The sequence below is a fragment of the Narcine bancroftii genome, chromosome 7 (assembly GCF_036971445.1).
Source record: "Narcine bancroftii isolate sNarBan1 chromosome 7, sNarBan1.hap1, whole genome shotgun sequence".
In the NCBI taxonomy this organism is placed as follows: Eukaryota; Metazoa; Chordata; class Chondrichthyes; order Torpediniformes; family Narcinidae; genus Narcine; species Narcine bancroftii.
In genome coordinates this window covers 11,841,849-11,913,937 of record NC_091475.1, presented here as the reverse complement: position 1 = coordinate 11,913,937, position 72,089 = coordinate 11,841,849, and the positions used below count along the sequence as shown (strand labels likewise).

General features: G+C 42.7%; 1 protein-coding gene across 1 annotated transcript; it reads left to right on the top strand.

Moving 5' to 3' along the window:
- The first annotated feature begins 13,018 nt into the window (after positions 1 to 13,018).
- Positions 13,019 to 32,877, top strand: LOC138739955 (uncharacterized). Its single transcript, XM_069892420.1, has 11 exons — positions 13,019 to 13,126; positions 14,533 to 14,725; positions 14,812 to 15,147; positions 17,556 to 17,668; positions 18,932 to 19,157; positions 22,202 to 22,482; positions 24,051 to 24,175; positions 25,474 to 25,740; positions 28,935 to 29,085; positions 30,501 to 30,612; positions 32,684 to 32,877. The coding sequence occupies exons 1-11, from the start codon at positions 13,019 to 13,021 to the stop codon at positions 32,875 to 32,877; spliced, it is 2,106 nt and encodes a 701-aa protein (XP_069748521.1).
- The last annotated feature ends 39,212 nt before the right edge of the window (positions 32,878 to 72,089 follow it).

Genomic DNA, 72,089 nt, shown 5'->3' with positions numbered 1-72,089 from the left:
TCTCCAGAATTCAAGTAACCTGCTGCCTCAAACTACTGGCAAAAAAATTGCAGAAAATAAATAGGTAAAAAATGTGAATATTTAAAATTGGAGCCCCCTCACAGTCAGTTCACCATCCACGCAATCGGAGAATTCACTTATCTGGCATTTACCAATCCTTATAGGTGCCGAATACTGGGGGGTTTACTGGATAGATATGAGACAAAACCAGTATTATAGTTAATCTAAATTGTCATTGAGAAGCTTAGTGAGTGGTGTTCTCAAACCTCCATGGACCTTTTGGTGAATATACTCTCATCATGCTCTGAGCTGAGCAATTCCAGGATTGGTGTCTGCTTGGTGTCAAACTCAAATTCACGGAGGGCCAAAATTAAAAACTTGGACTAAGTCGAGGGCCGAACTAAATATTTATTGAAAATTTTCAACAACATCTGCATGTTTTCTCTTCTTTCAACATATGTAATGTTAAACTTTTTCTTATTAAAATAAATGTTTAATAATAGTTTTGGATAAACTCTTTCCAGAAGCATTAACAAATGAGAAATAAAATATTCAATAAATAATATTTCTCTATAGAGGATTTGTCAAATGTTGCTAGTGTGCTGTCGAATAGTAAAATCTGAGGGCTATTGAGAATGTGGGAGAATAACATGATTCCTGAAACAATCAAATGGGTGACTGATTGTGGGCATGAACTCTAGCAGGGTTATTTGCCATGCCCTTTTTCCATTGGTACAGATATCCTTTGATTTACACACTTTTCAAGTTTTATGCCTAATGAGCTTGTATCCAGGTGCAGGACCATTTTTAACCAGGAATATATTTATCACTGTGACATGAAACTATTGGAAGATCGTTTTATCCTGAGATTAAAGTTGATAATCCTTACTGAGGCCTGTGTGCGGGAGGGCGGGGTTTGCGGGCGATCGGGTTGGACACCGACAGTGCGGGGGCATCGGCTCTCGCTGCAGGGCGGCATCTCGGCGGATCAGCGGCCCCGTCACCGTGAGTCACGGATCGGCCTGCGGCAGGGAGGGGGAGTGGGCAACGGTCCTGGCGAGGTCAGGCCCGAGGCCTCCAGTTCCGGGCGCTGGGAAGTGGCCTTGGCTTCCCCTGACACCGGCCAGGCCCCAAAACCAGAGTCCACGGTGAGACCCTGCAACGTAAACAGAGGAGGTGGGGCGATTAGCAGGCTGACGCCAATGCATTCTGGGATTTGTTGTATTACTGTGCATGCGCTATACTGGCACGGCAGCCAGTGGGCCACCTCTAATACATTTTGGAAATGATCTTGCGGGCCAAATATAATTATATCGCGGGCCAAATTTGGCCCGCGGGCCAGAGTTTGACATGTGTGATCTAGAGGTCTGTCAAAGCTTTAGTTTTTCAGATCACAAATGAAAATATCTGAAAATTAGTTTTTCTGCTGATGGGAACCTTAAAATGAGAAGCTAGTAAGTACTGTACTTTAACTTCACCTTTTGTACTTGGGCTGCTCATTGATAATTGTTGTTTAAATCTTCATGGAGCAGATTCAATGTGTCTAATGGTTTATTTAAGCTCCTATATTTTATGGTCTTGAGTTCATGACTGTGGCAAGATTACAGAGGTATGCCCTGATCCAATGTTCCCGGACAATATCTCCCAACCAAACATCATGGCAAAGCAGTTTATATGGATATTACACCATTAATATTTGTGACATCTTGCAATGTTTAACCTCATAACATTATAACAAGAATTTTGAGGTTTTGCTACATTTGTAAGTATCCTGTGTTAGAATGGTTATGAGACCGAAAAACAAATGATCCTTTGATTGCAAAACAGGTTGACACTATCTAAAAGCAAGTAATTTTTACTTCCCATGTAGAATTTTTGTGAGGATTTAGCTCACTGCTTCAGGATAACATTGGAATTGGGAATGCTTAATTTTGGTAGGACTTGTCAAACAGAAGAAAAGATCCAAAAGATCAAAGGAGCCCAAAGGCATGTATATCAGGGACCTAAAAGAATGTATTCTTGAATCTCGTGTCGATCGAATTAGATGAGGACTTGATAGGATCTCTGGTTAAGGTGTATGACTTGAATCCAAGCACTTGTAATATTGATGAAAAATGCATTTAAATTTCACTATGGTGACTAGGGAATGTAAGTTCAATCAATTAAAAAAAATCTCCTTAAAAACTCATCTGCTTAAGGGAATGAAGTATGCCTAAATGTCTGGCCTTGATTTATTTCCAGCCCTAGATTGTGATTGAATATGAAATGGAATGTATGAGGAGGCAAAGAACCATGGAACCACAGTCAAATTGTCTTGATGTTTCATGACTCAATTTTGGCCCTGGCTAAAGTATGAATCTTCTGCATTTGTATTCAATCTGAATATAAAATTAAGATCAAAAGAAATGGTGCACGAGTCAACTTTTATTTTTCGCATAATTAGTGTGATTATTTTTTTGTTTTATATCTGCTTTGAGGTAAATTCTGTACTTTCTTTGATTCTTCTCTTTAAATCCCATTAAAAGTTGAAAACCTCTCAATTTAAGATCTGTATATTGAATGGTGTGGTGGTACACCACCAGCCTACTGCAGGGGGCAACCTCTGTACCTGCAGGAGGGTACCACTGGCTTACTGCAGGGGGCAACCTCTGTACCTGCAGGAGGGTACCGCTCACTTACTGCAGGGGGCAACCCCTGTACCTGTAGGAGGGTACCGCTGGCTTACTGCAGGGGGCAACCCCTGTACCTGTAGGAGGGTACTGCTGGCTTACTGCAGGGGGCAACCTCTGTACCTGAAGGAGGGTACTGCCGGCTTACTGCAGGGGGCAACCTCTGTACCTGCAGGAGTGTACCGCCGGCTTACTGCAGGGGGCAACCTCTGTACCTGCAGGAGTGTACTGCTGGCTTCCTGCAGGAGTATAAGGGGACAGGACAACACCTGGCTGGCTGTCAATCATCCTCCGGGATATAAGCCAAAGCTCACTCAGAGTTACTGCAGTTACAGCCAGCCTGGCTCTGTGCAAGTTTTTGTGGATTAAAGCCTGTTGTACAGTCTTTACCTGTGTGTGTCTGATTCTGGCTAACAGCGCACCGCAATTTAATCCACTAAATTTTCCCACGGCTGCCATGGGAAAACTCCTGAGTGCAGGGAGCCTCGAAGTCGACCCACACCACCCAGAAGCCCAGACATGCTTTGAGATCTGGCAGCACGTGGTCGAAGCAATCATTGAGGCACATGAAGGTGGCATCCTGGACTCAGATCGGGTTGGTCCTACTCCGGTCAAAGCTGGATCCCCACGCCTTACAGGCAACCAAAGGCTGCTCCACGTACAAGAGCTCAATGGACACTCTCAAGAACTTGTACAAGCCCCCCATGAATGCGGTCTGTGCAAGGTACCTCCTCAACAACCAAGCCCAGCAACCCGGGGAGAAGACCTGGGACACCTGCAAGAGTTGGCCTGACTGTGTCTGGCTGAACCCGGGGTAGGTGCAGAGGAGGTCGAGAGGTTGATCTGGGATGCCTTCGTCCGAGGGCTACACTTGAGGGCCATCCGGCAGAAGCTGCTGGAAGACAATATCTACGCCCTAACCAAGACAGTGGAGGTGGTCCAAACCCTGGAAGCGGCAGCCCTGCACATCGAAGCCTTCGATTCCAGGTTCCCCAAGGCTCCCTCATGGCCCTCTCACACTGCAGCTGCAGCCCCAGACCAAGCTGGGGAGGTAATTGTCGCTGCAGCAGGCACCCGGCGCCCCAGTAAGTACTGTGGGTCCTGGTGTGGGTCAGACCGACAATTGTGCCAAAACTGCTCAGCTAGGAACCAGTATAGTTCCCTATGTGGCAAGAAAGGCCATGTCACTAAAGTGCGCCTCTGAAAACCAGTCGGCGGCTCAGCGGCTCTCTATGATGTCCCCACCACCCCCGCGGACCCCTCCATGTGCGCGTGCCGGGTTGCGCCATTGTCCCCGCTACGACTTCCGCCTTCCTTGACCTCGATGGTGCAACATCTGGCCCCGCCAGCGACTGTCGTGGCATGCACCCCGAGCACCTGGACCAGCCCCTGCCCTCGCCAGGGGCGCTTGCCGAGAACTACAGCGATGTCACTTCAGGCTCACGGTGTGACATCACTTCCGGCTGACGTAATGACGACACTGCCGCCGGCTGTGATGATGTCACTTCACCAGGCGCAACAAACACGGCTGGGGAAGGAGACCAGCCATGCAGCAGGCCCCCATGTGCCGCCGCAATCTTGCGCCAGGCAGTGGCCGACACGGAAGGCCCCTGACGATGTTGAGAATGATGTGGTCAACACGGGCGCGACCAGGCCCCCCTACCGACACGTCCCACGCCTTCGGGTGCCAACGGCTGCCGCACACTGCACTCCATGACCGACATCAATGTGGTCAACACAGGCGATGACCAGGCTTCTCTACTGACACTCCCCACACCTCTGGATGCCATAAATTGCTGCACACAACCGAAGAACGATGACTCCGCCTCTGAGACGGACCTAGCTGCCACCATGCTGACCAGGGACATCCCTCATGACTTTGGGCACTCGATGATGGACGTGCAAGTCAACGGGCAGGTAACGAAGTGCCTGTTTGACAGTGGCAGCACCGAGAGCTTCATTCACCCGAGCGTAGCCCACTCCCTGAGATTAAAAGTCCACCCCTCCACCTGCTCGATCGCACTCGCCACCAAGGATAAAACTGTTGGTAGCCTCGGGCGCTGCTCGGCCAATATAACTGTGGGAGGGGAGACTTACATAGGGTTCAGGCTCCTGGTCATGGCCAAACTCTGCACCCCAGTCCACCTGGCCCTAGATTTCCAGTGCCACCTGCAGAGTGTCACCCTTGCCTTCGGGGGGGGGGGGGGGGGGGTGGGGCCAACCTCCAATCACATTATACAGCACACCAACCTACCAGCCCCAGCCAACCTGCGGCCTCTCCACACTGCGCATCTCCCCACCGGCGCTCTTCCCACATCTTGCGCTAGGCTGCAAGCCAACCGCCACCAGAAGTAGGCACTATTGCGCCGCAGACAGAGGCGGAGGTGCGGCAACTCCTGGTGGAAGGTGTCATAGAGCCCAGTAACGGCCCTTGGAGGGCCCGTCCTGGTGGTCAAAGTGGGAAGTAAGTCGAGGATGGTTATGGATTACAGCCAGACCATTAACCGGTACACCCAGCTGGATGCTTACCCCCTGCCAAGGATCACCAACATGGTCAATGAGATACCCCGCTACCGGGTTTTCTCCACGATTGACCTGAAGTCAGCGTGTCACCAAATCCCCATCCACCTGAAGGACAAACCCTACTCCACCTTTGAGCCGGACGGGCGCCTGTACCAGTTCCGCCGAGTTCCCTTTGGGGTCATGAATGGGGTCTACGTTTTCCAGCAGGAGATGGATCGCATGTAGACCGCCACAACCTGAAGGCGATGATCCTGTATCTGGATAATGTCACTATCTGCAGCCGTGACTAGCAGGACCACGATACTAACCTAGAGAAATTCCTCCAGATGGCTGGGGAGCTGAACCTCACTTACAACAAAGAGAAGTGTGTGTTTAGCACCACCCGTCTCACCATCATGGGGTATATCGTGGCGCATGGAGTCCTCGCTTCTTGGACAAGGTCCGCCCACTGGCCCAAACTACAACTTTTCTCCTCCCACCCGAGGCGCAAGCAGCCTCCAAGGTAGCTCCCGCTGCTACCCTCAACCAAGAGGGGCGCCCTGTCCCTTTCTTCTCCAGGACCCTCCATGGATCTGAGCTGGGGCATTCTGCCATTGAAAAGGAGGCCCAGGCGATTGTGGAAGTGGTCCGCCACTGGCGCCACTTCCTGGCCAGCAGGAGATTCACCCTCCTCACGGACCAGTGGGCTGTGGCATTCATGTTTAACACTACCCACAAGAGCAAGATCAAGAATGACAAGATCCTGTGCTGGAGAGTTGAGCTGGCAACCTACAACTATGACATCCAGTACCGCCCTGGGAATTTTAACGACTCCCCCGATGCCCCTCTCTCGCACCTGTGCAACTATGCACGACGACAGGCTGCAGGCATTGCATGAGTCCTTCTGCCATCTGGGTGTAACCAGGTTGTACCACTTCATTAAGTCCTGGAACCTGCAGACACCATCAGACACCTCAGGGATATGACCGAGGCTTGTCGGGTCTGCGCGGAGTGTAAACCCCATTTCTTCCGCCCTCCCCAGGCCCATGTTGTAAAGGCTACTCAGCCTTTTGAGCGTCTCGGCATGGAATTCAAAGGGCCCATGCCTTTCACAAACCGAAACGTCTACTTCTTCACGGTAGTGGACGAGTACCCACGCTTCCCTTTCGCTATCCCTTCCTCGGACACCTCCATGGCCACTGTCATCAGGGCCCTGGGGCAGATCTTCACCATGTTTGGCTACCCCGCCTTCATCCACAGCGACCGGGGGTCTAGTTTCATGAGCGATGAGCTGCACCAGTACCTGACGGCGAGGGGAATCACGACCAGTCTCACGACGAGCTATAACCCGAGAGGCAATGGGCAAGTGGAACGCGAAAACGGGGTGGTCTGGAAGGCAGTCCTCCTGGCTCTCAGGTCAAAAGGGTGGGCCGTTGAATACTGGCAGGTCTCTCTGCCCGAGGCGCTCCATGCCATTCGGTCACTGCTGTGCACTGCTACCAACGAGATCCCTCAGGAACGTCTGTTCTCATTCCCCAGGAAGTTGGTGACTGGAATGTCCCTCCCAGCATGGCTCACATCCCCGGGACTGGAGCTCCTGCGTAAGCCCGTACAGACACACAAGGTTGAAGCCCTGGTCGAGCAGGTCTTCCACAACTATGCCTACATTAGGTTCGGCAGTGGCAGGGAGGACTCCGTCTCAACCAGGGACCTGGCACCAGCAGGAGCACCCACCACACCACACCACACCACACAATCCTCCAGCCCAGGACGATGTTGACTGGGCATACATCCCCGTCCCCAGGCAGCGATGGGGCATGCAGGACCTCCTTGACCACCAGGGGCCCATTTCAGTCCTGGGAGACGAACCTGCCCCCTCACCCATCCTATAAGACCCTCACACGTCGAACCTGGATCCCCCCGGCCACCCTTCCACGCGTCATCACACCAGTCACACAGACCCCTGCTGCCAGCCCCCCCACTTCCCCTCCGACCAGTGACCAGGAGCCAGTCCTACGATGGTCACAGAGACCCTGGTGGCCGCCGGGCCATCTCAACCTATAAATATTGTAGGTGTCTAGTGGGTACGATTCCTTGTTACTGCCCCCCGGGACAATTTAAGAGGGGATGAATGTGGTGGTACACCACTGGCCTACTGCATGGGGCAACACCTGTACCTGCAGGAGTGTACCGCCGGCCAACTGCAGGGGGCAACCTCTGTACCTGCAGGAGAGTAAGGGGACAGGACAACACCTGGCCGGATGTAAATCAGTCAGCCTGAAGGGATCAAGTCCCACCCTGTCGGATGTCAATCACCCTCCGGGATATAAGCCTGCGCCAGCCTCCCGAAGCTCACTCAGAGTTACTGCAGCCTGGCTCTGTGGAAGTCTTTGTGGATTAAAGCCTGTTGTACAAGTCTTTACCTTGTGTGTGTCTGATTCTGGCTAACAGCGCACTACAAATGGTGGTTAAAAACTTTTAATATTCATGACTTTAAGAAGTGTTTGAATTCTGCAAGCTTCTCAAGTACTTATTTATTTGCTGCCTGGATATTTCAGGGAAATAATAAGTAATTTCACACAGAAACACCAGAATTTCCCTGCTTAAATCCCACTAAGTTTTGGATTCTCATTTTGGCTCACATGAGCATGGACTTCTAACCTTGCAGAGGACTCTTAGTCGCTCATTTCCTGATTGCACGATGACACTAGATTCCTTGGTGAAGTTCAAAGTTGTGCTGTTATCCATTAGTTTCTTCTATAAAATATACCTCTACAAAATAATGAGGGGCATGGATAAAGTGAATCATCACCATTTATTTCCCAGGATAGACAATTCTAAAATTACATGGCATAGATTGAAAGGTGATCGATTTAAGAGGAACTTTATAGGGAACTTTTTTTTACTCAGATGACAGTTCATTTATCTGGAATGAACTACCAGAGGAAGCATTAGAAACAGGTACAAGTACGATGTTCAAAAAGCATTTAGATTAATATGTGGATAGGAAGGGTTTAGAAGGATATGAACCAAATGTAGACAAATGGGACAAGCTCAGAATACCAACTTGGTTGATATTGATTGAGCTAAAGGGTTCCATGATTATCAGAAAGTAGAATGAATTCATTGTGAGCAGTGGAAGTTGGTGAATATTTAAAGTCTATAGGGATTTCTCCTCCATGAATTGCAAATATATCTTTTTATTGAACATCTTCAATTTGTTTGTATCAATGGAAGCAAGTTCAATGGAATGAATACATAGACTGGATTAGAAATGTTATCAAGAGGCTCCAATTGCTCAGTGGTTAGAACACTGGTCTTGTAAACCAGGGGTTGCGAGTTGGTCCGTTGCTGGGGCCTCATTTCTGGGTAAACTTGTACCTCTCATTTTGTTCATTTTAGATTGGTCACAGTGTTTGAGCGACCGAAATAAAATAGACACATACACTGAGAGCAGTTCAGTTTATACAAATGTTTATTACAAATTCAAAAGCTGATTTCAAACTACAATATGCTAGCCCTTCCCAACTATACTTATCAACGCCTGGGCTGGTCCTAACTGCTGAGGCGAGGCAACGACTGCGCACTTGTAATAGGTTGTCGGGGCGCCGGTAGCAGCTTCTCCACCTCCCTCGACCAGGACGTTGGCTGGACTCTAGAAGTTCTTCTTTTTGCTGAGAGATGTTGCCACCTCTCGGAGAGTCTCAAACTTCAGCAGCGGGACCATGGGTTATATTACCCAAAAACTGCTTACCCAAGCACCTATTCCCAGCACAGTAAGAAAGATAAGGCTGCAATAGAAGCCTAGGCTTCTATCAAATAACATAATTTTCAGCTTATCACTTTGAATACAATGGTTTATTTTGCATCAAGGCTAGGCCAAAACAAGCAGGAAGATTAAATGTTCTTGGTACACAGATGTCCTTTCGTCAGATAACTGCATCTCTGGTCCCCGTGGTGGAATTTAGCTTATGTCTGCTGATTCTAAAACACAAGCAGGTTCTCAGCCTTGCGGAAGCAAAGGCTGCAAAAGTAAAAAAACATGGTTTAAATCTTCCATTATAGAGGGGTGCTTGAGAAAGTGGTGACTCTTCGGTAGACAAGGTTAAAGAATTTCATGTATGTTACATTCTAAATGTAGTATTACGGGACAATAATGGAATCTTGACCTTTTATCAACATGGTGTATGACTAAATTCAATTTCCCTCCTGTTAACAGTTTGTGACACTTCTCAGCTTTTTTGCTTCTACATCCCACCGTATCCACCTATGACTTCTTACCGATTAGCCTGTGCTCCTCTCCTTGTCCCTTTCTCTCTCCTCTCCGCTCCCCACCTTTACATTCATGCACCTACCTGCTTTTTCCTCATACTGTGACAAAGAGCTCAAGCCCGAAACTTTGGTTACCCCTTGCTTCCTTTTTATGCTGTGTGACTTACTGAGTTTCTCCAGCACTTGCATGTATTTTACTTGATGACAGCATCTGCAGACTTCCTTGTTTATCTGCACCAATAAAGTTTGTTGCCTTTGCTCTGTACTAACTCTCTGTGTAAACTTTGTCTTTGATTTACTTGCTGTGCCATGTATTGGATGACTAGCTAGACTGCTCACAGTACAAACTTTGTTACTGCACCTTATTACACAGAGCAATAAATGTGAACTTGATATTTGTTTTACAGACCCACTAAACATTAATGTTTTCTCATTGGACTTGGAGAACTGCCCTGACCGCACATCTATCAGACTATTCCAGTTCGACAGTGATAAGACAGAAGACCTTCCTCTATCACATGCTGAGAAATGCAAAGTTAACAGTACTTGCTGGGAATTTGAACTATCTTGCACAAATGGTTCCTTACAAAACTGTACCCAATCTCAAAATCAAGGTGGGTGTACTCAAGCATGGAAGAAAATGGAAGCATCCAGTTGACATTATTTTTTAATTGTATTTTTTTATTTAGACATACAGCACGGTAACAGGCCATTTCAGCCCATGAGTCCGTGCCACCCAATTTACACCCCATTAACCTACAACCCCAGTACATTTTGAATGGTGGGAGGAAACCCAGAGCCCTGGGGAAAACTCACACAGACACGGGGAGAATGTATAAACTCCTGACAGACAGCACGGGATTCGAACCCTGGTCCAGTCCTGATTACTGGTGCTGTAAAGATGGTGCGCTAACCGTTATGCCAACCGTGCTGCTCTATGCTGTTGCTGGGAATTTATTTCATGTTGGATGATAAGAAGCTTTGGGGTGACAATTACCCTTTCAAGCATTTTCATTGTTGAAAAATGTAATGAGACCCTCTCACTTTAGGGGCCTGGATTGAAGTCTTTTTGTTAGCTGCAATGGTGTTCAACAGGGGTAATATTGTGACCATCTCAGTATAACCTTTGGTAGCTTGTAATCACAATGCTGCCTTCAGTTTTCCACTGTTGACAGCTGACACCAAGCTCACAAGTGGTGAGTGGATAGTTTAAAGCCTTTATTTGGACTGAATAGTTTAAAGCCAGCATCTGGGGCTGTGGCACATTAATGGAGTGAAGTGGAAAGGAGGGAGTCTTATTTTGCTTTCACCTCATTATACCTACATTGTGGATGTTTAATGCTGTCTCACAATTTACAGTACATCCTCATTATGCAAATGCTGGAAATATCAGATAGAATTCAGAAAATGTTGGAAATATCAGATAAATAGTACATTTGGAGAGAGAACCAGTGTTAAAATTTTACTTCAATGGTTTTTCATTGGAACTTATATTTTTACCTTGCACAGTATAAAACAAGGATAGAATATCTGAGCTAGGAAAATAGTCTGGATAGAGCGATACAGAAATTTTAAGTGTAGAGTGGAGGGACAGGCCATGATTGAACTTCTCAGGATGTGAAGCCTCACATACACCAGCAGGTAGCACATTGATCTGGCACTGATCCACGGCTAAGGTTTCTGTCGCAGCCTTCATAATCACCTTTGTTGGATCCTTAATTATTCTCATCTGGCCATACCGATTTATTTATTTTTAAATGATAAAAATTCTAATTTGTTCTAGAATATTACTGTCTTCCTCCACTTTGGTCTTTATTGGTCCTACTTTTCCCACTTTTGGAATTTTTATTAACCTTGCCCTTCTAATTATTTTCTTAGGTACCCTTTCCCCACTGTAAATTATTTATTTTTGCAGGCCTTTTATTGTTAATCCATGGCAGAGGTGGTATACTTTGGATCTTGGGCAGTTCCTTTACGCCTCCACATTTTGCTCTTGCCATCACTCTGATACAGGTTACTCGATCTCATCTGTTCATCAAACCTTTTTCCAGAGATCTGCAGCCATTTTTAAATACTGGGCAAACTGTAATCTGGCCATCCTTTCTGTGGCCTAGTAGAGGTTTGCATCTTGCAGTGTAGCCTCTGCATTTCTTTTCATGAAGTCTTCTGCGCATAGTAGTCATTGACAAATCCACCCTTGCCTCCTGAAGAGCGTGTCTGATCTGTTGGACATACGTTTGGGGATTTTTCTTCATTATGATGAGAATTCATCACCAGTGGAGATCTTCCTTGGAATACCAGTCCCTTTGTGATTACTGAGCTCACCAGTATACTTTTTCTTCTTAATGATATTCCAAACTGTTAATGTTGGAAATCTTGAGGTTTGGGCAATGTCTCTTACTGTTTTATTCTTGTTTTTAAGCCTCTTACTGGCTTCCTTGACTTTCACTGGCACAACTCTGGTCCTCTTGTTGAAAAATGTAAACTACAGTCTCCAAAGGTGATCGAAAGCTTTGAGGCAAGCCTCGCTCTCTTATATCTGCCCCAATGAAGCAATTAAACATACCTGAGTACTCACAAACATCTGTGAATCCAATTGTCCCAAACATGATGGAGCCCTGAAATGAGGGGACTATGTATAAAAAGTTCTGTAATTAATCCATGGTCAAAGCAAAATGTATACAAGTAACCATAACCACATAACCATTTACGGAGCGGAAACAGGCCATGTTGGCCTTTCGAGTCCGCACCGGTTCATTGATTTTGTGCGCCCTCTTCAGGCATTGGTCCCGGTAGATCTTCATTCAATAACGATGGAATCTTATTGAAACTGAAAGCAAGATTGTTGTCCTGGCACCACACAACCAGATTCTTGATCTCCATCCTGCTTTCTGTCTCATGGTCATTACGTTGAATAAAATCTGGAATCTGCACTAATTACATGTGAATTGTTTGATTACAAATTTTAAAACTATGGTGCACAGGGAAAAATAGAAGGAAAAAAGTGTCTTTGTCCTAAACATTATGGATGGCACTGTATCTAAGTACTGGCTGCAACCCTGGACAGATTAGATAAATTACAACCCCTGCAGCCTTTATGTACTAAGGAGATTCCAGTTGTATGTATTTATTCTGAAGCACAATTTTTAAAGTGTAACATAAAATTTATAGGTTGCCCTGTGCCAAATCACAGGCACCCGACTTCACTCCATCGAGGACATCGACATGAGGCAGTCTCAAAAAAAACAGCTTCCATCCTCAAAGACCCCCACCGCCCAGGCCAGGCCCTCTTCACTCTGCTACCATCGGCCTAAAGACGAGCACTCAGCGGCACAAGGACAGCTTCTTCCCCGCTGCCATCAGATTCCTGAATGATCAATGAACCAAAGACTCTGCCTTACTTTTCGTGCATTATTATTTTAATTTTTTTATATTATGGTTGTAGGATGGTTCATAATGTGAATGTTTGCACTGTGATGCTGCCACAAAACACAGAATTTCGTGACTTGTTCATCATAACGAATTCTGATCCTGCTGAGCTGCGCATCAATTAAGGTTTCTCGTTTACAGCCGGGATGGACTACTATTTGGGATGGATGAAGTTGGAGGTCAATGCATCTGAAAAGGGCACTGACCACAATGACTCCGATTGTTTAGATTGGTCTTGGAAAAGGTGGAGTTGGGTAAGTAAAACCACAATGTATATTTTTGGCTGCTCAGCTGTAAAAGCTGATGATCATTGATCTTCATGAGCTCCGAAGAGATACTAATAGCAACGGTTTTCATGGAAAAAAGTCAAGAAAAGAATTACACCTCTCCGTAACTTACCCAGATGACTATTCTTCCTTTATCAACATTGAACATTACACCACAGTAGAGCCCTTCGCCCTTCAATATTTTGCCGACCTATATAAAGTTGATCAACAAACTAAACCTTCTCTATCTCACATCCATAACCCTCTATTTTTCCTACACCCATGACTCTGCCGTAGAGTCTTTTAAATATCCCTATTGTACCAGCCTCCACCACTGCATTCCAGACACTCACTACACTGTGTAAAAAAAATTACCTCTGACTTTTCCCTTAAAGATTTCTCCCTTCACCTTGTACACACGTCCTCTGGTGTTTGTACTCTCGCCCCGGGAAAAAGGCGCTGGACCACACAATCTATGTCTCTCATAATCTTGTAGACTTTGATTAAGTCTTTCTTCACTCTGAAGAGAAAAGCCCAAACTCTGTTAATCTTGCCTCATAAGACACGTTCTCCAATCTGGGCAACATCCTGGTAAATCTACTCTGCACTCTCTCCATCGATTCTACATCCTTCTTATAATGAGGCAACCAGAACTGAACACAATACTCATACGTGTGGTTTAACCAGAGTTTTACAGAATTGAAATGAGGAAGGGACTCTTATAACAAAGTGTCATGCTATCTTCCCCATGTCTTCATTTTCTATCACATATTCTGTACGGTCATGGATTCATTATTTAAACATTTATTTATAGAGTGCCTTTCACAACCACAGGTTATCCAAAAATGCTCTACAGCCATTGAAATATTTTCGAGTCATCACAAAAAAGTTTGTCTATTCATTATTTCATTGTTGCATGCAAATTGATTGACCTGTTTCTTTCATTACAGGTCCCATAATTATTATCTAGTGATAATGATGGAACAGTAGTATATTTCCAAATCATTATGCTGTGTGACTGGGAGGGGAGCCCATGGTGTACCCATCTGCAAATATTGATACATAATCAAGGACCCTAGCAAATGATATAAAGCTCCATACGACATTGGGAACTTACCAATCTCTGTGCCCCCAGGAAATAACAATGCATTCAGCTAAGGAAAGTTTTTCTTAATTTACAGAGAAGGGAGGCAGAAACCTGCCAACTGAATAGAATTGAATTGAATTTTTAATGCTCAGTCAGATGCATTGGGCCTAGTGGAGGCCTCCCATGCCACAAATTTTATGATATTTTTCACTTTTGCAATCCTACTTGGCAATCCAGAAATCTGCATTATAATGTTAAAAATAACATTTAACATTTTATCCTCATACACTATCATTTTATGTTACAGTCGACAGCTATTTTCAATGTCTCTGAAGCAAATGTTCATGCCCTCTGCCAAAATTCAACCTTTGGAATCAGCCAATACCCAATCTTTCACTTTATTTTTGGGCTGAATCGGAATTACAGCCTTGAATGGTTCTACCAGACTTTCTGGAACTTGCCCGGTACCAGTGATTTTGTGCGTGATATTGCAGTTGGAGGTAAGAAGGGTGTTTGATTTGTAATTGAGATTAGGTGCCTTGTGTTGTGCAGAGGCAAAGACTTACTGTTAACTATTCTTTTCTAGAGGAAATTCTGTACCCATGCAGTGAACAAAGTGAGAGCGCCTCCAGGCATTATGAGAGGCATAGAACTTGGAGTTCAAATGGAGACCCTGAAGTGATCCAGAGAACAGATAGCTTGAAAAATGTCATAAGTGAACTTGCATTGACACCTTCTGAGAAATCAAGAGAGAACCACTCAGCAACTTTCACCTGGGCAGATGAAAACACACTTGATCCTGCCAATGACACCCTGTCAGTGAGCCAATTGGAAGGCAGAGGAATAACCACACATCCATCTGTATCACTTGGACGGTGGGAAATGACAATAGACACAGAAGCCTCCAGTAGCATGGACGCAAGTATGCTGAATATGGTACCTTCCAGGGAATGTTGGAGGGTGAGGGTGGACCTAATAGAAGTTTATAAAATTATGGGAGCCATAGATAATGTAGACAATCAGACTCTTCCTCCCAGGCTAAAAATGTCAAAAGCCAGAGGACGTTCACTTAAAGTGAGGAGAGGAAAGTTTAAAGGAGGTGTGCGAGGCAAGTTTATTTACATGGAGTGGTGAGTACTTGGAATGGGCTCCAGCAATCGTGACGAGAGCCGACATAATAGTAGGATTTAAGAGCCCCTTATGGAGACATATAGAAGCAGGCAATAGAGGGATATGGATCATGCGTGGGCAGAAGAGATTTAGTTTAATTTGGAATCACGTTCTGTGCAGATATTATGGGCCATTGGACCTGTTCCTGTGCTGTTTTGTTCTGTGAATATTTATGTGATCTCTTCCAGCCCACTCTCAATAATTATATTTCCTTCAATTCGGGTCTCTTACTCCTAAAATGTAATACTCCGGCCTGTTGCGCCTCTTGTAACTGCGGAGGCCCTAAGTCTTACACTTCCCACCGTAAACCTCTCCAGCTCTTCTTTCTGCTTTACAACATTTCTTTCAAACTACCGTTTTAACAAAGGAATCCCACAGAATGATCGTGTATCCTAATATCATTTGATGTGGGTCTGCACCAATTCTTTCATGTTAAGCCAATCTCTGTGCCATCTTTCTTTTTGAATATTTTATTTTTGATTTTATCAACAAACACTACCAAATGATCATCACAGATAAGTAATTAAATATGAATGATTAATACATCTTCCAAATATGACCCCTATACCCCCTCCCTCAAACATAACCCCTAACAAAGAATAAAAAAGGTGAAAAAAGAGAAAGAGAAGGAAACAAAAAAAAGAAGGAAAAAAAGGAAGAGAAAAAGAGAAGGAGCGACCGAGATCTGAAATCTAATTCAACAAAGAAGAGGCCCTGCTATTTTTATCTAAATTTCAATAAAGAAGAAAAATAGATGGAAGAAAAATAAATAGAATCGGTAACTTATTCATTAAGTATTCAACCCTACATTTTGTAAGTAGGGTCCACATAACTGCAAAAACATGTTATATTTATTCCTTGTTGTAAGTAAGGGGAACACAACTATGCATTTCAGTATTCTAACGGGTTATTTCCAAGAGAGAATCAGGCTTCCAGGTAACTGTACATTTCCTAGCCACTGCCAGTACAATTTTAAGAAACTTTTAATTGATATTTGGACTGCCTCATTTTAGGTATTACGTCCATAATATTTCCTAAAAGAAACAATTCCGGACTTAGAGGTAATTGTTTCCCAATAATTTGATTTAATAAAGTTTCCCCAAAAGGGTTTCAATTTGGAATTTAAAAAATGTACCAGTTTTATCCCCGCATCTAAAACATACATCAAAAATAAGGATTTAATTTATGTTTTTTTTTGTGGGCTAAGATATAGCTAAGGCAAAAAATTATATTACATTGGGGTAAGCTTTTAACATAGAGAGTTGTGAGTGTCCGGAATGCCTTGCCAGGGATGGTGGTGGAGGCTAGATCAATAGGGGAATTTTAGAGACTGTTAGATAAGCACATGGATAAAAGAAAAAGGGAGGATATGAAGGAGAGAGGATTTAGTATTTTTTTGTTGGTATATAAGGGTTGGTACAACATCGTGAGCTGAAGGGTCTGTACTTTGCTGTAGTGTGTATGTTCTATGCTCTTCAGAACCATGCCATGAGAGCTTTTATGTTCATCTGAGAGAGTAGAGTGTTATGTGAAATGCTGAATTAAAGAAATTGCACACCTAAGGGAATAATTCTTCCGGTAAGTATTTGGAATTAATTAGCATGACTACATAGCATTTAGGTTTAAAAGTTGGGCTGAGCCAGTTTATGTGGCATTAAACCAATGTTGCACAAATTCTTAATGATACTTTAAAAAGATTGTCCACTTAATTATCTCATTTAAACAGTGCCATTTTCAGGTTCCTTTATGTGGTAACACATCTCCAAAACAACTGAAAAGCTCTTGTTGGCCTTTCAGTAGGTGGCAGCACTTAGACACTCAGCTGAGAACTCACCAGCCAGCCCTTAACCCTTAACTCTGGCCATTTTTAACCTTTCATGATATAATGTATACTCCGGACTGGGTCCATGGCTAAATTACAGTACAAGCACCAGAATGAACCAGCTGATGGTCGGGTATAAAACCAGTCCCGGAAAACAGGGACACAGAGTATATCCACTTGTTGGTAGTCTCTGAAAACATGGAGCCAAAAGGGTTAAAGGAGCAAGAGGGACACTGGCAAAGTTTCAGTTAATGGGACGTGCTGTTTACTTGCACATTTCTCCATTAACCCTTGAAAGCAAGAGAAATACTCAGTCCATTTCTCAATTTATTTTGCAGCATTTACTGCATTCAGAAGTTCTGTTTCAATCACCAACTGCTCCTTTTACAAAGATCTCAACAACAAAACCAACATCAATTACAGAAAACTGGAGAAGACCTTGACGGCCCAGGTTAGGTTTCATTCAGGTTAAAATATAATGAAATAAAGATATATCTTGCATTTATGTACTGTTTTCCTAATGTACTAATTTTTGTTCTTTGAGTTTTGGTCGCTGTTGAAGAAAATGTTACAATCAATTTTTACACAGAAAGTTCCCACAAAATAGCAATGAGATAACGTCCAGATAGTTGTGCTCCAGTAGATTTTCCTTTTATAAAAAATATTTTATTTACTATTTTAAATCATATGACATTATAGTATATCAATGCAAACTTTATATATTTGAAACCCCCCCCCCAAACCTCCCTCATCCACCCCACTAACACCCTCCCTCCTCCCCTACCTACCTACAAAGAAAGAAAGAAGGAGATCATCACTAAGAACCATCACAACCAACATTTTAGCTGCGGAAACCGAGACATCCACCGGAGCAGGTTGGGAGATTAAATTTTAATACCAAGAGTTTTTAAATATGGGCTCCATACTTTTACAAAAAATGATATTTATCCTGCAAATTATATATTATCTTTTATAAAGGAATACAAGATTTCATTTCAATATGCAATCAGATAACCAAACATTTTTTAAAAAACAGTCAAAGCCAAACATAAAAATTCGATTTGGTAAATCGACTTAATGTCCCCTAATTAAAAATAACATTGGATCAAACAGTAAACTTACTTTTAATGCTCGCTGCAAAAACAATTGAATTTGTAACCAAATATTCTTAACCTTAGAACAAGTCCAAGTCGAGTGGAAAAAAAGTACCTATTTCTTGTCCACATCTAAAACATAAATCTGAAGAATTTAATTCAAATTTCTTTAATTTCTGTGGAGTTAAATACAATTGGTGTAAAAATTATATTGTACCAGTCTATTATCTTACATTTATAAGCTTAGTCACAGTAGATCTTCCTTGTTCTTTTTTTGAATATTGCATTGAATCTTTTAAGCCAACCAGAAAAGCATTGGAGTGCTATATGATCCCGCAATCTTTTGAATCTTCAAGGCAACCAAGAAAGTCAAGCTGACACCAGTGAACCGGATTGAATTATTTATTGTTATGTGTACCCAGATTGAGTGAAAAACAATGTGCAGATCTACTATCCAACTTTACACAAACATTTCTGCTCAATATGTAGAGTAAAAGAATGAAAACTGAGAATGCTGGCAGGTGAAAAAAAATTTGGGTCAATGAGCTTTCATTCTTTTAGGACGGACAATACCTAATGTTCTCCAGAACTAAACACTGTATTTTCTTTTTACCTACCAGTTACCTCCGTTGCTGACTGAGGCTGCAGTAGTGGTGTTGAACCAGACCCTTGAATTCACTGTGGTAGTGGAAGAATTTAAAAAACATAGCTTGATTGTTGACTTGGTCTTCTTGACCCACCTGGAGAATGTGACCCTCGCCAGCATGAACTCTGTTTTCGTGTCTGCTGTTAACCAACGGCAGAGGTTCCCGAACTGTCTTTTAATGTTGTCTAAAAACATTGAAGGTAAGGGGTAAAATTGCTCTCATTTACACTGGTAAAATGGTGTGATGCAGTATTATGGTAGAAGTACTGGGAATATAAATTGAGAGCATTTCTCCCAAAATATTTATTTTTGTGTTTTCCATGCATTGTTCACTGGGATAAGAACCAATTTCTCTTGATCAATGTTTTTGAAGATCGCTGCTGCTCTCCAATGGCAATGTTCCCTGTAGATGTCACAGAATAACTCAAAGTTGGAAGATTACATTGTTCAAGAAGGTTAATTTTTTTTTTGTTTCACAGATAATAATGGATATATTTTAAAAGAATGCCAGAATAATGTGGCACAGAAACAGACTGGTCCACTGCATCCAAGTTGACCATCACGCACCATCTTGTGAATCCCATTTGTTACGGTTATGTCTGTAACTTTCACTGCTTTGTCGATTCAAATATTCGCCCAGATAACTCTGAAATATTGTGAGAGACCGTCACTGTCTCTATCACCCTCTCGGGTAGTGAAATAATTCTTTCCCCTCTTCAAAATTAATTCTAGTTACCTTCAGCTTGTGCCCCATACAGCTCAGCTTTGGGGAAAAAAAAATATGTCTACCCCTTTTTAAGCCCTACCTTTTGTATAAAAAAAGAACTTACTATAACATTTACTGGTATAGACTTCTGAGATTCTTGAAGGGAAAGGGGATAGATGGGTCATGAAATCTCATTTGCTATTTCTTATATTCTTAATGTTGCTTATTTTCAAATTGGTATCATCCTGTGGCTGGAGGGAGTGGGGAAGGCTCCTCCAGGGTTTGCAAGGAAACTGTGAGCCAAAATTTGACTACCAGATTTCAGATTTATTGTCAGAGGACATACATAATATCACATACAACCCTGATATTCCTTTTTTCTGTGGGTGTGGCAGAATTACCACTAATTGGTAGTGCAAAATATAAACTGTACACAGCATAAAACATGTAAACAAAGAACTGTAAAAAGATAGCGAATGTAAACGAACTGACTGCAATATAGAGAGAACAAAAAGAAAATCAATAAAGTGAACAAGTAAGAGTCTTTAAATAAGTCTCTAAGTTGTCATTGAGGAGTCTGATGGTGGAGGGGTAGCAGCTGTTGCTGAACCTGGTAGTGTGGCACCTTTACCTCTTTCCTGATGGCAGCAGTGAGAACAGAGCATGTGCTGGGTGGCGTGGGTATTTGATGATTGGTGCTGCTCTCCAATGGCAGCATCCCCTGTAGATGTACTCAATAGTGGGGAGGGTTTTGCCCATGATGTCTTGGGCTGTGTCCACTACCTTTTGGAGGGCTTTACACTCAAGGGTATTGGCGTTTCCATACCAGACCGTGATGCAGCCAGTCAGCACATTTTTAACCACACCTCTGTAGGAATTTGCCAGGGTTTCTGATGTCATACCAAACCTCTGCAAACTCCTGAGGAAGTAGAGGTGCTGACATGCTTTCTTCAAGATGCCATTTCCTGTGTTGGGTCCAGGAAAGATCCTCTGAAATAATGACTCCCAAGAACCTAAATATGCTCACCCTCTCTATCTCTTATCCCCCAATGGTCACTGGATTGTATACCTCTGGCTTTCCTTTTCTGAAGTCAACAATCAGCTCCTTAGATTTGGTGAAATTGAATGCAAGGTTGTTATTGGTGCACCATTCAGCCACATTTTCAATCTCCACCCTGTATGGTGACTCATCCCCTTCCTTTATGCAACCCACTACCATGGTATTGATGGCATATTTATAGCTGGTGTTATTGACGTGCCAAGCCCCACAGTGGTAGGTGTAAAGTGAGCAGAGCAGGGGGATAAGAACACAGTCCTGTGGTGCTCTGGTACTGATGGAGATTGTGGAGAAGTTCTTCCCAATCTTCACTGATTGTGGTCTGGAAGTGTGGAAATCCATGATCCAATTACATAGTGAGGTGTTAACTCCCAGGTATTGGAGTTTGCTGATCAGTTTTTAGGGGGATACCAAACTGTAGTCAATAAAGAGCATCCTGGCATATGCACCTTTGCTGTCCAGGTGTTCCAGGGCTTTGTGTAGAGCAAGTGAGATGGCATGCACTATAGACCTGCTACTACGATAGACAAACTGGACTGTATATCACCACTCAGACAGTAGGTGATATCCTTCATCACCAGCCTTTCAAAACACTTAATCACTGTTGATATAAATGCTACTGGTCGATGGTCAATAAGGCAGGTTATTACACTCTTCTTGCCAGCCAATGAGAACTTGTCATTAGCGGCAGACAGATGACTTAGTTAAAATCTCCTTGGCCTTGCACTGTGGTGGATTGATGCGTTGTCTGACCTAGTTTGCCATTTAGCAGGAGGTAAAAATCATCCCTTCATTGGAGACGGAGACAGTTTGGATAGAATGGTAAACCAAATGCTGGAGAAACTCAGCAGATCAAACAATAAAACTGTTCGACCTGCTGAGTTTCTCCAGCATTTTATTTGTATTTTAGCTACAGCGTCTGCAGACTTTTGTGTTTTACTTCTTGCATAGAGATGGAAGATCTTTATTAACACACTCAGGAAGATGTGCATATGCACAACTCCTAATTGAGCCATACTCATACCCCAACCTCTCTCTGTGTGCAGGAGGGGCATTGTTACAACAATCAACAGAGCCTCTTCCAATGTTGGAACCAAACCAAATTTTCTGTTATGGATGCATTGGCACATTTTGTAGAGCATTTACCAATAAATTATAGGGGAACTCTCTTTGAACCATACAACTAACCAGTTTTGAGTGGAAGAATATTCCTAATGTAGGTCATGGCCAACTTTATACTGACTGGGCCTTACTTTCTCCATTTTGTTTTCCAATGGAAGGTCTAATATTAAAAGTTCAAGAATCCAAACTATTCTTTGCCCTTTCAAAGTTGGCAGATGTAGAGCAACACTTGGCACATTTAACATGAGGCTTTTTATTTTGTTAACAGTAATATTAATCTTGTAATATTGGTTTTTCCCATTTTAATTGCTTACGACAACTTCCACTAAGCCTACTTTATCATTTTGTTCCTGTTACAGATTTTATACCCTGTGAAAAAAACATTTGTATCTACGATTGTCATGCCACAGACAGGATGTACAACTGTACTTGTATAAATGCGTTGAATGGTGACAGATTTACATGTATGCCCACTGATACAAGCTTGTGTGATGGAACCCAGTTTGTGATTCCAGGTCCTCTTACACTGGATCTTGAAAATATTGCACAGCTTTTAGATTTTACAAATAACACAGCGTGCACTTATAGCAGAAGCAAAGCTGACAAGGTTGGAATTCTTCATGTGAAGGATTTGTGTCTGGTAAGTGGAAAATATGAAGCAAGCTTGCACAAAAAAATCATTGATGATTGCTTTATCAAATGTGTCCAAGCTCTGATCAGTTGCCTTCCAAGTGGATGAAAAACCCAACACCCAACCCCAACCAACCAATTTTCCCCTGCAACCGCTGCAACCGTGTCTGCCTGTCCCGCATCGGACTTGTCAGCCACAAACGAGCCTGCAGCTGACGTGGACTTTTTACCCCCTCCATAAATCTTCGTCCGCGAAGCCAAGCCAAAGAAATAGTCTCTTTGCACGTATGAGAGTTAATTATTTATCTCTAATTTCCAGGAAATGGGCTTTCATATTTTTGTTAACATTGTTGATAAACTGTTCTGGAAATATGTTTTCACTCTGTACCCAGCCTCACACCTTGGATACAATAAGGGATGCTTTTAGTTTATTGTCTTTCCCTCTTCACCTTTCTTCTTGAAACTCAGGATATAACTCCTGTAAATAGCCATTCATCATCAGGGTTTTACATGACACAGATACCCAAAAGAAATCCAGTGGGATGGGAAATATTGGGGAAATGTTTTGTTATAATCTTGTATTGAAAATTGAAAGGAATTCTTGTGACAAAGGGCACTTGGACCATGAACTTGTGATCTGTAGGAAAGCCACAGAGTTTAAAAAAAAATTACAGTCAATGGTAGTTTGATTCTCCAGTTTGAGTTCTGTGCACAGCTGGCTCTCCACCAGGAATTTTGTGAGATGTAGTTTAGTGGGCAGTACTTTGCAGTATCTGAGGTGGCGCCACACTGTCCGAGTGGCTTCTCTTCAGGTGGAATGTGAGGTTGCAGCTTTACCTGCATTCTGGGTGGACATTACACCATTTTTTGAGGGGAAAAAAGTATGGCAACAGGCAGTTAAATGGAGCAGAGTCCATACTCTTGCTTCTGTTTCTTCAATCCTAAAAAAAATACCAAAGCTACGGTTTATCTGGCCGCTATGCTTTGTAACAAACTCATTGAGGATGGGCAAGGAAAGATGTAATGTCATATTTTGTAAATTATAGCAGTGATTATTCTCTGACTTAGAAAATCCTTTGGGGTGTCATGAGGTTACGAAAGACACTATAAAAGCAGAACTTTTTTTTAATTGCGGTTCTTGTTTCTTCAATTGTCAAGGTTTACTGGACAATGAATGGGCTTAAATGGGATGGATAGGGAGAAGTTGTCCCCTATTAGCAAGGACTAGGAGACAAGGACAAAGTGATAAAACAAAAGTTTTAGGGTGTTTCCCCCCAACACAGAACGATCATGATCTGCAGTTCACTGGCTTAAATTTTGTTGGAGACAGAGTTAATAACTGAAAAGCAAATTGGATAACTATTCGAGAAAATAATTAGCAGAATTATGTGGAAGAACCTAAACCAGGTAGTTTTATGTCTGTGCTATATCAATTAACTGATGCTATGAACGTCAAATGCACTCTAGTCTAAAGCAGTGCAGAAAAACGTCTGTACCAAATACAACTACAGTATTAATCAGTTAATAGGAATTATAATGAAAAGTTTTTTTTTCCTTTTGCAACTCATCATGTTACAGAACAAAACTGATATAGTCACAGACTTGTGGTTGGAATGGAAAAACAAAGAGATTTTACACTTGGTTTTAGAGGGACCCAACATCGCTGTCTGCCAATTCTCAGTCTCTTCCAAAGAGCAGATGATGTAAGTACAGCTCTGATATAAAATTTCTTTCTTTTTCAATCTTTTTATTGTTTTTAATATACTGTATTAAAATACATAGGTAAATATCAAGTTCCCAGTATCAAGTAACAATAAACAAAGTACATATGAATCCATGTTACTAAATGGAAAAAAGTTTAAAAAAAGACCATACATTCTAAACTAATAATCATACCCCACCCTATGAGGGCTGTGGGCCGAGTTAAGGAGTGCACTACTACTAATAGGGTAATTAAAAAAAAAAGCAGAGATGAATATTCTACAAATTTTGAAAGTAATTGAGAAAAGGACCCGAAAGAGAAAGAAAGTTAAGATCAATTGCAGTGGTAGAACACCTAATTTTTTTTCTAGAGTCAGACATGCCATCACATCTGACAACCATTGCATACGAGTGGGAGGGGCAGCATCTTTCCATCGCAGTAAAATGGCCCTCCTAGCAAAGCAATGACATGGGATTGTGAAAATCCATTGGCCTACTCACTCCAAAAATAGCAATGAGAGGGCTAGGAGTCAAATTAATATTAAGAACCAATGATAAAGTGCAAAATACCCCTTGTCAAAAATTAAAGGGAAGGACATAGTCAAAACATATGATGCAACATGCCTTCCTCAGTTGAACATTTATCACATTTAGTGGAAATATTAGGATAAAATTTAGCTAACTGAACCTTAGAAAAGTGTGTTTGATGGACTACTTTAAAATGAATTAATGAGTGCCTAGCACAAAGAGAAGATGAGTGAACATGTTTCAAAATAGAATCTCATGTGGTTTTGGCAAATGGTTGTTGAAAGTCTTGTTCCCATAATTTCTTAATACCACCCAAGGAGCTATCCCTAGATCTTGAGAGCATTCATAAATGGCAGAAAACAATCCTTTATGATAAGTTTAAAATTATATATTTCCCAAATAAGGTTAAAAATCTAAATCCTGTGGAAGCCTCAATGTTAAAGAATTTAAGAATCTTTTAATCTGTAAATAATGAAAAAAATGATATTTAGGTATTTTAAATGACCTAAAAATAAAATTTAATAATAAAGTGTGTCTGTGTAGTGTGTGTGTTATATGTTACCTCATTAGAGATGCTGCAAAGCATCAGTTTCCACAGAATGTGCCCCACCTCAATGCTTCAAGCATTTCCACATTTTATTTCAGATTTATCAGCACCTGCAGATTTTGCTTTTAGATTTTTAGAAACACACACCGTTTATATTTTCACATGGTGAGTGGTCCGGAGAGATATTTTTCTGCTATGCGTTGATGCATATTTAATATCTTACAGGTTCATATTAATTGATAACACAGATGGATTCAAAAGATCTTTCCTGGTTGACTATTCACAGCAATCCCCTGCTTTTGAAAATTTTGAATACTTGCAAGGAACCCTGAAGGAACATCGAAAATCCTTGGCTGTTTATAAAAATGAAAATCTATATGTCACTGTGAGCATCCAGACAAGGCTGGCTAGCAACCCCAAACTCTTTGTGAAGAACTGTGAGGTTATGCCAGTATCCCACAAAACTGAAAGGGTCAAATTCATTGAGAATGGGTAAGGAAAAATGATCTTAGATATTGTTCGTTCACATTGTCTTCAGATTAACTTTAACGATAAGTGTTGGTCAGATAATTGTCACCTGTACCACCAGTCAGTATTGGTTAGTTTCAGACAGATCCAGCAGCTTAAAGTGGAATCGCTGAAGACCATCAGTACATCAGCATCTGTAACTTCATGTCCTGGCAAAGCTCTCGCAGTACCAATACCATCAGGTCAGAAAATAAATCTAGCTTCAGTTTGGATGGGTAGAAAAATAAGCCAGGAGCATCAGCAGGCAAACCCAAAGTGTTTGGTACTTAACATTGACTTCCCATTCTCCCCCTCTTCCCCATCCCTCTGTCTTCTGTCCTTCAGCTTTCCAATCCCTTCTCTCTCCATTCACAGAGCCACCCTCCTCTGTTTGTATACCCTTTCCCACCCCCCACCCCCATCCACCTATTACCCTCCTGCCTGTGGGACTCTACTCCTTCATCCCCACCATTTTGTTCAGATGTTTGCCTACATTTCACTCATACCTTGATGAAAGGCTCAAGCTCGAAACATTGGTTATGTATCTTTATCTTTGCTATATAAAGTACTCTGTTTGACCTGCTGAGTTTGTATAGCATTGTGTTTTTACTTTAACCCAGTGACACTCAACGTTTTTCTTTCCACACACATATCACTAAGTATTCCCTATGCCAGAGGTCCTCTGTGATTAAGGATTGCTTAAGGTGGTATGTAAGTGGAAAGAAAAAGTTTGAAAACCACTGTTTTAATTGTACCTCATTGACTTGTTATGTGCATGGTTTCATAACTCAAAAGGAAATGGGCCAATGACAATTTTTTCAAGCAAAATATTTCAGTAAAAATTGGGTCCAGAGCAGTGATTCTTAACCTTCCTTTCCCACTCACATCCCACTTTAAGCAATCCCTTACTAATCACAGAGCACTAATGGTATAGGGATTACTTAAAGTGGTGTGTAAATGGAAAGAGAAAGGTTGAGAACCACTGCTTTAACCCAAAGTGATGAAGTTGCAACACAGAACTACATAGCAAACTGCAGAAGCAAGATGCTGGAGATTGAAAGGCAAGCATTTACACAACTAATAGATCAAATCCAAACTGTTCAATTGTGAATAGAGGTTTCCCCTAAAGCCTTCACATCATTTGTAAGGGTCATTTGTGTGATGGAACAGTCCACTTACCTGAACAGTTAACTGGACATTTACCAAGAAGAGTAGTGTGAACTGCCTCAATGACTATCACCCAGGAGCACTAACTTCTAATGTGATTAAATGCTTTGAGAAACTGGTCATGGCCATAATTAACACGTACCTAAACAAAGATCTGGACCTGCTGCAATTCACCTATTGTTACAATCGTTCCACAGCAAATGCAATATCACTGGGTCTCTACTCAGCTCTGGATCACCTTGAAAACAGCAATTCATACAGAGGGCTGCTCTTCATCGACTACAGATTAGCCTTCAATACCATTATTTTCTCTGTGCTGGTCAAGAAGCTACAAACTCTAGGCTTCTCTATCCCCCCTCTGCAACTGGATCCTCGACTTCCTCATCGGAAGGCCACAGACAGTACAAATTGGAAACAACGTCTCCTCCTCACTGATTATCAACACAGGCACACCCAAAGGAGGTGTGCTTAGCCCGCTGTTCTACTCATCATATAACTATGGCTGTGTGGCCAGTCACCATTCAAAGTTTGCCAATGACCCCACAGTTTTTGGCAATGAAGAAGAGTACAGGAGGGAGATAGATCAGCTTGTTGAATGGTGTAATGACAACAACCTTGCGTTCAAAGTCAGCAAAACCAAGGAGATTATTGTGGACTTCAGGAGGAAGTCAAGGGAACAGTTGTGGACAGGGTCAAGAACTTCAAATTCCTGTGTGTCAACATCTCTGAGGGTCTGTCCTGGAGCCTCCATGTTTTTTTTTTGGAACTCTCTTTTTTTTCCAATTTTTATTTTTTTTTTACACAATAAACCATATTGACCAAAATACATAGACATTTTTCTCTTGAATATATGCAGTGTCATTTTCTCCCCTTTTCTCCCCTCCCTCTCCGCCCATCCCATTTATTCAAAGTTCATTAAATGACAAATACCTCATACCTCGACGAAGGGCTCAGGCCCAAAATGTTGACCATGTATCTTTGCCTCCCTATGGACACTGTGAGACTGGCTGAACTCCTCCAGCATTTCTGTGTTTTTATTACTTTCACATTTCACCTTTTCTTCCCTTATTGGTTTTTTGTTGCCTTTTGATGGTTTTTAAAAGCTACCCAATCTTCTGAATTTCCACTAATCTTTGTCATACTGGATGCCTTCTCCTTTGTTTTTTATGCTGTCTGACTTCCCTGTCAGCCATGGTTGTCTCACCATCCCTTTAGAATGGTTATTGTTCTTTGGGATACTCCTTTTGAGGTGAAACACGAAAAGACTGCAGATGCTGTAATTGTAGTACACTGCAGGCAGGCCCCAGGTTACGAATGAGGGACTGTCCACAAGCTGAATTTGTACGCTTTATATGCATGTGTGAATTGGGGCACAATTATGCACATGTGCAAATTTGGGTAACAGCCCGTTTGCAAGTATGAGTTGTTCGTAACCCAGACGTTGGAAACCTGGGGTCTGCCTGTATAAAAACAAAAATGCTGGAGAAACTTGGGTCTCGCAGGAAGCCCCCACCCCCAGCCCTTTTATTTAGGTGGCTACCTGCTTTTTGCTCATACTTTGAAGAAAGGCTCTGGTTTGAAACATTGGCTATACAGTATATCTTTACCTCCTATGGACGCTGTGTGACCTGCTAAGTTCCTCCAGCGTTTCTATGTTTTTACCGTGTCTTTTGAATTATTCCCAGTAACTCCTATTATTACTGCTCTATCGTACTCCCTGCTTGCCTCACTCATGCCTCTGTGATTACATCTGATTTAGCTTCTCCCTCCCAAACTGCAGTGTGAATTCCATCACATTGCAATCACTGCCCCCTCATGGTTCTTTTACCTTAAGATCCCCAATACTTCCTTTGTTACGAAGACCAGACCTGTGTACAATATTCCAGACTTGGTTCTGGGGGCCATGTATAATGGGAAGGACGTGTCTCTAGTACTCAAATCCTCCTGCGCAGAAAGGAATCTTTTGTACGTTCATGCCATGAGTATTCTGTCAATTTTATTTTCTCCATTAGATGTCCAGTGTTCGATGGATTATCTAGTTTTCTCAATGGAAATTCCTCATTTGTGTTGCTTTCTGTCAATGCGTCGATTATAAAGAATTTCAGCCTCGTGAGGTGCGAGGTGCAGATTTGTGCTGCAACCCATTGTGGCTGCACCAGAAATGTGAGTAAGATGTTGGTTGGACAACAGTGCACGAGGGGTAGCGTTGTTTAATGTTGGATAGGGAATTTGCTCACAATGGGCCAGAATGCCTCCTCTCATGCTGTCACATAATTTCTGCTCATTATTTCTGGCAAACCCTAAACTTGTTCACAAGTTTGATTGTCCCAATTTTGATGGGAACTGTAACTCAGTATAATATTAGTTATGAATATTTGTAATTAATGTGCAGCCCAATCAATTTTTGTTTCACTTAGTTAAAATCAATTGTGCCAACCATTAAAAAAATTATTTTCACGCACCCTTTCTCATCGATTTTGTAGAAGGATGGAAAAGGCAAGACACCTACTTCTAATTCTCATAGCTTTGTTTCATTTTGCTGATGTGCGCAGATGGCCCTTCAGGCAGTCAACTTTTTCACAGCTCCAAAACCTCTCACGTTGACCTCCAATGGAGTTTGTACATTTTCCCTTTAATCCTGGTTGCCTTGGTTTTCTCCCACATTCCAAAGATACTCTAAATGAGCCCCAATGTGGGTTGGGGGTTTCAAAAGTCAGGTGAGAGTTAATGGGATGCGAGGTAAAGTAGGAAATTATTGGGGAAATAGGATTGACGGTGTTTTCAAGAGTTCTCTCTTACTTTTCCATAGTTAATCTTATTTTTACGATACAGTGACAACTACTTCCCACCAACACTCCTTCCAAATGACTTATTTCTTGCACACATGCTGTTAAAAATCAGTGGCATTAATTTTTTTTCCATTAGAAACAACACATACAACACAGTAACAGACCATTCTAGCCCACGAGTTTGTGCTGCTCAATTTACACCCAATTAACAGTGGGAGGAAACTGGAGGCCCCGGGGAAGGCCCATGCAGACATGGCGAGAACGTACAAGCTCCTCACCGACAGTGCAGGATTCAAACCCCGATGACTGGTGCTGTAAAGGCGTCGCACTAACCCCCACACGAACTGTCCCCTGACGTGCCTCTTAGTTGGTGGTTCTGAGTAACAAAGTATCAATCAAAATGATCACCTTCTGATTTGAGTTGGCTCACTATTTTATTTTAATCCAGAAGCTGGATTATGGAAAAGCCCTTGTTTCTCTGAACACTGAAGAACTTCTCACCCTCTTTGGCTTTTACACTACCCTTTGCTCATTCAGATAATTCCAATCTTTCTTTTAATTACAACTCGGTTTTCTTGCATCTGTTTGTAACTTCACTGTGTATTTTCTCCACTATATCCTTCCCGCTCCTTTGTGGCAGGTAGAATATTCGCAGAAGCGTGGTGGAACGAGTCATTACTTAATGTTATCCATGTGGAATCTGTTCCTTATCTTTTAATATATACTGTTCATGTAACTATTAATCTGAAATAGTGTTTGCCATTGACCTTCATTTTCTTTCAATTCCAGAAGATGAAAAAAAGCTTTGTTCCAAATTCAAACTCACTCCAGGAGAATGAATTTGAGATTGGCCCAATCATAGTTATGGAAAGGATTTCTGAAGATCAGACTAAGAAGGATGGTAGGTATTTTCTCATTACTTGCCTTTCTTCCTTCTAGTGTTCTGGTCACATCAATGCAGTTGATGAATGAAGCAACAGAAGATGTTCAGGCAGCTCACAACATCACATAAATTTCCCTCCCATTGCCTAGAAAAAGCAGCCAACACACTGAAAGACCCATCAAACCCAGGATACGCACTCTTCTCCTTCCTCCCATTGGGAAGATGGGTTAAGAGTGTGAAAACACACACCGACAGGCTGAAAGACACCCACAGCCCCAGAACAGTGCTACCATGGTCCCCTTGTTTGGGGCCAGTTGATCTTCCTTTTCGTTGTAAACCTCACACAGATGTATGAATGTTAGAGATAACCTTTTAGTTTATTCACAGAAGAACTCTTCTCTCTTTACAAAGCATTTTGAGACCAATGAACTTGGAATTATAACTTAAAATTAGTTAACTCAACATCAGATTCCCTTTTTTCCCCTTCAGGAATCACTTAGGATAGTTAATAACTTGCTTCTATTTCATTTCTATAGTGCCTGGGTCGATCAGATCAATGTGGGACCTGCAGACAGAATCAGACTCATATAGCACGGAATTAGTCCCTTTGGCTCACTAAGTCATGTTGACCTTTCTTGCCCATCTGCATCAATCCCATTTTCCCGGAATGAGGCCTATATCCTAAAGACCACAGATGGGGCAGGAAGTGCTTTTTATGTGGATGAGTGGGTGATTTGAGATGTGGCTCTTTCTGCTTCAGCTATTTCAATATGCAGGTCAAAGGTTTTCAATTATGCTCCATATGCTCCTTTTCTGTGTGGTCACAAACCAGAGACTGATTGAAGTTGGCTTCATTCGGTTCTGGAGTGGAGGACTATTTCCTTTTTGCTCTAAATGGAGCCAAGAATGAAGTTGAACTTATCAGGGACAGACAGGTAGTCCATGACTGGCAGAAGGAAAGTTTGGAAGAACTCCTCCACTGTGATTCAATCCTTAACATTTGTGCCCCTCATCCCATCTCACAGCAAACTACCCAGTCAAGTCTCGCTGACATCCCTGATGGTCAAGAGGCCAAAAAGGCCATAACCGCCTGGAAAATAATTTCTGATAAGAAATGTGGATAGCACACACATGTTTTTGTTTAACCCCACAAAGGGTTTCTACTCCATTACTCAAGACAGAACATAAAATATTCTAATTGGATTTGGCTCTTCATTCTCTCTGCATCTTGATAGCATGCAGCTAGTGATCTTGAGTAGTGGGCCTGCACTGGAGCCAGTCTCAGTGGTGACAAGTGTCTCACATTGAGTGCTCCATTCTTTTTCTCCTTTGCAGTGCTGCATTTCCCCATCAGCAAATTTCCCACTGGACAGGACAAATGGGAAAATCTGCAACCTACACCATCTTCTCTCCAGAACCAACTTTAGTCAAGCTTCCACTAATTGCAATCACAAGGCATCATTCAGGCAGGAGGAACTGTGGGGCAGGCAGAATCCATGGTCAATTAATGTTTTCAGTTGAAGGATCTATGGCCTTGTATTATTTTTTCCATGCAATGAGTCAAAGACCATATTAGAACATTGCAGCACAGTACAAGCCCTTTTAAACCTTCTCCACAACAATCTAATCCACTGGTTCTCAACCTTTTTCTGCCTAAGATCCACCTGGCTTCTGGCCTAACATGCCTTGCCAATGTCTGAACAATATTTTCAAGACAAAGGCAGCTGCGTAAGAAACAGATTGTTATCTAATTTAAAGTATTTTATGTAACATTTTTAACATGGAAGCACGCCCTGCCCCACCAGTGGGCCTTGGCCCACTTGTTGAGAATGACCAATTCTACACCTTCCACACTTCACAGTCATAACCCTTTATTTATCTTATATCCATGTGCCAATCTGAGTCTTTTGAATGGCTATTGTACCAATCTCCACCATCACCCCTGGCAAGGCATTCTTGGCTCCCACTACTCTCTGTGCAGCTAAGTGTACCTCTGCTCTCTCCCCTAAGTGTTCCTCCACTCATCTCATTGTCACACTGGGAACAGAGCTAGCCATCTGAACAAGTGCTCTCTCTTGTTTAACACTAGAACCTAACCTGATGACGGTGATTCTCCTCACGGTCGGTGTTATACTACTGGCGATTTTAATAATTGGTGCCCTACGGTCTACTTATCGGCGCATTTCTGATGTGACATATGCTGCCAGAGTCCTTAAGAAGACTATTTTGAGAAGGCAGTCATCAATGGATCCTGTAACGTTAATGAATTGGAAGCAGTTGTAGCACTGGAATCTGGAAACAAGCCCATTTTCCACTTTGCAGCAGTGGGCAAAAGAATGGACAGAATTACATAGCGTCTTTCAAGCCCCTTGGGACATATTAAGAGTGATCTGCAGGAACTATTTTTGAAACAAAGTCATTTTACTTTCACACGAGTCACAAAGCAAATAATGTGCACATACCAGCAATGAAGAGGAGCGAAAGTAAAAGGAAGTCTGGCATTTTCACAATGCCTTTGAAACCCTAAGAATGCTGCAAGTGCTTTGCAGCAAAGAAATATCTTGGGTGGTCAACAAGAAAATATACAGTTGTTGGGGTGTAGTGCACAAAAGTGCTGCAGAAATTCAGCAAGCAATGTAGTGACAGTAAAAGCCAGGTCTGAGCCTTTCTACAGGAGTGGTGAAAAATCAGACAGACACCTGAATAAAATGGTGGGGGGGGGGGGGGGGGGGAGGATGGGGAAAGGGAAGGGTCACAGGTAAAAGCCAGGTCTGAGCCTTTCTACAGGAGTGGTGAAAAATCAGACAGACACCTGAATAAAATGGTGGGGGGGGGGGGGGGAAGGATGGGGAAAAGGAAGGGTCACAGGTAAAAGCCAGGTCTGAGCCTTTCTACAGGAGTGGTGAAAAATCAGACAGACACCTGAAGAAAATGGTGGGGGGGGGGGGGGGGGGGAGAAGGATGGGGAAAGGGAAGGGTCACAGGTAAAAGCCAGGTCTGAGCCTTTCTACAGGAGTGGTGAAAAATCAGACAGACACCTGAAGAAAATGGTGGGGTGGGGGGGCGGAAGGATGGGGAAAGGGAAGGGTCACAGGTAAAAGCCAGGTCTGAGCCTTTCTACAGGAGTGGTGAAAAATCAGACAGACACCTGAAGAAAATGGTGGGAGGGGGGGGGAAGGATGGGGAAAGGGAAGGGTCACAGGTAAAAGCCAGGTCTGAGCCTTTCTACAGGAGTGGTGAAAAATCAGACAGACACCTGAAGAAAATGGTGGGGGGGGAAGGATGGGGAAAGGGAAGGGTCACAGGTAAAAGCCAGGTCTGAGCCTTTCTACAGGAGTGGTGAAAAATCAGACAGACACCTGAAGAAAATGGTGGGGGGGGAAGGATGGGGAAAGGGAAGGGTCACAGGTAAAAGCCAGGTCTGAGCCTTTCTACAGGAGTGGTGAAAAATCAGACAGACACCTGAATAAAATGGTGGGCGGGCGAGGGGGAAGGATGGGGAAAGGGAAGGGTCACAGGTAAGTGGATACATGTATGAGGGTAGAAGAGAGAGAAGCTGAGAAGTGACAGGGTGAGATGGCAGGGAGCCAAGAAGGATAGCTCTGACAGAAGAAAGGGAAGGAAGTGCATAGCTGGAGGAAGAGAAACAGAAGGCTTTTTCAGGTGGCCTGAACACCCTGGTGGAAAGCCGCATAATCTCCCCCCTTGCTGCTAAAGACATACTCACCTGAAAGCAACAGAAGTGCTTCTGAGATGCCGATGCCAACCCTCCTTGGGGAGGGATAATCGACAGATCGCAGGGCTCTGCCGAGGCACCCAAACTCCCAGCTGCCTGAGAGCCCCCCCCCGCCCCACTACCTGATGGCCCCCTGCTGCCCCACTGCCTGTTAACCCCCACCCCACTGGGGAGGAGAGGTTGGTGGGGGCCGCTGGGGCCGAGGCTGTGACAGACCGGCTGGCCACTCCTGCACCGGGACCCCCTCTCTTCAGCTCAAAATGTGGCATAGCCATGGCGGTTTTCCCTGCTCATAATCCCCCATGCAGCTGGAACTGTTGTGGGAAACACAGAGTGGTTTTACCTGCGTGGGGGATTACAGGTAGGGAAGACAGCCATTGCTATGCCGCATATTTATGACGGTGGCGCTGTGTGTGATGTGCTGTTAGGCAGAATCAGACACACACAAGGTAAAGACTGTACAACAGGCTTTAATCCACAAAAACATCCACAGAGCCAGGCTGGCTGTAGCTTCAGTATTTCTGAGTGAGCTTCGGGAGGCCGGCGTAGGCTTATATACCGGAGGGTGATTGACACCCGGGTGGGGCTTGATCCATTCAGGCCATCTGATTGACAGCCATCCAGGTGTTGTCCTGTCCCCTTACACTCCTACAGAACAGAAGTGTCCCCCCCCCCCCCCCCCCGCAGTAGGCCGGCAGTACATTCCTGCAGGTACAGGTGTTGCCCCCTGCAGTAGGTCGCTGGTGTACCTCTACCCTGTGGCACCAGTTGCTCTTCCTCCATCAGATCCAGAGGCCCTACAAGTGGCTCTGGATAATTTAGGACCAGGCAATGCTGCAGCAGCCTTTTAGGGCTGTCTGCAGGTTAAGATCTGTTCCTGCCTGTCCACCTGAAAGGGTCTAGACTCTAGAGGGATAAGGGAAAGAGACAGAGGGAGGGAGTAACAGATATTTAAGGAGTTGATATTATCTTTGAAGTGTAGTTACTGCAGCAATCAATTTGCAGACAGTAGGGGTCCTTGATACTTGATAATGATCAGATTATTTACATTTTGGGTGTTGATATTCAGCAGATGAATCTCATGGGGGAACAAAGGGCTGAAAGATTGGCTGACATTTCAATTGTAATTTTTTCCAAGAAACGAAAATGTCTTCTTTTTTACAAATAGCCATGTTTTGATTTTGTCGTCATGTATAAAAAATGAACACCTACATTTAAAAATTGTCTTTTATGTCCTTAGTAAATCCTAAAGTGTTTATGGCTAATGTCAGAAATATATACAGGCAGCTTGTAAAGACCAAAGACCCTGATTAGGAGGTTTTTACATGTCATTAGAACATGACAAGTAGAATTAAGAGTAGAGTATTTGGCTCTTTATTGTCTGGATTACCATTCATTGGCACTTTCCCCACACCGCATATGACTTGATTTGCTCAACATTAAAAATCTATCAAGATTTTTCTGGGAAATATTCAATGAACGAACCTCTGAAGCTTGGTGGGGTAGAGAATTGATCCTATTTTCAGTAAAGAAATGTCTTTGTCCCGAATAGCTGGGTCCTCATTTTGTGACTATGCTTCGTGGTTTTAGACATTGGATCAGAGGAAACCATCCCTGGAGTTTCATGCCCAGAACTTTGTACGTTTTAATGAGATAACTTCTCATGCTTAAAATTGGAGGGGAAAAAAAAACAGGTGCATCTACTTTAATCTCTCTAATACATCTTTTCATGCTCCCTCTGTTGCATGAATATCTACAATTAGCTAAAGAGATTAGACTTGTGCATAATATTCTAGATGCAATCTCACCAGGACCCTAATTAACCAGAGCAAAGTTCTCCAAATCGCAAATCCTTTTGCTTAAAGAACTAACATAACAATTTCCTTCTTAATTTTCAGTGATCCTTGAACAAATTCGTTCAGATTGTTCTAAGAGTAAAACAGGAAAGTTTGCAGACACTGTGATTGAAGTTAAGAACACAACGCTGGAGAAACTCAGCAGGTCAAACAGTACTTTATAGAGCAAAGATGAAGATACTTAACCTGCTCAAGACCAAAACATCATTTTTTTATCTTTGCAAATTCAAAATACACTATTCAACCTGCTGAGTTCCTCTGGCATTGTATTTCCCCCCCACACATTGCTCTAACACTGAAATTATCATTTCATAATTTTGAGAAATTTCCATGTCTTTACTTTTTCTGCCAAGGTGGACCTCACCATTTTCCACATTTTATACCATCTGCCATGTCCTCGCACATTCACCTAATCTTCTTGAAGCACACCTTCAGCTTTATGTTATCAGCAGACATGGATATAATGTGCCGTGTCAAGGCCCCCAGCACTGATTCCTGTGTCATTTTACTAATTTAAAGCTCTACATTTCAAAAATGGCCTATTTATTCCTACATTCTGTTTCCGAACAATTAACACATTTTCTAGCCATGGTAGTGTAGGTCCCCCAGTGCACTCCAATCCTGCTTAATAACCTCTTGTATACTACCTTAAGGGAGGCCTTTCAAATAAGCTACATCATCTGGTTTTTCCTTATTAATTGTGATAATTAAAACCTCGGAAATTTCCAGCAGATTGTCAAACATGGTTTCCTTTCCCCAATTATTATTATTATTTTCTAAGGGTCCTGTTATCTTCTTCGTTGAAAATTCCAATGTATTTTCTACTTGAGTTGCCAAGCTGACTTGACGATGGTTTCCTCCTGTAGCTGTAACAAATAAGGTGGCCATTTCCTGGCATGTTTGCAGTGTAAATGTTACTTACTAAATTGTCTAAATCTTGATGTTCACGGATTGCTCCAGCATTTAAGGATTTTCAAGGAATTTAAGGAATGTCAGCGAATAAGCAACAGACAATGATTGGCTGAAGAACTTCCATGATGAGAACTTCCATGATGAGATCACCCCTTAGAACCGCTGCCATCTTTCTTTTATTGACTTGACGGCACCAGCAAATGGAATGTTTCCTTCTTGATTCAAAGTCAATGTTGCAATGTTTTCTTCCTTCCGCACTCATTCAGGGGCATCCTCAAAGCCAAGGTCAATGACACCATCTATGGATTTCAGTGCTTTGATTCGAATTTGGACCAGTTGAGACCTGAAGCCGAGCAGTCCTGAATTGCCTAGTCCTATCGATCTCTTGCTAGGTTTCTATTGGCTGTGTATTCAACATCATAAACTTTCATTTTAGCAAGAGGACTGAAGGGCTTTTTGGCCCATGAAGACCTTGCCCCCCAATTAACCGAACAACCCCATACGCTTTGGAGGGTGGGAGGAAATCAGAACACCCGGAGAAAACCCACGCAGGTCACAGAGAGAATGTACGAAACCCCTTACAGACAGCACCAGATTCGAACCCATGTTGCTGGTGCTTTAATAGAGTGTGGCACTAACCCGCTATGCAAACCATGCCGTCATTTTTCACTGTAATTTGAGCCTGGGTAGACCTTTTTCTGCCCATTCCAGATGAGACTCAACCTTGCCCCCCTGTTAGGCCCTAAACTAAACTTGAAATCCTGCTCAAGACCAAAACATCATTTCTTTATCTTTGCAAATTCATTGTCAATTGGTTTTCAGCAAGAATAACATTTAAACAACAAATAGATCATTTAAGTTCCTTGCATCACATCATTTTTCAAATTTGATGAGCGCATCCTAGTTTGAGTTGCACCTTTTGCATTTCAGATGCCGAGACCCAGCCCTGGTACATTAGTGAGATAGTACAGATCTATCACCAATGTATATAGTTACAGTATCTAGACTGTGCTTACAGCGATTGGCTGAGACCTTAGCCACGCCTACTGTCTGGGCCTTAAAGGGTTGTGTCCCTAGCCAGCTCGGATCATTCCGGACTGGTCGGCCACCTGTGAAGAGCTCCTGTCTTTTGCTAATAAAAGCCTTGGTTTGGATCAACAAGTCTTTGATTCTTTCAACGAGCTCTACAATTAGCAAAGATAGATAACAGCCATTAAATAGGCCAAAGCATGATTGAAGCTTACAATATAGGGGGTTGGGGGTGGAGGGGGGAAAGAAGGGGGCTCACAACTAAAAAAAGCCCAGCACTGCAAGAACAGAGGGGCACACTGAAATTCATATTTTTCTAATGGTATTTTGGTGTACTATGTTTCCCAAAAGTTAATAGAGTTTTTAAACCCCTTTCTACCGCTCTTCCAGCTCTAAAATTGGAAATCCCTGTAGTTCCCTTACTTGGTCACCTCCAGCTTCCCTTAGGAGCTGTATCTTCAACTAAAGGCCCTGGAATTCTCTCCGTCTTCCCCATATCCTATAAACCTCACCTTTAATTTGACCTCTTTAAACAAATTTCTCATTACGCTCCTGAACATTTTTTTGGGGTCTGATTTTGTTTCTGTGAAGCACTTCGGGACATTTCCTTACTTAGAAGGTCTTAAGTCATTGTTGATCTCGTGGAAATAATTGGTGACTCATCCATCCTTACTGATGTTCTTCATCATTGATGACATCTCCTTGGAGATCTCCTTGGAGATCCAATTGCAGGAAATGCAAGGACTTGTTTGGAGACCAGCCATTTTCCTATAGCAGAGGTCAAAGTTGCCCAAGTAGCTTCAGAGCTAGTAATATGATCAATAACTCTGTACAGATGGGTTCTATGGTAATGGTACTTATTAAGTGCGCTCAGTATTTAAATTATGCTGATATACTTATGGGGGAACTTGAGAGAGTGAGTATTTTATGTGTGGATAATCAAAGCCAATGGAAGCAAATAAACTCTGGCAATTAGGAGGAGATCATGGCACTGAGTTTTGAGGTTAAGATAGAGGATTAACTGTTCTTAGACGTGAAAATCTGCAGATGCTGGAGTCAAGTGGAATACACCAACGTGCTGGTGAAACTCAGCAGGTCACGCAGAATCCATAGGAAGTAAAGGGTAACTAATGTTTCAGGCCTGGGCGCTTTGTCAGGATTAAGAGTAAAGCAAGCAGACACCCAAGTAAAATGCGAGGAGAAGGAGGAAGCAGAGGAGGAGAGGAGGAAAGGAGGGGAAAGAGCACAGGCTAATAGATAAGAGGTAATAGGGAGATACAGGCGGGAGGGTAGAAGAAATGAAATGGGGTGAGAGCAAAAAGATGGGGAGCTGGAGAAAGGAGACAGAGGGATAAAAAAGAGAAACATGGGGGAGGGGTTAACAGAAATTGGAGAAGTTGACATTAATGCCATGTTGTTGGAGTGTGCCCACACAGGATATTAGATGTTTTGGCCTCGGTTTAGCAGTACATGAGGCCATGTAGGGCAGTGGTGTGTTGAATTAAAATGGGAGGCCCTTGCTGTTGCAGTGGACAGAACAAAGCTGCTCAATTAAATGATCTCCCAATCTTGCCAATGTAGAGGAGGCCATATCGGGGCATCAGATGTTTTTAATGACCCCTGCAGATTCACAAGTGTTTTTTATGTGGTTTGTGCAGAAACATGAGACCTCCCTGCCTGTTTGGAATATTGTGGATTGTGGAAGGTCATGTCTCCTACCTGTCTGAAACTTATTCAGAAGTCGTATCACCTATTGAACAAGGTTGGACTCCAGCCACCCATTAGTGCACACCTTGCCATTGGCTCATTTAAATTACCTAGGGTCATTATTGGCTAGGCACCCAGATCAAAACTGCATTTTAACATCAATGCATGGCACATTCTTTCTCTTTGCCTCGTGGGTCCAAGCCCTGGATATTGTTCCATGCCAGGTCTCTACTGTGGACATCACCAGAAGTGTCGCAGGTAAGGTGTGCACTACATTTAAAGCTGAGCCACAGTACTGCAATAGATCAGTCCTTGCAGAGCACTGCATCCCCATTGGGGCAGGGAACTGGGAGCATGCATTTAAGTCCCTGACTGTAGGATGTGTACACGTGTGTGAGTGTAGAATATAGGCGGCCACACTAGTATCGGAGTCCAACCTGGGTCCGCTGTGAATGTGTATATCGTTGTTTAGTACTATAGTAATTGAGTATCGTTTGACGTTCTCTCCTCTTTGTCTCCTGTGTGTTAATTGAAGTTGCCTGTGATTGTAACACTTGTGTCCAGACTCTCTTTGAACCCACCGAACCGGATACTCTTCCAAACACAACAACAAGTGACAACTAGTCATGGGATGCATGGGGATGAGAGTTGGGCCAAGGTGCTTACCCAAGTTTGCTGATGACATAAAGCTAAGAGGAACATTGAGGAATGATGAAGCAATGAATTTTGCAAAATGTTTCAGACACTTTTGGCAAACGTGCAAAAAAAAAAGTACAATGAAGTTAAGTGTTAGGAAGGGGGAATAGAAATTGAATTACCCAGGAAAGCAGCACAAATTCACACAAGACTTCAGAAGTACAAACAGGGGTTGGCCATCTGTCCTGCTGAACCCATTCTGACATTCAACAAGCTCATGACTGATCTGGCTGTGGACTCAGCCCCAGCTACGTGCTGTTCCCCATAACCCTTAATTCCCCTACTACTTGGAAATCTACAAATCTGTGCCTCAAATGCATTTAGCAAGGCTTTCGCAACTGCTTCTTTGGGCAGTGAATTCCATTGATCTTCCTTTTCTCCGCCTTAAATAAGTCCAAATTTCTGCTTACAATATTGGGTGCAAGCTATGATTGCAACTTACTAAACAACAAATCCAAGTTTCTTTCATAAAATGGCTGCATGTTAAAACATAATTAATGAAGATCCTGAAGTTTGGGCATTGTTACTGCTATATTCCATGGCTCTACCTTTAGACCAATCTGGAGTTCTCTGTTACACATCCCTATTTAGTAGTTATAGCCCTCACTTTTCTTTCCCCATCAACAAGGCCTTTATTTTTAAATATTTTTATGGAGTTAACCTTAATTCTAGATTCTGTCACAAGAGGAAATGTCCTCTTAACATCCACCATCTTATGATGACATGGGATCTTGTATGTTTCAACCAACTCACAGGTGAAAGAATCTTTGGGCTGAATGTGATGTCATCTATGTACTCTGTCAATAAATCGGATTCCAACTATCCCATGGGCAAAAAAGACTCTTGCCTAGATCACCACCCTTTACTTTAAACCTCCGCTCTATGGCTTTATGCAGCTTAACTATTAGGAAATATTTCTTACCATCTACCTTTTCCTAAATCCTTCATAAGTTTGCAAAACTCAACCAGTTATCCCTCAACCTGGCCTAGGTGATGTCTCTCCCCAGGCAACATCTCAGTGAGTCTCCTCTGCACCTTCCCCAGTGCAAATTAAGTCATTTTTTTTTAAGCTTCTTCCCTCTCCTTTGGTCCTTTAATTTTTATTATTTTGGCAGCAAGTTTGAGGCCTGTTGATGCTTCTACCCACTTATGAACCTGGCAGAACTGTACACATTATTCCAGTCATGATACAGCCAACATTTGATAAAAATTGTACCACAACCTTCTTGGTTTTACGTTCCAAACGGTTACCAAACAGGTTTTCTGAGTTGACAGGCTAATGATTACATGACAAAAAAAAGCAATCAAATCTTAAGGAAAATGTGCAAATCCCACGATCGTCTAATCTAGCCCCCTCTAAACATTAAACCTTGTTGTATTTTCCCTGTTGATTGCATTGATTTAAGTTAAATTATTTAAATTTTGATAATTGCTTCAAGGGAGTTCACTGCTAATTTCTGCTGCCCTGAACTTTAATAATAAATTACCTGACAAACAAGTTAATAAGGTGCAGTGGGACCTGTCTCTTTCAGGTTGAGCATGCACAGACCTGCTTGGGAAGAGATTGTATATTTCTATCATTTTATTTGGATCCTTGATAACACAAAACTGGAATAGGTTATTTTTTTTTACTTTGGGGCAGAACGAATAGGAAAAGGGCAGGCCGATGTGCTCCACCATTCAATAGTTCATGGTTAATGGGATCTTTCCCTCAGCACTTTACTGTCTGAATCCCCATAACCGTTGATTATTTTCAGGTTACTCTTTTCAAAGGGGAGATAAACAGCATGCGAAAGATGAGCTTGTGAACTTGCTGCCTGGGTTATTGATTACGAGCGGAGGTTGGACAAAGTTGGGTTGTTTTTTTTCCCTCGGAGCATCAAAATCCAAGGGAAGAACAGAAGGACCTTATCACAGAGTTCAGCCATCGAGTCTGCCCCACCATTCTCCCACTCAGCACCACTCAATGGCCTTCTCCCCATAACCTTTGATGCCCTGGCTAATCAAGAACCTATGTTGGTGCACAGAATTGCACCTGCGAACCGGCCCCGCTCATTAGGCATGGTCAGCGGGGGTAGCCGCTTCAAAGATGGTGTTGCAGGTCCTTCTTTTCCAGTACAGACTGGAAGTAGGCGTATGCGCTTACATCAGCGTGATGTGAGTTTCAGGATGTGAGGGGCAGGCAGAGGACAGCCTTATAGTAAATCAGTTGTGTTTAATGAGTCTGGTGCCTCAGTTATTCTCGCTGCGCTCATGCAAAACCCACTGTACTGGCGACCTCGACGAGTCTCTACGGTCTGAAGATTTGGCACAATGGACCCCACAGCCGTAGGTGCCGTTGCGTTAAAGCTGCCCACTTTCTGGATGAACAGGACCCGCACAACCCACTGTAAACCTATCAATACACCTAATGACCTAGCCTCCACAATCACCTGTGGCAACAAATTCCATAGATTTACCAGCCTCTGGTGAAAGAAATTCCCTGTTCTAAGTAAACACCCTTCATTCCTGAAATTGTTCCCTCTTGTCCTAGACTCTCCTACCAAGGGGAACCACCTTTTTATGTCTACTCTGTCCACACCTTTCAGAGATCCCCCCCCACCCCCTCATTCTCCTAAATTCTAATGAGTAACAGGTCAAGAATTGGCAATTATTTCTCAAATGATAAACTTTTCATTCGAAGAATCGTCCTTGTGATCCTCCTCTGAACCTTTAACATTCTCCACCACCCCTTGACTCAGTTCAGGCTCTGTGCTACAAGGGACACTAATTAAATGCTCCCAACCCTTTTAACAGTGACATCTTACTAAGAGTTTCTCCAGCACGCTTCCACATTTCTAGGCCTAGAGTGAAGCAGGGTGGTCCCAAGCTGGCAAAGAAAGAAAACAAACACCACATGGCATCTTTATAGTGCTGGAGGTTCAAGCCCAGATCATTTCCAGGGGACCAATGGCTTGGTGCCAGGAGGGTTAATCCAATTACAACAGTCAATGGCCCAAGGCCAAGTAGAGGCAGGCTGGAGAGTGCAGTACAGGTGTGCACTAATGGGTGGTGTGTCCTCCAACTAGGTAGGTGGCAGCATTGTCACATGACAGCCACAACCCTTTCCAATACAGACATCAGCAGAGCCTTTCTTAAACGAGGGGCTCAAGCTGCTCACAGTTCTCCAAGTGAGGGCTCATTAGTGCCTTATAAAGCCTCAAATTCACATCCCAGCTGTTATATTTTATTCCTCTTATAAAATAATGAGAGGTCTGGACAGACAGATAGGTAGACAGTCAGAATTTTTTTTGTTTTTCAGTCTTAAAAATACTACAGGCCATGCATTTAAGTTGAGCGGGGAAGGTTTAAACATGTCCGCAGAAAGTTTTTTTTAAAATACAGAGTAGGAGCTGCCTGGAACGCAGTGGTGGAGGAAGATTCAACCATAGCATTGAAGACGGTTTTAGGTAGGTACATGAATATGTAGGGAGGGGAAGGATATGGAGTATGTGCCGATGGGCATTATTTACCATAGTTTAATTTATCTTCATGTTCAGTGAAGAGAGTATGGGCAGAAAGACCTATTCCTGCTCTTTGTTCTATTAAAGGAAGGGTTGTTTTGCAACATAGCTCATTATACATGTGTAGTGTGACTCAAGACCAGAGAGAGTACAACATGCTTTTATTCAGTAAGAATGGTCTGTGGACTGAACTGGGAATTTGGTGCGGTGGGGGGTCCTGGGTTTATATTAGGATATTTAGAAGAGGAGCCAGTCCTTGGAGCATTGCACCAGTGGTGAATTCCCAGTTCACTACAACATGGATGCCAATCCCAAACAAAGAATGCAGAGTGGTTTATGGTATGCAGTCGAAAAGAATTCATGGGGTGGACAAGCTCCATGTATCTGTGACATTTATATTGCAAGGGATAAGGTATCAGCTGTTGATGAGGAGAATGTATGTTTTGATCTTGCAGGACTTGTAAAGTGCACATGGCGTCGACGGTTCCTCGAACCTCAGGATTATGTTCTCAAAATAAGGGATGAATGACAACTTGTTCATCGAGAGGGCAGTGAATCTCCACTCCACGGAGCTTCAGTCCTGAGATAATTCAAGATAGAAATGCATCAACTTGCAGTTACTAAAGGAATCAAAGGGATACTGCAGGAAGGTGGTGTTATGATAAAAGATCAACCAAACATAGTGAATTAGGCACAAGAGGTCAAAAAGCCTACTCTGGTTTTTGTAATTTTAATCCAACTCCGAATTCAGAAGCCTAATACCATAGGGATTACTTAAAATGGGATGTGAGTTGAAAAGAAAGGCTGAGAACCACTGGCTTAAACCTCTCCATCCACACCATCCCCTTAGTTTTGCAATGATCTGACCTATCCTGTTTTCTGTTTGCTTAAAATTCCATCTGCCCCTCCTTTAGTCAAAGTTTATAGTTTTGCTAATTTGACAACATCCATCCCTTTTCTGCCTGCTCATTCATCTCGGTTGTTTTAAAGGGTTCTGTGCAATTCTCCTCTTAAATTCCACTCTGCCCCCACCAGGAGAAAACCAGTAGTGGTTCTCAACCTTTTTCTTTCCACTCACATACCACTTTAAGTATTTCCTATGCCATCTGTGCTCTGTGATTAGTAAGGGATTGCTTAAGGTGCTTTGTGGGTGGAAAGAAAAAGGTTGAAAACCACTGTTTTAATGGTCCCCAATTGACTCGTTATGTGCACGGTTTCATATCGCCAAAGGAAATGGGCCAATGATAATTTTTCTCAAGCAAAATATTTCAGTAACAATTGGGTCTAGAGCAGTGATTCTCAGGCTTCCCTTCCCACTCGCGTCCCACCTTAAGCAAACCCTTACTAATCACAGAGCACCGATGGCATAGGGATTATTTAAAGTGGGATGTGAGTGGAAAGAAAAAGGTTGAGAACCATTGACCTAAGGGCTACAGGATAATTGTGCTCAATGCCATTTATAAACATGTGCCAAATCACAAGCAGAGGGAGGAATCACTGGAGCGTGTAAATAGAAAGCAGCTGTGACAATTGTGGCTGGATTAATTAGTGTGAACTGATAACAGTGTTGTTCCTGTTTGTTGTTTGCAGACTTCTGTTTTTCAGTTATATTCTCAGATTTAAATCAATGGTCACACCATGTTTATTTTTAGATTTGAAGCCAAATTCTGCCAAGAGATACAATGCGATTGATGGCATGAATCTTGGGGGAAGAAGTGAAGTACCTATGGACCTTCAGTTTAGATCTTTACTCAACACCCCAAGTCTTTTGTTATATTCATTTATTTTTCTTTTTTATATATTTTTATTGAGTTTAACATGTGTTAAACACAATAAAATATTATATTCATTTTTAAAACTTTAATATTTAAACATTTACCAATTCAGCCAATATTTTTAAAATTTTTTTTCCAGCCCTACGTCTACAGTTGTGAGAGCACCTTAAAACTGATAACTGGTTTTGTCTCAGTATGTCAAACCCTCACCTTTGAAATGGAAGTTTGCGGATTTGTTCCACTCCAGAGATGTCTGCGCTAAAACTTCAATTACACTCCAGTGCAGTGCTGTACTTTTTGAAAGTGTTGCTTTTTGAGTAAGACCTCAAACTAAGGCCTGGTTTGGTTTCAGAAGAATTGAATAAGAACATTACAAATAGGAGCAGGAGTTGGCCATCCAGCCCATTGAGCTTGCTTGGCCATTCAATGAGATCATGGCTGATCTGATCATTGACTCGACTCCACCTACCTGCCTTTTTCCCATATCCCTTAATTCTTTTTTTTTAATGTAAAAACCTATTTAACTGAACCTTAAATATGTTTAATTAAGTAGCCTCAACTGCTTTCCTGAGCAGAGAATTCCACAGATTCACTACTCTCAAGGGGGGGAAAAAAGATTTTCCTCATCTCTGTCTTAAATCTACATCCCCTGAATCTTCAGGCTGTCTTCTCTAGTTCTAGTCTCACCTACCTGTGAAAACAATTTTCCAACCTCTATCTTATCTAAACCTTTCATAATTTTATGTTTCTATAAGACCTCCTCTCGTTCTTCTAAGTTTGAATGAATGTATTCCCAGGAGATTTAGTCTCTCCTCGTAGATCAACCCCCTCATCTCCGGGATCAACCTCGTGAACCTCCTCTGGACTGCCTCCAAGGCCAGTATATCCTTCCTCAAGTATGGAGCCCAGAACTGCACACAGTACTCCAGGTGCGGCCTCACCAGTACCTTGTGCAATTGTAGCACGACCTCCCTACTCTTGATTCAGTTCCTCTAACAATGAAGGCCAACATTCCATGATTATTGGTTTGTTGATTCTTGAAGGAAGATCCATCTCTTGAGTGTCTTTGTTGTCAAGGCTGTGCTAATAATGGATCTTTCAGCTATTAAATATTGGAGGAATTTTAATTTAGAGATTCGGTCTGGCCCACGAGCCTGCACTGCCCATATACATCCATGTGACCAATTAACCTAATAACCCCACACACGGAAGCAAATCTGAGCACCCACAAGAAATCCATGCAGACATGTGGAGAACATACACATTCCTTACAGATAGCGATGATCTAAGCCCAGGCCATTGGTGCTGTGTAATAGTGCTGCAGTAACCAATATGCATCTGTGTTGCTGTAGATCTCTGGTGTCACTTTGGGTGGGTTTCTGTTGTTGGTTTGTTCACCTTGTCTTGGTCGGGAACATGTGGTATATCTATGTGTGTTACTTGTATAGACTTCTATAAATCTCAGAGTATGGAGAAACTCCGAGGCGGCACCCTTCAACCTCTGAATTCAAGACACCCCTTAACATTGCTTGTTCTATTTATACTTTTAGTCAACTAAAATATTTGAGTAAGGGGTCAACCTTAAAACTGAGATGTGGAGATGTCATTAGTCAGTAGATTGAGAACTGTTCATTTCAACAGTAAAACTTAAAAGTCTGCAGACACTGTGGTTGGTAAAAACACAACACTGGAGAAACTCAGCAGGTCAAACTGTGTACTTTATACAGCAAAGATAAAGATACATAATCAACATTTCTGGCTTGAGCCCTTCATCAAGGTGTGGAAAAATGTTAGCAGGTACCTGAACAAAATGGTTGGGTGGGGGCTGGTGGGAGAAGCACAGTCCCAAAGGCAGGAGGCAATAGGTAGATAAGGGAGGGAGGGCACAGCAGCAAGAAGGGGGAGGATGGATGGCTCTGAGGGAAGGGGGTGGAGAGTTGGAGGAAAGAAGATGGGGATAGGGAAGGGAGGGAGAACCGAGAGTAAGCTAGCAGAAAGCAGAGAAGTCAATGTTAATGCCATCCAGTTGGAGAGTATCCAGACGGAAAATCAAGTATTGTTCCTCCAATTTACGGGTGGTCTTGGTGGGATAGTATGAGGCCATGGACAGCAAGGGGGTGGGGTGCAGAATTGAAGTGGTTAGCCACTGTCACTGATGTGGACAAGTGAAGGTGTTGAGTGAAGTGATCTCCCAGTCTCTCGATGTAGAGAAGGCCACAAAGGGAGCACGGGGTGTTGCTTCACTTGAAAGGACAGTTCAGGACCAATTTCAACTTTTCGTCCTTGTCTTTCCCTCCTGGTGGTTTCATTTCTGTCACTATTCCTGTTCCCAGTCCCCAGGTGAGGCGTTACCATGACGCTTGTTTTCGGGAGTAATCAATTGGCTTATGTTTCAGAGCTTGGAGACCTGGTTTTAATGGGGCCACATGCACTAATCTACTCCAATGAAGAGATGAGCAGGTTAATTAGATAGTTTTCAGATTTGTCGAGCGCTGATGTGGAGAGACTGTGACATCATCAGTTCTAAAAATGAATGGATCCGAAGGTTGGATAAAAATAATCTTTATCATACAATCTTGGACCTGCCACCTCTGTCTCTGAGTAAGATGAGGGCCATAGCTGCATAAAGTTCTCCTGCACGCCAATCAGTCGTGATTGCAGTGAGAAAGCTGAACAACCAAAGGAAGTACTCTCACTAACCACCTGAAAAACAATATTTGTATGTATGAATACTTGTCCTGCTTATGTATTGTTTTTCTCTATGCGTTGTGTCTGTGTTTTCCCCCGAGGACCAGAGAACGCTGGTTCGTCAGGTTGTACTTGTGCAATTAGATGACAATAAACTTGGTTTGACTTGACTATTTTAACATGGAAATATTGTTTTTGAGGAGGTAATTTACCCCACCACAGGAAGTGGATGGAACCTAGAAAATGGTGCCTGAGGAGAAACTGGAAACCGGTACACTTACAATATTTTAGAAACATTCAGACAAGAACAAAATCACCAAGGCACAGAAGGCTCAGGGGCAAATAAATGGGATTGGCATAGACTCGGTGGGCTGAAGGGACTGATTCTGTGCCGTATGACTCCACAGCTCGTTCTTTGGTGCTGGATTTAAACCCTTAGGCTCCTGACACAATGGCAACTCCAAATGGACAGCAGTGTTACCACCACTTCCAGGGCAAACGAGGATGTGTAATAAAGGTGGCACTCGCAGGTAATGCCCACTTATGTGGATTCCAACTATTTCCGGGGGGGGGGGGTGGAAGAATACCCCTCAGCACAATATATTTCCACGTTAAAATAGGGCTCAGCTTGCAGGGAACATTGCATGGCTACTCATCTGTTGCCCTCTTAAATTATAAATTTTAAATTTAGATATTTTGGCCCATGAATCCATGCTACCCAATTAACCTACACCTCTGGTACTTTTTGAATGGAGGGAAGAAACCAGAGCCCCCGGGAAAAACCCACACAGACACCAGGAGAGCATAAACTCCTTACAGACAGCGCGGCACTTGAACCCCAGTCCTGATCGCTGGCGCTATAAAGGTGTTGCACTAACCACTACACCAACTGATACGTCATCAATTACCACAAAAAAGACTGAGGCTGTGTGGTGGTACACCACTGGCCTACTGCAGGGGGAAACCTCTGTACCTGCAAAAGAGCATAGGGACAAGACAACACCTGGTGGGCTGTCAATCAGCCGACCTGAATAGACCAAGCCCCACCCAATCGGGTGTCAATCACTCTCTGGGATATAAGACACTCTCAAAAGTTTACAGCTGCTCTCCTCACAGCTGGCTCTGGAAGTTTATGTCGAATAAAACTTGTTATATCTTTTGGTTTTGTGTGTTTGCTTCTGACTGACAGAGCACCACAGGCTGTGAAAGTGAAAAGTTTTTATTGATTGTAGACTGGAGCAACAACCAACCTCATCGACTGATCATGGCAGGAAGACTGGGGAGCATGCAAGGGATTATGGGTAGGATCAATCTCAGAAGGCATATCCAGCCAGCAGTAGCCAATCACAGTATTACAGTGGTTTACCACTCCAACTGTGCCTCTTCTTACTCCGAGACAGAGGTGGCAGGTCCCAGACTGTTTGATAAAGATTATTTTCATTCAAACTTTGGATCCATTCATTTTAGAATTGATGATATCACAGTGTCTCCACATCAGCACTCAACAAATCTGAAAACTAACTAATGAAACTCTTCATCTCTTCCATGGAGTAGATAATTGCATGTGGTCCCATTCAAACCAGGTCTGCAAACAACAGCAAAACCAAATTTGACTTCCTGGCTATGGAGTATTCTTTTTAGTGAAAATTCTATGATATTTGTTGAAACGAATTAAAGATAGATGCCAGAGGGACAAGACAACATACCTGTTGTGTACTGGAGGAGGCAAAGATATACTGTATTACTGACGTTTCACGCCTAAGCCCTTCCTCAAGGTATGAGTGGGGAAAACAAACACAGGCAGAATTAAAGGCTGGTGAAAGAAAGGGGAAAGAATGTGGGGGAGGGGTACAGACCAAATGACAAAAGTTCTTGTAAATTTAAACACAATACTGGTCAGTGTACTTTATATAACAAGGATAGAGATACATAAGTAACATTTCAGGCTTGAACCCTTCATCAAACATTCATTGGAGATGATAAGTGGGAAGGTGAGAATTGATTCTGGCTCTGTGAACTGGTCTCAGTCAGTTTGCTGTTGGGGATGTTGGATTAAAATTGCTTTCCAAAATATGAATTGCGTTAAAAATTGGAGCCTGCAATTGTTGTTCCCTGAACCTGACATTGATCGATGATGGTTGGACATATGAACATACAAATCGGACGCAGGTCACTTGGCCCTCCAGCCTTTTCCCAACATTTTATTGGATCATGCTTTCTATATCAAGGCTGGAAGAACTATCCTGAGCTCCAATTGTTTCCACAGATTTGTGCCCATCCATACTGAAATTGAGAGGAAACTTGCCGTGCTTTGCAATACACCTGAAAGAATCGGGTGCAATCTTGGATTCCCTGTGTCTGGAGGGGAAAATCCTGTCCCACGTGTCTTTAACTGAGGAGTAGAAATGTTGACAGCAATGATGAAAATGAGAGCCCTGCTGGAGATGCATTCGGCGGTGGGAGGAGCCTGTATCTCTACAGGATCAGGAAGGGGAAGAGCCAGAGGGGAGAGCAATGAGAGAGGGCAGGTGGAAGGCTCCCAGGTGAGCGACTGGAAGGCTTGCAAAGCAGTTCATCAGAAAGGGCAGGGTGAGGAGCATCTTCAGCAGCAGGGAAAGGCTGGGGGCAACGGTGCATAGCAGTGTGACACCAGACGGCAGCCTGGACAGCCTGAGAGAACTGTGGAATAATTTGGAATATTCCAGTACGTGTAATGGATAGGATATTAGCCATTACTCTAACTCTGTTTGTAACAGGAGCATTAGGGCAGAAGGCTGAATTATATAGCTGTAAGTAGATCTCATGTTATTCATTATAACGTCATAACTGAATGCAATATCTTGCTTTTAAACTACTTTTCATTGAAGGGAATTTCTTTTGGCACCTTTATTTCTAACATCATTGGTAATGTTCATGGTTAAAGGTAGAATGTGGGGCCAGAACGAAAACGTATATAAAGGTTGCCTATAGATCCTCCACCGAGAGGGGATTTTAAATTTAAAAAAAATTAGTGGCTTCAGACAGTGTTGGGGGAAATAAAAATTGACTTTCTCACCCACTGGCTCATCCAGGACCATCATCGCCAGCCTTTTGCACAGGTGTGTGCCTCTGTTGTGGGGTGGGGAGCTTAGGGCATGCAAAGCACTAGCTCCAGAGAGCAGAATAGTCTGCAGCTGTCACACTTAATTTCCCTGGTGGATCAGGAAAACTTCACTGAGACCTTCAGGATATTATTTGCTTATATTAACAATGATTTTCTGCTGGTCAGTCGGAGAGTAATCAAGATCACCAATGCAAAGTTTAATTGACCGGTTGATTTCACATTGAGGTTTGAGTTGTTTATGTCTGTTCAGGATGGATAAGAGCATTCACATCCATTCATGCACAGCCTGGGTCCCTGAGGATTCAGCTCCCTGTTTCAACCCTCCCTTCCCAGAGTACAAGCGCACGATGCTCCCATCCTTTTGATCTGGGAAAACTAGATTAATGGTACAGAATCATTTCACATCACATCATGTCAACTGGAGAACTTAAACTCAGTTGTTTAATGGTGGTATGGTTAGCAATGCTTCTTTCAGCACTGGCGGCCTGTGTCCAGATCCCAGGCTATCTGTAAGGTGCACGTTCTCCTCGGATCTGTGTGGGTTTCTTCGGGTGCTCCAGATTCCCCAACCATTTGAAATATAGGTGGATGTACGTGATTTCAGTGGCCATGGGCTCGTGCTGTATCTCAAAATTTAAATTTAAAATGCATTTGTAAATTTAAAAAGTTAGTATGTTTCATGTCGACCATGAAAGTGTCAGGTTGTCACAAAAATACAACTGGAATAGAATGGTCAACACCCATCTATCTGTCATGTGATTCCAGATTCACACAAGGTTGGTTGATTTGTAAAATAAGGCCAGGGTGCTCTGCAGTGGTTCCAATTTCAACCAGAAATCTATGCTGAGATTCCCTGGCATTTAAAGGTCTGTTTTCCTGATTCCCTGTACCTGTGACCCCTCCCTCTTTTGACCTCTAACACCTTGACCCTTCCCCATGGCACAGGATGAGGTCCTCGACCATTGTGATTAAAATTGACACGCAGTAAATAACTCGAGAGGCTGAGACTGAGTCCCTGATTTACAGGCTTTTGTTCACAGGTCCTTGTCCTGTGCTGTGACCTGGGCTTTTTGGGGAAGGCTCAAGGTGTTAGAGGCTTTATACAAGGTCAAAAGTGGGAGGGGTGTCACAGGTACAGTCACAGGATGGGGCGGAACCTGGTAATGAGGAATACAGCAACTCAGCAGTTCACCACAAGGTCCACTAATGATCTCCATATTCTTCAGCTTTCAGAAGGAGTAACTTTAAACACTTATGGTCCCCAGACCTCAACATTGTCCCATGACCTAGGAGCACATGGATTTTTAAAAGAAATTCATTTTCCTTCCTACTTTCCTCTGGAGTGGGGAGCTGACCACTTTGTTGAGGATTTGAGCACACAAATTGATTGGGTGGAGGACAGAGACAGGTTTCCTTTCCTAAAGAACATTTGCCCTTCCCTGAACGATGGTGGCAGTGAGCAGTAATAATGACCACGGCTGATCAGATTTGGCCACACTGCATCCTGCTAATAAGCAAATACTCTTCATAGGTAAGGATATCTGAGAGCAATTAATGGAAGCTGACAGAAGGAAGTCTGTGATCTTTATCTGATCTGTTCTGCAGCAACCTTCAGGTGCACAGCAATGTGGCTGATGTTTAAAGATCCCCTGAAATGGCCTTGCAAAGAATGAAGTTTCCAGACAATTAGGAATGAGCCACGGCGACTAGCCACGGCGACTGGCCAGGCTTACAATAACCACATCCTGTGAAGGAGTAAAATATGTTCTATCAAGGGATTGCTTAAGGTGGTACGTGGGTGGGAAGAAAAGGTTTGAAAACCACTGTTTTAATCGTCCTTCTTTGACTCGTTTTGTGCACGGTTTCCTAACTCCAAAGGAAATGGGCCAACGACCATTTTTCTCAAGCCAACTATTTCAGTAACAATTGAGTCTAGAACAGTGATTCTCAACCCTCCCTTCCCACTCACATCCCACTTTAACCCATCCCTTACCAATCACAGAGCACCGATGGCACAGGGATTACTGAAAGTGGGATGTGAGTGGAAAGAAAAAGGTTGAGAACCACTGGTTTAGGCAGAAAGATTTAATTTTAGTTTGATTTTAATGATAGAGCACAGTAGAAGGCCCTTCCACTCCATGAAATCTGTGCCACCCAATTAACCTATCAACCCTGTCCATTTTGGAAGGTTTCTTAAAGGTAGAAAGAATATCTTAACAGACAGCAATTTCCTACCTGAGGGGCCTAAAAATGAATCTTGTGCGCCATTTAAATTTCAATACTTAGTTAACATGGACTTTTTCCATCCTGAGTCCATTTTTTAAAGTGGCTTCTACAGCAGTTAACTTTCCGCCCTTGGGGAATCACTGCTGCCTTCCCTTCCTACTGTTAGGTCTGCTTTGTTCGAGAATGAGTGAGTCAGACACCAGACTGAGTCGAAATCAAGGTTCTTTATTACCGGATTGTAACACTTGCAACTAACAGTGTTAGTTGGAGAAGGCGCATTCTCACGATATCAGCAAGTGGTGTTTTTTTTATACCCCAGGACACGCACTTAGTAAATTATCATACCATTACACTGTCCAATGAATAAACTGTTGCTACCCTTCACTGTTAGTCTGCTGCTCATCAGCTTGTTAGTGCCAAACTTATCTTGAGCGTACAAGGTCACACCTGCATCCTGTTACTCCTTAGTACTGGGTGACTCCTTCTCCAGTCCCATCTCATGATGTTTTTACCTTACACTACCCACCTTTGCTGATGTAATCAAAGTTCAGGTGTCTCTGCTGCGCCCCTCAAGGTGTTTTGAGTAGAGGAGGAGCATATGCTCACTATTTATACCAACAGATGATCCGTAACCTTGACCATCACAAACTGTACAAGCGCTCATGTGAGCCGATAGTTAAGGTTTCAGGAGACCACATCTCCCAAGGCTGATGGAGTCCACCCAATCCAGTACAGATTTTGCACCCCAGAAAAATCCCCATGAATCCCTGTCAGTTCCAGGTGGATAAAACTTTGGGTAATGGAAACCACTGTAGTTCCTCTCAACTGCTCCACAGGGTTGCCTCTAATGTCTTGGGCCCACCTCCATCACCATCCAGGTTTCTGCAAAACAGTTGTTGATGGCTGTGTAAAAGGGAAAATAAAGCTGTGGAGTGTTTATTTAAAAAAAAATTAAATAAAAAAAATTGTCCCACGTTAGAAGCCGATACCAGCCATTGACACCTGTGCTGCCCCAATTACATCCAATTAATCTAAACCCTTTGACATTTTGGAGGGTGGGAGGAAACTGGGGCACTCATGATTTAAAAAAAAAAATCAGGTCTTGGGGAGTACACATAAACTCCTCAAAGACAGCGCCAGATTTGAACCTTGGTCACTGGTGCTGCAGTAGCGTCACGCTATCCGCTAGGCTAACTGTGCCGCTAACCGTCTAGCCAAGTGTACAAATTTGAGACCTGTAAATGGGCCGAAAACAGGGTGAATAGACGATAGCGGGCCTGTGTGCACTAGACGATAGCGGGCCTGTGTGCACTAGACGATAGCGGGCCTGTGTGCACTAGACGATAGCGGGCCTGTGTGCACTAGACGATAGCGGGCCTGTGTGCACTAGACGATAGCGGGCCTGTGTGCACTAGACGATAGCGGGCCTGTGTGCACTAGACGATAGCGGGCCTGTGTGCACTAGACGATAGCGGGCCTGTGTGCACTAGACGATAGCGGGCCTGTGTGCACTAGAGTTGTTTTTGTTTTGAATCATTGAAGAGGACGTTTGAACTATTGTTGATGGCATTTGGAACAATGACTGAAAAACAAGTGTCGCCACTACAAAAAAATGGCATTAACCAATTTTGCTCATGTTTCTATGTAAGCTACAAGTTTATTGTCATATACATTGGACAATGTATATATACAACAAAATTCTTCATTGCTGCAGCTGAATAGATAGTTCTTAAAGAATGACTGCAATTGTATCCATTAAATTAAATTTTAAAAAGAGATAATAAATAAAAAATCTAGGAAGAAATTCTAAGCAAAATAAATTGTGTATTGTTTACTCTTTTCTGGTATCTAACTTGCTCACACAATGCCTGCAGGTGTGCAATGCCTAAAATGGTTTTCTGACGACCATTTCCAAAATAGCTGTCTAAATCACAATTGACATTATTCTTTAACCCATCCCTTACATTTGGTAATGCCACTCAACGTGAATGATTAGTTACATCTTACCTGTAGACATGGGCAGCATAGCAAACAAACTCAAAGCACGCAAACTCAAACTGGGATCCAAGTCCCTGCGTTCCTCGTTAAACAAGATGGCAGCCGGAACGTTGATGGCCTTTTCCTTCTGATGGATGTTTCTCCAGTACTTTTGTGTATTGCACAGTTAGCGTAGCAGTTAGAGCAACACCCAGCAACCGGGAGCAGGGTTTGAATCCCATGCTGTCTGTAAGGAGTTTGTACGTTCTCCCCGTGTCTATGCACGTTTCCTCCAGGCGCTCCAGTTTCTGCCCACTGTTCAAGAACATACCGGCGGTTGTAGGCCAATTAGGTGTAGTTGAGTGGCATGGGCTCATGGGCCAAAAGAGCCTGTTACCATGCTGTATGTCCAAATTTAAATTTGAGGATCTTTCAGCAAGATCTCCCTCAAAATTTAGTGGGTAGAATATCAGAAGAAATTCTACCAAAAGAGATTTAAAAAATGTAAAAAAACCTTTTAGACAAACAGCACAGTAACAGGCCATTTTGGCCCATGAGCCCATGCCATCCAAACAATTAACCAACAAACCTCCCCCCGATACGTTTCAAACATTGGGAGGAAACCGGAGCCCCCAAGGAAACCTCATGCAAATACAGGGAGAATGTACAAGCACCTTACACAATGTGCAGGATTCAAACACTGGTCCCGATCACTGGCACTGTAACAGCATTGTCCTAAGGGAGAATGTACAAGCACCTTACACAATGTGCAGGATTCAAACACTGGTCCCGATCGCTGGTGCTGTAACAGCATTGTCCTAACCTCTATGCTGCCCTTATGGTTCTATTGTTTAAAACAACAGAAACAATTAGAGAAAGACTGCTGACAAACTAACACACGAACACAGAAGAAAATAGTAGTTCGAGAAGGCCTCCTGACCCCTCAAGTGGGCCCACTATTCAGTATGATCATGGCTGACCTGCCCCTGGACTCAACCCTTCTCCTTTTCCAGTTCCACATAGGCCTCAAGTTCCCAAACTTCTAAAAATAACCATCCCTTGATCTTGTCTCCTCATTCAAGACTATTATTGATAAAGTATCTCTACTCTCTTGTGCCCCCTTGGCAAATGATTTATTTCAATAAAAGCACCTCTCTTCTAAACTCCAAAGAACCTTCTCATGCTGGGGATTAGCTGAGTAAATCTGTTCTGGGTTGCTCAAAACCCAGCGAAATCCTTGTTAAAAGAGGTTGAACTTGTGGGAGGAAATTTCCAGGGAGATGAATGATGGTGTTTGCAAAGTTGCCATCCACCTGCACCTGGTTTCTCCAAAGCAGAAGGGACCGTATTGTGAGCACTGATGTGAACGCACTAAATTAGAAGAGCGCAAATACTTTGTTAATTCAGCTAAGAGGAGGCTTTGGCTACCAGAAGGGTGGAAAGATGAGAGAGGGCAAATTTTGATCTGCTGTGTTTGTATGGTGAGGTATTATGAAAAGGGTTGTGGCGATGGAAGTCTGAACCATAGGATCCAAGAAGGAATATAGTGCTTAAAGGGGGAGGAGAATGGAATATTGACTGAAATTTAAGGAAGATAATCCATTGAATAGGAAGATTCCTGTGGTAGAAAGTGGGGACATAGGCTACCATATCCGGGTATTTTTACTAATTCGGTGCCAGCAATCAGTGCTTACATCTCTAGAGCTTTTTATTAGCTCAGATGAACAATGGCTTGATGTCTTAAAAGCACAATTTTACTAAAATGAAGTTTGATGTAACTTCACCTTCATACATCCAATTTCAAACTTGCTATTTAATGAGGTCTCCATTCATTCAGACTTTATGATAGGCTTGGTTTTTGTATTTTTTTCCAGACAATGGACTTTCTCAATCTTCCTACAACTTGTGTCCATACTCTGTAAAGCGGAATGTGACAAGGATGGTGTCGTATATAAAATCATTTACCACGCATGAATCCTGTGGAAATTGGCAGCCGTGGAAAGTTTGCCCAAAGCAGATCTTCAAAACGCTCTATCGTACGACTATTGTAGAAACAACAGAAACTCAGTTAGGTTGCTGCAGGGGATTTGAACAGCACGGGCATTACTGTGTACTGCGTAAGTACCGGAGAAATATTTGCCATTATCATCTATTTTCCTATGGTAGGGTAGTCTACAGATTTAAGGTGAGAGGGGATCTGGGAATACAGATTCCCTGAAAGTGGCATTGCAGGTAGATGGGGTTGTAATGAGAGCTTTTGGCATGTTTGTGTTCATAAATCAATGTATTGAGTATAGATGTTGGGATGTTATGGTAAAGATGTAGAAGACATTGGTGAGATCAAATTTGGAGGACAGGACAGATTAAAAGAGTACAGAGAAAATTTACTAGGATGTTATTGGGACTTCAGGAAATGAGTTACAGGGCAAGGTTAAATTGGTTAGGACTTTATTTCCTTGAGTGTGGAGGTATACAAAATTGAGGGATATAGATAGAGTAAATGCATGTAGGCTTTTTCCACTGGGGTAAGGTGAGATACAAACCAGAGTTCATGGGTTAAGGGTGAAAGGGGAAAAGTTTGAGAGGAACATTAGGGGGAACTTCTTCACACAGAGTAGTGGGAGTGTGGAACGAGTTGCCAGTTCAAGTGGGCTCAATTTTAACATTTAAGAAAAGTTTGGACAGTTACATGGATGGGTGGGCCTTGGAGGACTATGAACTGGGTGCAGGCCAGTGGGATTAGGCAGAATAATAGTTTGGCACAGACTAGAAGGGCCAAAGGGTCTTGTTTCCTATGCTATAATATTCTATGGTTCTATGGGATCTGAGGGGTGGTGAATGTATGGAATGATCTTCTAGATGAGGTGGTAGATGTGGATACAGTTACAACAATGAAAAGGCATTGGGACAGGTGCATGGAGAGGAAGTACATAGAGGGATGTGGCCAATCACAGGCATTCAGGACTAGTTCTGATAGGCATCATGGACAATGTGGGGCTGAGTCCATGGTGTACAACTTTATTGCGGAGGTTTGGTATGTCACCAGAAACCTTGGCATATTTCTACAGAGGTGTGGTTGAAAGTGTGCTGATCAGCTGCATCACGGTCTGGTATGGAGAACATCGATGCCCCTGAGTGTAAAGGCCTCCAAAAGGTGATGAACACAGCCCAGGACATCACAGGCAAAACCCCTCCCCACTATTGAGTACATCTACAGGGAACACTGCTGTAGGAGGGTAGCAGCAATCATGAAGGATCCACACCACCTAGCGCATGCTCTGTTCTCGCTGCTGCCATCAGGAAAGAGGTTGAGGTGCCACGAGACTCACACCACCAGGTTCAGGAACAGCTGCTCCCCCTCCACCATCAGACTCCTTAATGACAAACTCAATCAGGGACTCTTACTTGTGCACTTTATTGATTTTCTTATTTTATTCTCTCTATGTTGCACGATCAATTTGTTAGTATTCATCATCTGTATACAGTTCCTTGTTTGTTTGCATGTTTATGCTGTGTACAGTTTTTTTTTGCACTAACAATTAGTTGTAATTGTTGCTTGCCCGCAGGAAAAAAGAATCTCAGGGTTGTATGTGATGTCATGTATGCACTCTGGACAATAAATCTGACTATCTGCACAGAGGAGGCCGTGAGCTTGGGGGTGATTTCCGTGAAGAATGGGTGCCCAGTAGCCTACAATGTTCCAGTGTTGGAACGAGGGAATGTTTTAGCTGGTGGACGGGGTGTCAATTAAGCTAGATGCATTGTCTCGTATGCTGTGCAGATGAGTGAATTTGGAGCTGCAGTTGACTAGGCATTTTAAGGAGAATTTGAGTTCTTTCTCTTTGGGCAGAGTGACAATGTGATTCCATCATATCTCTGCACTTCTAATGTAATGCAGGAATACAGTATGTATAACTATGTAACAATTACAGTACGGAAACAGGCCATCTTGGCCTCTCCAGTCCACACCGATTTAAGTGAACTCCACTAGTCCCACCTACCTGCTCCCTGCCCATAACCCTCTAACCCCTTCACATCCATACACTCATCCAACCTTCTCTTAAATGACAAAATTGACCCTGCTGCAACCACCTCTTCCAGAAGGTCATTCCAGTCAGCCACCACTCCCTGAGTGAAGAAGCTTCCTCTTGTGTTACTTCTGAAGTTTTGCCCCCTAACCTTTAACTTATGACCCCTTGTTCCAATCTCACCTACCCTCAAGGGGAAGAGCCCATTCACGTCTACTCTATCTATACTCCTCGTGATTTTAAATACCTCTATCAAATCCCCCCTCAACCTTCTATGCTCCAATGAATAAAGACCCAGTCTACTCAATCTTTCTTTGTATTCTAGATCAACCCTTCTTTCTATTCTATTGTACCCAACTTTTCAACCCATAGTCATAGAATTATAGAGCTACACAAATTAATCCCAAGGCTAAGGATGTTTAAACATCAATGATTATTATCTATTTCATTGCTCCAGCTCTGAACGGGACTGAGAAGTTTGCTTCACACCCGGGAACGTGTCCCACCAGTGAGAAATCAACGGGAAAGCACAGTTGTAGATGGGACACCGACTGTCCTGGACTGCAGAAGTGTTGCATTATCAGTGGAGAATTAATGTGCACCGCCCCAGTTCCAGCAGGTATGGCATTTCACTGATACGTTGAATTGATTGTTTACGTCTTCATTTTCTCGCAAGTGGCCTGGAGGATATTCTCCCAAATTATCTTGAGGGATTCTCCTAAGTTGTGTTGATTCAGGGGGCTATGAATTTGCATGCTCTGTGAAAACAAAGTTTTTTTTAATCTTAATTGGCAGACGGGACATTGAATCAGAACTTTTTTTTTGTCATGAAATTCGTTGTTTATTGTAAGCAGGATTTTAACAGGTGCAATATTTGCTATAAATGACAAGAAATAAAATGGATAAATGAAGAGGGATTGGTTTGTGATGTGGAATTTTCTCAATAGTACCTGCTCAAAGGAATTTAAATAACATTTGTATAAAGAAAAAAATAACCAGGTGAATGGAACTAATTAAATAGTGCTGATGGTGGTGGGGGGAGACCCAATTAAGGCCTTAATGAGCCCCTTCTGTCATCATTGTGCCTTTAAGTGGAGTCCTGCAGATCACCAGGATTATGAATAATGAATCTATGAACACCTCATGCATTCGAATGAAGTAATGAAGGCAGCAGTTCATTTAAAATACATCACAAATTTACAATTCTGTCACCTGCAGAGGCATTGCTTCAGTGGCATGGGCCTTCTTCCTCTCCGAGATAAATTGCTCGGTGGGCAGTGGTTCTTTGAAGACGCCGCACTTTAATTCTATTTCCTCAGTCTTGAGCCAGCGGGGTGCATTTCATCTGCAGCGTCTACCTCCCACTTTGCATCACAAGGCACCGTTCAACCACACCAATTACTCTGCAAATTAACAGAAATCAGATGGTGTCTCGGTGGAATTTGCCCCATGACTTGGTCACTGAATCATCAGTGGGACTAACAGTGCAGTCAACATGACATAGATGCATATTACACCCTCAGAGAAAGGCACCCTCTCTACTTCAACTTCTTTAGGCAAATATTTCCATTTCTCATTCCTTGGCACCATGTGGTAATGATACAACGCATGGGTTTGTTCGAGCAATGTTGCAGGCTTTCATGCAGGACAAAATGTGCAACTGTGGTTTTAAAGACATGGTTGCTTTACCAAGCCTTTCCACTTGTGAGCTAATAGGGAATTTTTGCATTTGACCAATTCAACATTCTGTTGGCTCCAGTTAGGCTCATGTGTATCCATCTCTGCAGTTGTGAAGCTCCACAAGGAGGAGTTCAGGAAAGTGTGATTAGGTCTTAACTCCCTGTATATTCAGAAGAGGTCGTAGGTTTAACACCAGCAGTCGACCGTGACACTGTCAGCTTGCCATGAGAACAATCCCGGCGGCAGTGGCAAGTTTATTTTGGGTCTGGACCCAAAATGATGGCGCCTATGTTTGGCCTTGGCCATGAGAGGTTGAAGACATCGGGGGGAACAGTGGACTGGTGCAGGGCAATAAAAAACAGGGAGACCAGCCCCCCCCCCACCTCTGTTTGAAAAGGAGAAGCAGAGGAGATGACCCACAATACGGTCACCATAGTGGCAGACCGGCAAGGGGCTCTGTGGCTGAAGAACATACAGGTGGTCAGGTGGTGAGCTGTTGGTGAAGCATGCAACCCACCCAGGCTGCGTGCTGCTGGCAACTGTAGTCATGGGACTCAGACCAGGCTGCAGACTGCTAGAGATTGGCTAGAGTCTGGCTGAAGGGTATCAGGTATCGGAACTGAGATGTGAGAGGGTGCTGAGGGCCTCCTGATCATGTAAGAGGTTGAGTGGCTGATGGTTTGGACTGAAGGCTATGTGGCTGCGGGAGTGCTGGAGGTGAATCCATGGACATGCAATAATTCTAGCAGCTCTCTTTTGCTTCCCTTTCTCTGACTGTAACATAAAAGCATTGTATGCAGAGAAGGAATTCTTTAATAAGGCTTTAAATTGAAACCCTTAACATGGGACATCTCTGTAGGACTGCCTCTCCAAATCCACAATCTGTTCAGATCTTACAGGGCCAGGACAGGAGCAATGTAACTCCTATCCTCCACCAGAGAATCTGTGAACACTGGGCTGAAAGGACAAACCAAGTTAAATGGAATTGTCCTTGAAAAGGAAATAAACCATATGGCCCAAGATAAGGGGCAGAAAGAAGAATGGGAGTAATATGACAGCTCTGAAAAAGAAATGGCCCAAAGCTCATTGGAATGAAGGGTCTTCATCCGTATAATGTGACTGTAATCTTGTCTTACCTATTAACGGACTGTGCCCAGGAATTGTCACTGACAGCATTACCCCCCAGCTTGTTTCTCTCATCCTTGTCACTGGCTTGTTTAAATGGGGTAACACCTGTTGTAATCCAGGCTCTGATTAGTTCATTGAAGCTTGTATCTAAGGCATCCTTAGTCTCTGAAATGTGGAGGTTTCTAATCAGCCAATGGGATTAGACTTTAGGAACATCTTCCCGAGCCATCGGACTCCTGAATTCCAAGAACATGTGTAGATAGGGTACCGTGGACTCTTACTGTATACATTTTAATTCTGTTACTGTATATGTCAGTAAGGAGTTTGCACGTTCTCCCCGTGTCAGTGTGGATTTTCTCCAGAGGCTCTGGTGTCCTCCCACCATTCAAAACGTACTGGGGGTGAGGGTTAATGGGGTGTGATTGGGCAGCACAGACTTGCGGGCTGAAATGGCCTGTTACCGTGTAGTATGTCTAAATTCAAAAAAATTCAACTAATATTTATGTAAATATGCTCCATGGTCCTGGAGAAATGCTATCTCATCTTTACCACGTGAGCATGGTATGAATGATAAAGGTGACTTGTGACTTGGGATCCACAAAGGATCCACAGATATCAGGAGGTATTACACAAATCTGAAGCCAACTGTGTGGTTAGTTCCTTCTGTTGCTGGACATCAGCTCGCAAATTCTTTCTCAGAAATAGTTTTATAACTCAGAAAAAATCCTATAGCATATAAATATTAAACAGGACTCTCGTTATGTAAATGCAAAACAACATCAGAAGCAGAACTGTCGCATCTTGCAGATTTCTGGCTCCGGAATTGATCCAATGATAAACTGCTCCAGACAAATCTATAGGTAACTTATTGCAACTGATTTGAAGAGACAAGACTATGCAAAAATGTTGAAAAGATTCAGATGGTGTTAATTTCACAGATGTTTTATGAGCTCAAACAAATGCAAAGATACATGAGAAAAATTATAACCAAAATTACCGTCAATAAGAAACAAAACAAAGGGTTAAACATCAATACAAGTTGTTTAAAACGCAGCAAGCATTGATTTTTAGAATGTTGCTGATTCGTTGACTGAGTGCGTCGCACGATCAATTACCATCCTCAGACAAAAAGCAGGTCGTCAAAGGGAAAACCTTGGCGTGCCGCTACATGCTGCTGGCTCACGCCCAAGACTAAGTGAATCAGCCTTTATTAGGGATCTTATGGGATGGAGCTACAGGGATGGAAGGCGGGCCAGCCTGCCCAGTCCAGCAAGGTCACACCTGCAGTACCGTGTTCCACCACAGAGTGCGTGCAGTTTAAATTCACCAAGGATATTCCTCAATTTGTCTCATCACAGTAGATGAAGGCTACTTCAAGATCCTGATTGAAACAAAGCAAGATTTTGAGGAGACCGAGCTGGATCTGATGAATCATCTGAGGTTCCTGCATTCAGTGGTATGTCAATTGTTTATTCATCACTATTTCAATTCTGCTCCCAATTTCTACAAATTTCTATTAATTTAGCACCTGGAACATACCTACTTAAAGAAAATAAAGCTATTAACTCCAGTTATGAGATGAAACTATTAGCACTTATACAGCAATTTCCAGTGTAAACATATATGAAATTAACAGTGAAAATCTAGAAGCTCTTGACAGTGATCATTTGAAGGCCTTGTTGAAGGAAATCCTTTCAACATGAACTTCAGTTTCTAAACTGCACAAAATTGTAAAAGCCCTCAAGTCTTATTCAAAGATTTGTAATTTAGCAATGTTAGACCTTAGCATTCTATTGAGCGAAGAAAACTGCTAATTAACTGCCCTGGCCTCAAAAACCATGTTATGGACATATTTTACTTCCCTGATTACAGTTATTGCCATAAAATTAAAATATATCTTCTTATTTTGTATTAGATAGCTTATAAACAATACTGCTTGTGGATTTCACAATCTTTATCTCACACCATGTAGATGGAAAATCAAATTTACCTGTTTGCAATTTGTGAAAACTTTTCCAAGTGATTGGCCACTCACCATGCTTAATGACATCACCAGGGGATATCCTGTGAGAAGCAGCTGAGGCCTTTGCAACAGGTAGGCCTCAGTGGTGTCCCTAGATGGTCCTTTCCCCCAGTCCAAACATGTGAGACTATTTTTCATTTTAAAAAAAAAAGAAATTGAAAAGATATTTAATTACTGAATTTAATTTTAAAAATACACATAATTGCAACATGTATAAATGTAACAAATCAAATTAATTAAAACCTTAGAACACTAAGAAACCATTAAAGAAGTAAAAAGTGCAAATGCTTTCCTCCCATCTTTCACACCTGGAATCAAGTGAATAGGGTCTGAAATCCTACACTAGAGGATGAAATTGGAGAACCATGTAGCCTGTAATTATATAAAATACACCAATTCATCACTGCAGGATTTAATAGTCTAAAAGTTGATCCTTGGCTTTAAAATTCCTCTGAAAACTAGCATGAATCACCCTTTTAAAGGTATTTGAACCTCAGTTGTGAGGTTCACAGGACAATAATATCCTGGTGTAACACAGTTTCAAAATGGTGTTTCCTATTAACTTGTTGCAAATTCACAGCATGTGAACCAGCAGTGAAGGCCAAAAACTAACTGATGTGATTGCAGCGTGATGCTAAAGACATGATGCCTTGACTGATCTATTGATTTTCATCTCGAATCAGAATTTATTGTCATGAACAAGACATGAAATTTGTTTTGTGGAAGCATCATTAGTGCAAACATTCATATTTATAACCATCTTGTGATATTACTATAAAAAGTTAAAAATAGTAGTGCACGAAAAATGAGGCAGTGTCTTTGGTTCATTGATCATTCAGGAATCTGACGGAAGCGGGGAAGAAGCTGACCTTGTGCCGCTGAGTGCTCGTCTTTAGGCTCCTGTACCTTTTTCCCGATGGTAGCAGAGTGGAGAGGGCGTGGCCTGGGTGGTGGGGGTCTTTGAGAACAGAGGCTGCTTTCTTAAGACACCGCCTCATGTAGATGTCCTTGATGGAGTGGAGTCTGGTGTCTATGATGTCACCGGCCAAGTTACCAACCCTCTGGAGTTTATTGTTGTCCTGAGCCTCCGTAGCCTCGATGAGGACTGGGCCGTGTTCCCCTCGACTTCCTCCTGAAGTCCACAATCATCTCCTTCATTTTGGTTTGAGATAGTGTATCCAGTTTGCACGTTGATAATTAAGTAGTAAGGCAGCTATTCCAGGCTGTGATTTCATTGCTGACACACATCTGCATTCACCACAGGTGATCGGTGCTTTGCATTCAATGAACTGCTCGATGTATCACCTTCATACCCAACGGGACGGAGTGAACAAAACCCTTTCAAACCTTCTGCTTGGCACCAGACCTTCAACAACATTGGGGAATATATCAAAAGAGCTGCAGACAATTCTGATGAACATTGATGAAATTTGTCACCTGGAAACCAAAGGTAAATTTTGATATATTTTATGTCAATACATAATGTGGTTCTTGTTGTGGAGGGAGTTGATTTCACATTTGAAGAAGAGTAGCGAAGACTGATCCTTTTGGGGGCGGGGCGGGTGGCAGGCATGACATATGATGAGAGGTTGGATTGAATTTAAAAGTCTGAAAAGAGACACACGGGATTCTAATGTGACCTTACAAGTTAGATGCGAGAAGGATGTTCCTTTAATCCAGGACTAGGATTAAAGACTAAGGATAAAGGGCTACCATTTAAGACACATGAGGTAATATTCCTTCTCTTAGAGAAGAGTTAACCTTTGCTCTCTACCACAGAATGCATTTGGGGCTAAATCACCAAATAAACAGTAAAACCCCTGTAATTCAAGCCACCAGCAACAAAATTGTGGAAAATAAACAGGTAAAAAATACAGGTTTAAAATTGTGCGTTAGTTCACCTATCACGCAAAATACAATCTCAAGCCACTAGAAAATTCACTTACCCATTATCTACCACTCAGGGGTTTTTGCTGTATTCAAAAAAGTGTTAGACATTGTCCTTGGGCTAGAAATTAGTTCCTAATTGTTATGTTTCAGTGCATAACATTGACCATCTACTGCTCTTCACAGTGTGCTAATGGACTGGCTGAGTTCCTCCAACAATTTGTGTGTTGCCCTCATTTTTCTGCTTCCATTTTCTCTGAAAATTAATTGTGAAGTAAATGTAAGGAAACGATGGAACTTTGATAAGTCATAAAACATGAAATGGGCCCTTCAGCCCAACCTGGCAAAGTTATCTCCCTGAGCTAGGACAATTTGTGGGCGTTTGGCCTACATCCCGCTGAACCTTTCCTATAGTGCAAACCATTGAAATTGTACCTACATTTGTCACTTTCTCTGGCCACTTGTTTCACATCCCCACCAATCCATTTGAAAAGATTGTGCCTCAGGTCTCCTTTAAATTTTTCCCTTCTCACCTTAAACAAATGTCCTCTACTTTATCTATGCCCTTCAGAAATATCTAGAAGATTACCCCTCCACTCCCAGGATAAAAGCTCTAGCCACCCCTTAAAACTTGAGCCCTCTAGACCTGGTAACATCTTTGTGGATCTTTATCACCCTTTCCAACTTGAATGATATTCTTTCTTCAATAAGGTGACCTGAATTGCACACAATAGTCCTGTGGTGATATGTCATTACACCACTAGGTCACCAGGGGTCATCCCAGTGACCTTGTATAAAAAGCAGTCTAGAGCTACGGTCTAGCCTTCCAGGTTTGTCTTGCAGAGAGACAAGACCTCTTAGTGTACATATTAGTTTATTAAAGATGTCTTATACTCGCACTGCTGGTGTGGTTATTGTCAGTACAATCCCAAGTGTGGTCTCACCGAAATCTTGTACCATTGTAACATGACATTCCAAAACTTGTATCTACTGTCCTAGTTGAAAGCAAGTGTACTTATTGCCTTTTTCAACACCCTGTCTACCTGTGCCACCTCTTTCATGAAACTATGTACGCACCCCTATGTCTTTCTCTTCCGCTACGCTCTCCAGGATCCTGCATTAGTTTAACTTTCCAAGGTGCGTTCTTTGATAACCCTTTTGTAGAAGGTGATTTGTGTTCACAGGGTGATGTGCAGGATTGTTCAAACCCAGAAGAAGAATTATTCAGGCAAATGACTCAGAAGTTGGCTGGAATTCGGTATTAAAGAGGTTTTAAGGAGGGATTTCAAAATACAGAAAATCCCCCTGTAATCTGGCACTTATGGGGAATGGTAGAATTTTTCCCGTTGTTTGAGATTGCATGTTGCGTAATTGCCAAATTAATGGTGAGGTGTGCCAATTTTAAACTTCTGTATTTTATATCTATTTATTTTCCATAATTTTTTTTGCTGGTTGCTTGAGACTGCCAAGTATTTCTGGATAACAGAGGTTTTACTCTAAGGTTTTGACTGCTGATGGCACAACAGAAATCGAGGATATAGAAAAAGTATTAACTGAGGACTCCAGAGATATTAAAGACATTGAGGGATAAAGGAGATGTGATGCTTCTATGTATATATATATATGTATGCATTTATGTACTGGCCCACCCCCTGAACCTGTGACTCCTCCCTCCTAGATATCCCCATAAAGGCTGTTACGCCCAAACCCCTCCCTCAGTACTTGCCTTGGAAGTGGGCCTGCAATATGCAAGCTGTGCTGACACTTTAAGGTGATTAATCACGGTTGCCTGTTTGATAGTGGTTGATGGGTAGTGCAGGCGGTTTCATCAAAAGGGGTGGCTCGAGGATCACCTCAAGAATAAAGTGACTCTGTCTGGAAATAACCTTTCTCTTCTGCATTTTGGTATCAAAGGTCACTTTTCCACAACAGTTTTGAAGGAGGTCACATTTTACTGGAGAAACCCTTATTTCCCACCCCCCCCTCCCATTCTTTCCTGCATTCAATCTTTTTCTATTTTTAAAATTCCTCAGTCCAAGTTTGGAATTTTAATTTTATTCCCTGCCTCCAGAGCCTTTTTGGAGTGACGTCTAGATTTCCACGGCCATTGCATTAAGAGGTGCTGCCCTATAACAAATCAATGCCTCTGAATGAGGAAGGTTTCTGAGAGAGGAAATGTTTTTCTTCCAATTGTTAATGTTTTCTCAATGGAATAAATATTTCAGTTGTAATAAAAACATAGAGACACCAAACTATCTCCTGCAAATTTTGGCCTTCTGTGCACTTCTTTCCTTCACTGTTCTGCAGATATCAACGAATGTGAATACGAGGAGCTGAATTCCTGTTCTCCAAGGGCTATCTGTTCAAACACAGATGGATCTTACAAATGCAAATGTCAGAATGGCTTCAGTGACAGAGATCCTTCCGGACAAGGCAGAGACTGTCGAGGTAATGGCAACTGCAGATAATTCCGGAGTGAAAATGTTTCTCATCTTTCCACTAACCCATGACCAACATGTCTGTGCTAAGGATTTTTTTAGTTGTACTTGTGCTATGAGCAGCAGTTGGATGTGGGCTGTCTTCACGAACCATTACAATCTGTGAGGTGACACACATTCTACCCCGCCACACTCGCAATGAAGGAATGGGAAGATATTTCAAAGCCAGGATAGTTGACAGACAGGAATCTATTGAGTCATATTTACACAAATCCTCACCTCTACCCTTCCAGGCCTTGGGTTCAAGGCGTGGCTGAAAAACCTGACCAAATTACAGTGCATAATCATGATGGGCTGAATGGTCTTATTGAATGTTGTAGATTTCTCTGATAATATTAATTTTGCAGATCATGCATGCCATAGAACAGTACAGCTCAGAAAGAAGTCCTCAGCCCTTCTAGTCTGTGACCAACTATTTTTCTGCTCCCTCCCACTGACCTGTTGCTAGACCATATCCCTCCACATACCTCCCATCCATGTGCCTGTGCAAAATTTCCTTATGTCAAAATTGAGCCTGAACTTACCACTTCAGCTGACAGCTTGTTCCACCCTCCCGCTCCTCTCTGTGTAAAGAAATTCCTCCTAACGTTTCCCCTAAATTTTCACCCTTAACCTGTGACCTCTGGTTTGTATCTCACCTAACCTTGGTGGAAAAAAAAACGTGCTTGCATTTACTCTGTCCATACCCATCATAATTTTGTATACATCTGTCAAATCTCCCTTCATTTCCACTCCAGGGAAACCTGTTTAACCTTGCCCTGTAACTCAGTTCCTGTAATCCCAGTAAATCTCTGCACTCTTCTAATCTTATTGATACCATTCCTGTAGGTAGGTGACCAAAACTGCACACAATACTCCAAATTTGGCCTCACCAATGTCTTCTACAATGTTACTATAACATCCCAACTACTATATTCAAAATTTTGATTTTTGAAGTCCAATATTCCAAAAGCTCTCTTTATAACCCTATTTACCTGTGACCAGGAAATAATGTATCTGTATTTCCAGACTGCTCTGTTCTATCACACTCCTCAGCTCCATACTGTTAACGGTAGTTGTCCTCCCAAAGTGCAACACCTCATATTTGTCTGCATTAAGTTCCATCTGCTATTTTTCATCCCACTTTTCCCGCTGAAAGCTTTGAAAAGCTTCCTCACTGTCCACCACACCTCCAATCTTTGTGTCGTCTGCAAACTTGCTGATCCAATTTGCCACGTTATCATCCATGCTCTGAGCTCTTCTGCCCTTCCTACAATTATCCTTGCATTGAACGAGACCCCACCTCAGAACATTATTCCCACCATGCACAGTTTTGATTCCTGACCTTGTGTGCAGTATTAACATAACTTTTTTTCACCCCCCCCCCCTCTCCACTATCTGCTGGGAACAGCACCAGCAAACCTTCCTCCAAGGATATTATTCCCCTCTAATTCAGATGCAAACTGTCCCGACACTACAGTTCCTTCCTTCCTTGGAAAACCCAGAAATCTGAAGCCCTTCCTCCTGCACTGTCTCTTTAGCAATGTGTTAAGCTGTATTATTCTCCTATTTCTAACCTCACTAGCACGTGGTACGTGGTAGCAATCCTGAGATCACAACCCTTGCTACCCACATCATTGGTCCCTAAGTGGACTATGACATCTGACTTCTCACCCTCCTTCTTGTGAATGCCATGAACTTCGATCCAAGACATTCTGGCACCTGGGAGGAAACATGCCATCCAAGGCTCTTGATCTGTTTCACAGAACCTCTTATCTGTTCCCATCACGATTGAATCCCCTATCACAGCAGCTCACCCCTTTTCCTCTTAGTCACAGGGCCAGACTCCACACCAGAGACCTAGTTAACAAACAGCCGATGGAGGGAGCAAAACTTTAGGGCTCAGGCAGGTGTGTTTCTTCAATCTGGATGGCGTTGAGTTTCTGGAGCACTGTTGGACATGAGGTCTTCCAGGGTAGTACCCAACTTCCTTCCTTTCTGATGATGGTGGAAAGCTTGAGCCAGCCTGGAGATGAGTTCCTCATCACAAACAACCCAACGCCTGATCTGTAGCCACAATCTTAATGTGCTGGTCGAGTTAAATTTGTGGTCCAAATATTGACATTGTGTATTTAGTGATCGTAATGCCATTGATGTCGAAAAGGTGCAGTGAATAAATTAAAAAAAAAATTCTCTGCTCTGTTTCAGAAAAATTATTGGACAGCAAGAAATGTAGAGATTAAAGCAAAATTTAGGTTTGCTGTCAAATGTAAAATGAATGGGGCTCTATCCTACACCAGAATCCTAATTTATTGTCATAAACATGCCACAAAATTCATTGTTGTGCAGCACTATATTTACTATAAATTACATTTTTAAAAAAAATATCGATGCAAAAGGAAAGAGAATGTGGTAGTGTCTGTGGTTTATTGTCCATTCAGAAATCGGTACTGGGTGATCGTCTTCAGGCTCCTTCCTGATGGTAGCAGCGTGAAGAGGGCATGGCCTGGGTGGTGAAGGTCCATGAGGATCAAGGGTCTAACTGGCAGAGTATCTGGAAGATAAAAATGGTGGGGCCTCATCCATGAAGACTACGTGGAGTAACAGATTTACTTCATTGTCAAACAATATTGGATTCAGAGCCATGCATGTAGATATTTTAAAAATTGATCGAAAGGCGAGTTCCAGTGGTTAGGTTCATGGTGGCTGAATCACACCCCACAGGAGACCAAAGATGGAAGCAGGTTGTAATCTCAGAGGGAGACTGGAGGAGTTTAAACATGTGGGGAAAGGTGAGGGTTTATACAGTAAAACCCCCAATATCTGGCACCTAGTTGTCAAATAAGTGATTTTTCTGGTTGCTTGAGATTTCTTCTGCATGATTGGTGAACTAACCACTAAGGGGTGCCGATTTTTAAACTTTCATGTTGCCGGTTGCTTGAGGCTGCTGGTCGCTTGAATTCCGGTTAACAGGAATTTTACTGTAGTTTGATGAGGTTGTGAGAGGTGGGAATGCCAATTGATCATCAGAGTGGGAATTTGAAATTGATCAATGGCCAACGTT

Bases quoted from the DNA above. Each gene is read 5' to 3' on its own strand.
- LOC138739955 (XM_069892420.1), top strand. From the start codon at position 13,019: ATGGACTACTATTTGGGATGGATGAAGTTGGAGGTCAATGCATCTGAA. The intron at 24,176-25,473 runs GTAAGTACAGCT...AATATCTTACAG, and splicing joins TCTTCCAAAGAGCAGATGAT to GTTCATATTAATTGATAACA. The intron at 25,741-28,934 runs GTAAGGAAAAAT...TTTCTCCATTAG, and splicing joins GTCAAATTCATTGAGAATGG to ATGTCCAGTGTTCGATGGAT.